Source organism: Pelophylax lessonae, assembly GCF_965119305.1.
Source record: "Pelophylax lessonae genome assembly, chromosome: 8".
NCBI lineage: Eukaryota > Metazoa > Chordata > Amphibia > Anura > Ranidae > Pelophylax > Pelophylax lessonae.
The window spans coordinates 13,152,103-13,224,191 of record NC_138775.1 but is presented as its reverse complement, the minus strand read 5'-3'; the positions used below and the strand labels follow the sequence as shown (position 1 = coordinate 13,224,191).

The 72,089-nt window shown below is 49.8% G+C and overlaps 2 protein-coding genes across 2 annotated transcripts; one reads left to right on the top strand and one right to left on the bottom strand.

The window, feature by feature from the left end:
* The first annotated feature begins 21,627 nt into the window (after window positions 1–21,627).
* TRAIP (TRAF interacting protein) lies at window positions 21,628–58,103 on the top strand. Its single transcript, XM_082264832.1, has 15 exons — window positions 21,628–21,776; window positions 24,671–24,728; window positions 27,971–28,054; window positions 33,680–33,719; window positions 34,761–34,888; window positions 34,972–35,066; window positions 36,469–36,582; window positions 39,294–39,381; window positions 42,189–42,278; window positions 43,574–43,662; window positions 45,694–45,849; window positions 45,953–46,007; window positions 53,170–53,295; window positions 55,156–55,206; window positions 57,691–58,103. The coding sequence occupies exons 1-15, from the start codon at window positions 21,679–21,681 to the stop codon at window positions 57,808–57,810; spliced, it is 1,392 nt and encodes a 463-aa protein (XP_082120958.1). The 5' UTR covers window positions 21,628–21,678; the 3' UTR covers window positions 57,811–58,103.
* Window positions 58,104–68,993: 10,890 nt separating this feature from the next.
* On the bottom strand, window positions 68,994–72,073 carry LOC309561123 (toll-like receptor 7). Its single transcript, XM_082264867.1, has one exon. The coding sequence runs from the start codon at window positions 71,923–71,925 to the stop codon at window positions 69,097–69,099; it is 2,829 nt and encodes a 942-aa protein (XP_082120993.1). The 5' UTR covers window positions 71,926–72,073; the 3' UTR covers window positions 68,994–69,096.
* Window positions 72,074–72,089: the final 16 nt, after the last annotated feature.

Sequence of the window (72,089 nt, the reverse complement as noted above, 5' to 3'; positions counted from 1 at the left end):
ACCAAAAGAAAGCCTATTTTGTCCTGAAAAAACACAGAGGGAAAGAGGCAAACTCAGGGAGCACATAGGGAAAGGGTCATTCTTGGGGTGCACGGGAGGAGAGGGTCAATTTTAGGGTGCACATAGGGAAAGGGGGCATGTGAGAGTGCACACCGAGAAAGGGGCAATTTCAGGGTGAACACAAGGAAAGGAGTAATCCCAGCAGGGCCGATTCTAGGGCTAAGCCCCCCAGATTTCATTCATGCCCCCCCCCCCCCCCAGGACCAGTGACATTGGTGAGGGGCTGGGGGGCACTGCTCAGTCTTGGTAATGCAGGGTCAGCAAGATTGCACAGTGTCCAGCCCCAAGTTAGGACTATTTGTGAAGGGGGGGCTGAGGGCTCTGAAGTGACGTGGGATTCCGATGTATAAGGGGGAACTGTGAAGGGGGCCTAAGTGTGATAAGGAAATTTTGGTGTGAGGGGGATCTAAATTGAAGACCCCGTTCACACTGGGGCGACTTGTCAGGCGACCTGGTCGCCTGACAAGTCGCCTGCCATTGAGTAGCACAGGACCCGTTCTAATAGGAGCGACACAAGTCGCTCCGACTTAGAAAAAGGGTCCTGAGCTTCTTTAGGGCGACCTGGAGCGACCTGCATAGACTTCAATGATATGAAGTCCGTGCCGGCCGCTCCGAGGTCGCGGTGCGAGCTGCGCACCGCGACTTCACAGGTCGCCCCGGCAAGTCGGGTCGCTGCAATGTGAACCGGCTCTAAAAGGTGACTCTGATGTGAAGAGAGGACCCTGCTGAAAAAGGGAGGTGTGTGTGTGTGTTAAATGAAGCATGAATGTGATGAATGCTACCTTGTATCTCTCTATCTCCTGTCTGACCAATGTTTATAAACAATGTTACTTTGTATCTCTCTATCTCCTTTCTGATCAATGTTTATAAACAATGTTACTTTGTATCTCTCTATCTCCTGTCTGACCAATGTTTATAAACAACAATGTAACTTTGTATCTCTCTGTCACACATCTGACCAATGTTTATAAACAATGTAACTTTGTATCTCTCCATGTCCTGTCTGATCAATGTTTATAAACAATGTTACTTTGTATCTTTCTATCTCACCTCTAATCTATATTTGTAAACAATGTTACTTTAGATTTCTCTATCTCCCGTCTGATCAATATTTATAAACAATGTTATTTTGCATCTCTCTATCTCCTATCTGACCAATGTTTATAAACAATGTTACTTTGTATCACTCCATCTCCTGTCTGATCAATGTTTATAAACAATGTAACTTTGTATCGCTCCATCTCCTGTCTGATCAATGTTTATAAACAATGTTACTTTGTACCTCTCTATCTTCGGTCTAAACAATGTTTATAAACCACATTTTTTCTATCTCCATATCTTCCATCTGACCAATGTTTATAAACAATGTTAATTTGTATCTATCCATCTCCTGTCTCATCAATGTTTATAAACAATGTTACTTTGTATCTATCTCCCGTAAGAACAATGTAACTTTGTATTTTTTTATTTCTCCTATGAACCCATGAACAATGTTTATTTAAGCATCCACAGTGAAGATGTGAAGGTAGGGCTCTTTATGAAGGGTGGCAGATGGCTCTGTTGTGATGTAAAACTCTCATGCGGGGGGGTGACTTTAATGAGCGTTGATGGTAAGTCCCCTGACTTTTTTACTGCACCCCCAGATCGGACAGTCTAGATCCAGCCTTAAATCTCAGGGTGCCCACAAGAAAAGAGGGGAACATGAGAGTGCACACAAGAGGTAATCCTGGGGTGCACATAAAAAAATGGGCAGTCTTAGGGTGCCCACTGGGAAATGGGGCAGATGAGCGTGCACACATGAAAAGGAATAAACCCAAGGAGCATGCAAAAAAAAGGGGCAATTTCAGGGTATGCACAAGGGAAGAAGAAATCCTGGGGAGCACACAGGGAAGGGGGCCCATGAGACTGCACAGAAGGTAGGAGGCTATCTTAGAGTGCACACAGCATGAGAGGGGAAAATGAGAGTGTTGATAAGAGTGCACACAAGGTAAGAGACAATCTTGGGGTGCACACGAGGAGAAGTTCTGAGTTCACACAAGGTATAGTGGGCAATCTTGGTATGCACACAAGAAGATTAGGGTCCATACCTAGGAAAATGGCAATTTAGGGATGCACACAAGTAAAGAGCAGTGTTGTATCCTGGCCTAGGCCAACAAGGCCCAGACCTAGGGCGGCACTTTGCAGGGGGGGCAGCAAAAAAAATATTTCATTATTTATATAATGACTATGGACTTCCTATTTATTATACAAATAAGTGAAATAATCCTATAATTACAATTAGTGGCAGCAAACACAAGTCCAAATATCTTAAAAGAGTAATCTTACTAAACCTGTGACATAAGGCTGTACTAATGGGCACTGATAAGGCTGCACTGGTGGCCACTGATGGGGCTGCACTGGTGACCACTGATGAGGCCACACTGATATGCTGCACTGACGGGCAGTAAAGAGGCGGCACTGATGCGGCTGAACGTATGAACTGATGAAGCTATGCTGATGGGCACTGATAAGACTGTGGTTATGGTCTGTGGTTTACAGATGACAGGGTGGGTCCTAAACAGGAAGGGGTTTGGCCTTTACAGGAAGGGGTGGGTCATATTTAAATTAGGGGGTGCACAAATTTAGTCAGGCCTAGGGCAGCACAAAACCTAAATACACCACTGGGAAAGAGGCAATAGCAGGTAAACACAAAGAAAGTGCACACAAGGTAAGAAGCAATCTTGGGGTGCAAGCAAATAAAGGGGCATTCTCAATATTCACACAAGGAAAGAGGCATTCTTGGGGTGCACACAGGGAAGGGGTCAATCTAAAGGGTGCATGTGAGAGGGCACACCAGGAAAGGGGCAATCTCATGATACGCAGAAGGAAAGGGGCAATTACAGGGTGCACACGAAGACATTACTATGAGAAAGGCTGTATAGCCGAAATGCGTTAGCATTTTTATACTGTATTCATTCCATGTAGCTAATCAAGAGTAACAAGAGGAGTAAACCAGCTCTTTTTCTGCTTTGCACACAAGGAGGGGAACAAAAGAGTGCATACAAGGGGTAATATTGGGGTGCACATAAGCAAAAAGGGTAATACTAGGGTACACACAAAGCGAAGGACAAGCTTTGGGTGCACACACGGAAAGAGGCAATCTCAGGGTGCTCACAGGGAAAGGGGCACACAAGGTAGGAGGCAATCTTGGGTTGCACACAGGGAAAGGGTCAATCTCAAGGTGCACACAAAGTAAGAGGGGAACATGAGAGTGCACACAAAGTAAGAGGCAATCTTGGGGTGCACACAGGGAAAGGGGCAATCTCAAGGTGCACACAAGGAAAGGGGAAATCTCAAGGTGCACACAAAGTAATAGAGGAACATGAGTGCACACAAGATAGGAGGCAATCTTGGGGTGCACACAGGGAAAGGGGCAATCTCAAGGTTGCACACTAAGTAATAGGGGAACATGAGAGTGCACACAAGGTAGAAGGCAATTTTGGGGTGCACACAGGGAAAGGGGCAATCTTAAGGCGCACACAAAGTAAGAGAGAAACATGAGTGCACTCAAGGTAAGAGGCAATCTTGGGGTGCACACGGGGAAAGGGGCAATCTCAAGGTGCACACATAGTATTAGAGGAATATGAGAGTGCACACAAGGTAGGAGGCAATCTTGGGGTGCACACAGGAAAAGGGGCAATTTAAAGGTGCACACAAAGTAAGAGGGGAAGATGAGAGTGCACACAAGGTAAGAGGCAGACTTCATACAAGGAATGGGGAAATATTGGGGTGCACATATGACTTCATACAAGGAATGGGGAAATATTGGGGTGCACACACACAGAGGGGAAATCTTGGGGTGCACATAAGAAAAAATGTCAATTTAGGAATTCACATAAGGAAAAATGCAATCTTGGGGTACACAGGAGACGTGGGGAAATAAGGAAGTGCATTTAAAGAAAGGTTCAATTTTGGGGGTACACTCCTTCTGCCCCCATGTGGGTTAATAGAGAATCCAGGCCTCTTGTAGGGGTGTCTATGGGGGAAAGCCGCGGCGTAGTGTCTGCCATGTGGGATTAATCAGGAAGTGTTTAGAAGAACAGACGGATTGCAGAAGTTATAAAGGACCATTCAGCCAGAAAAAAGCTCCTTGACACCTGGCTTTTATTTCCTTGGCGGAGGGGGAGGGGACAGACGCCAGGTGAGGGGGATCATGTTTACCTGTCCCTGCTGGCCGGGGTCACACACTCCCCACTCTGCAGTCTTCAGGCTGCAGGGGACATTGGCCCTTTCATCTTATCCTGGAGGTGAGAAGCCTCAATCAGAGGAAACAAATCTCAGATCAAATATCATTACACCATGGAGGACGCAAATCCCCGCTCCAGACTTGCCCAATCACTGTGGCATGGCAGGACATGCTGGGACTTGTAGTTCCACTGCAGATAATGACCCCGATCCCAACTACAAATAAAAAACAAAGTAATCTTTGATGCGTTCTCCAGCAAAAGAGCATTACACAAATTTTATGATAATAAAATGATAACGCATCTAAAGCTCAAAATACGCATAGAAAGCTTTATTCTTCCCTCCGGCCTCCCCTCCAGTCTTGCACAGTGGTACCGACTCCTCTCCTGGACTGAAACGGCTTCCTCTGATTTCACCGCACACTGTGAGCTTCTCACCATGTGCATTAGAAGCTGCAGCAAGTCAGATAGAGCCCCGCCTCATTTCCTGGCTGGAGGACGTCCCTGGCCCTGGCCCCGGCCCCGCCCCTTTCATTGGATTCCAGTTCTTTCAATCATGGAGGCTCAGCATCACATGTGGGCGTTGCTTATGTAAATTCAGGCTGCTTAGCAGTGCCAGCACAAGGTCATCTAGAGCCCAGGGCGAACATGCCAAACTGCACCCCCCATGCCAAACTGCACCCCCCATGCCAAACTGCACCCCCCATGGCAAACTGCATCCCCCATGCCAAACTGCATCCCCCATGGCAAACTGCACCCCCCATGGCAAACTGCACCCCCCATGGCAAACTGCATCCCCCATGCCAAACTGCATCCCCCATGGCAAACTGCACCCCCCATGGCAAACTGCACCCCCCATGCCATACTGCTACCCCCCCCCCCCCCAAGATGTATTAGCAATATGTGTCAGCAAGCTAATTGAGCACTAATCTGCATGGCATAAATTCCCCCTCCTTCCAGGACAAATCTACCCCCCTGCTGAAATCCCCCCTCCCAACACAAATCTTTAAATCCCCCCCCCCCTTCCAGCTCAAATCCTCTCTCACCCCCCAAATCACCCCAGCCCATTTTCCTCCCCCAAAAAAAACACATCCTGCCCCCCCATTCCAAATCCTCCTCCTAGCACAAATTCCCCCTCCTAGCATAAATCTCCCCCCCCCTCCCACATTTCCCCTTCTAGAACATTTACCCCCCAATCATCTCTACTAGCACCAATCCCCCCCAATCCAAACCCCAAGCACACCCCCCCCCCATCCCCCTTCTAACATAAATCCTCCCCTTCCAAATTTCCCCTCCTATCACATATACCCCTCAATCATCTCTGCTAGCACCAAATCCCCCCTCCCAGCACAACCCCCCCCATCCCCCACTCCTAACATAAACCCGCCCCTTCCAAATTTCCCCTCCTAGTGCATACACCCCCCAATCATCCCTACTAGCACCAAATCCCCCCTCCTAACATAAATCCTCCCCCTTCCAAATTTCCCCTCCTAGCACATATACCCCCCAATCATCCCTACTAGCACCAAATCCCCCCTCCTAACATAAATCCTCCCCCTTCCAAATTTCCCCTCCTAGCATAAATCTCCCACATTTCCCCTTCTAGCACATATACCCCCCTAATCATTCTTACTAGCACCAATCCCCCTCCCCATGCTAAATCCCTCCTCCAAAGTACAACCCCCCCCCCCAATCCCCCCTTCTAACATTAATCCGCCTGCTTCCAAATTTCCCCTCTTAGCACATATACCCCCCAATCATCCCTACTAGCACAAATGCCCCCCCCCCCCCACCAAGAAAAACTCTCCTAGCACAAATCCCCTCCCCTGTCTACCATATCACCTCTTCTAGCACAAATCCTCCTAATCCCCCTTCCTAACACATTTCCTCTTCCCCCATCCAAACACAAATCCCCCCCAAATCAACACTCCAGGCCCACCTTCCAATTTTTTCTTCTAGAACGATTCTTACCCCCTTCTGTCCCCTCCCAATACCAATCCCCTCCCCCGCAATCGTCTAACGGTGCCCCCCACCTCACATAATACCACAGTGCCCAGGACAGCCTCCCCTCCTGCCCACCCCTTGTCCCGACCCTGCTGCCTAGCCATGACCACTCCTCCAGACTGACACCCACCTATTCAGGCGTTTTAATATTTGCATAACTCCTCCCACTGCTTGCATCAGAGCTGAGGGCTCTTAACAGGGGTGCTGAGGCCGGGTGCTGTAAGATGGCCCCTCCCACCAGCCATGGTCTGCCTGCATTGCATAGAGAAGCACGGAGACCCAGTAATTATGGGCTCCATTCACAAAGCGGTATCTTACCACAGAGCATTTTTTTTTAAACATTTTTTGGCATTCACTATAAAAACACAACTAAAATACAGCATGAGTTATTTTATGAAGTCACGCGGTATTTTGGTAGTGAATTATTAGTAGTAATTTACCGCGGCATCCACAACACAGGCCGTAAATAGCTGGTTGCTAAGGAGCGAGTGGCCGCCGGCATCCTTAACAACCAGTTACTGTCATGGTTGTTAATGGGCGAGTGGCCGCTGGCGTTCTTAAAGCGGAGCTCCAGCTCGCAGCAACAGCCGATTTCATGCAGTCATCCGCATTTCACGCCTCCATCTGCACCGCCGCCGTCTGACCGGGCCTCCATCTGCACCGCCGCCGTCTGACCGGGCCTCCATCTGCACCGCCGCCGTCTGACCGGGCCTCCATCTGCACCGCCACCGTCTGACCTGGCCTCCATCTGCACCGCCGCCGTCTGACCGGGCCTCCATCTGCACCGCCGCCGTCTGACCGGGCCTCCATCTGCACCGCCGCCGTCTGACCGGGCCTCCATCTGCACCGCCGCCGTCTGACCGGGCCTCCATCTGCACCGCCGCCGTCTGACCGGGCCTCCATCTGCACCGCCGCCGTCTGACCGGGCCTCCATCTGCACCGCCGCCGTCTGACCGGGCCTCCATCTGCACCGCTGCCGTCTGACCGGGCCTCCATCTGCACCGCTGCCGTCTGACCGGGCCTCCATCTGCACCGCCGCCGTCTGACCGGGCCTCCATCTGCACCGCCGCCGTCTGACCGGGCCTCCATCTGCACAGCCGCCGTCTGACCGGGCCTCCATCTGCACCGCCGCCGTCTGACCGGCCTCCATCTGCACCGCCGCCGTCTGACCGGGCCTCCATCTGCACCGCCGCCGTCTGACCGGCCTCCATCTGCACCGCCGCCGTCTGACCGGGCCTCCATCTGCACCGCCGCCGTCTGACCGAGCCTCCATCTGCACCGCCGCCGTCTGACCGGGCCTCCATCTGCACCGCCACCGTCTGACCGGGCCTCCATCTGCACCGCCGCCGTCTGACCGGGCCTCCATCTGCACCGCCGCCGTCTGACCGGGCCTCCATCTGCACCGCCGCCGTCTGACCGGGCCTCCATCTGCACCGCCGCCGTCTGACCAGACCTCCATCTGCACTGCCGCCGTCTGACCGGGCCTCCATCTGCACCGCCGCCGTCTGACCGGGCCTCCATCTGCACCGCCGCCGTCTGACCGGGCCTCCATCTGCACCGCCGCCGTCTGACCGAGCCTCCATCTGCACCGCCGCCGTCTGACCGGGCCTCCATCTGCACCGCCCCTGTCTGATCGGGCCTCCATCTGCACCGCCACCGTCTGAGCAGGCCTCCATCTGCACCGCCGCCGTGTGACCGGGCCTCCATCTGCACCGCCACCGTCTGACCGGGCCTCCATCTGCACCGCCACCGTCTGACCGGGCCTCCATCTGCACCATATAGAATCACAGGTCTCTATGGTCATTTCACAAGCCACGCCCCCCCCACAGTTAGAATCACTCCCCTAGGCACACATTTAACCCTTTGATCACCCACTGTGTTAACCCCTTCCCTGCCAGTGTCATTATTACAGTGACAGTGCATATTTATAGCACTGATTACTGTAGTAATGTCACTGGTCCCCCAAAAGTGTCAAAAATGTCAGTTAGGGGTCCGATCTGTCCGCCGCAAACGCCGCCATTACTAGTAAATAAAACAATAAAAATAACATAAATCTTTCCCCTAGTTTGTAGACGCAATAACAAAAGAGAGAGACAACAGAAGGATGGGGGGGGGGGGGTGATTATGAGTGATTTTATTCAATTCTTGTTCCTGCTGTAAAGGTTTTCCTTTGCCCCCCCCCCCCCCGAAACACCAGGAAGTGAGGAAAATCTGCACAATGGAGACACAGATGAGACAGAAGACACAGAATCTGATTGTTCCTCACTGACCGGAGATCAAACTTCTGACCATTTCATTTCCACCATAAACAGAGAAGAATCCTTCCATTGTGTGCAATGAATAAAGTGAAGGAATTGGGAGTCATGGCTGCACTGGGATTGGCTGGTTGGATTTGGTCCTTTTTCCCCAATTTTCAGTGAAGGAAAATGAGAGCCCCCGGACATCACATGGACAGCGTACAATGGAGATCACGGGTCCAATCATGACTCCAAAGAAATGTATTCATGTAAACAATCGTTTCATAGTGGCATAAAAAACGTACTTTGCTCTTTTTTATTATACCATGACAGCAGGGTAAGCCAACGCATTTCGGGGCTGAGAAGCCCCCCTTGATCCGGGGCTTAAAATGTAATTATCTGTTAATGAATTGTATCCAATGTCCTGCCGATTGCTCTTTAGTGTAGAAATCTTCCCTCCAGTGATGTCCGGTCCTCTTCACAGCACCGAAATTCTGGGACTCTATGGGTTAATCGTAGGGATGCATCGATCAGCGCTTTGCTGATAGAATAAAAAGGTGCTGATAATGGAATGCTGCGTCCCATTGACTTCAATGCAAGATCGTGTCCCAATGACTTCCATGCAAAAACGCATCCCAATGACTTCTTTTCAAAATCGTGTCCCATTGACTTTAATGCAAAATCGAGTCCCATTGACTTCAATGCAAGATCGTGTCCCAATGACTTCCACGCAAAAGCGCATTCCGATGACTTCCATGCAAAAACGCATCTCAATAACTTTGATGCAAAATCGCGCCCCATTGACTTCAATGCAAAATCGCACCTCATTGACTTCAATGTAAAAATTGCGCCCTAATGACTTCAATGCAAAATTGTGTCCTGTTGACTTAAATCCCAAAAATGCCCCCTATTGACATCAATGCAAAAATCGCGTCCCATTGACTTCAATGCAAAATCACGTCCCATTGACTTCAATACAAAATCACGTCTCATTGACTTCAATGCAAAATCGCATCCCATCGACTTCAATGCAAAATCGCATCCCATCGACTTCAATGCAAAATCGCGTCCCATTGACTTCAATGCAAAATGTCCCCTATTGAGTTCAATGAAAAATCATGTCCCATTGACTTCAATGCAAAATCGCGTCCCATTGACTTCAATGCAAAATCATGTCCCATTGACTTCAATGCAAAATCATGTCCCATTGACTTCAATGCAAAATCATGTCCCATTGACTTCAATGCAAAATCATGTCTCATTGACTTCAATGCAAAATCATGTCTCATTGACTTCAATGCAAAATCATGTCCCATTGACTTCAATGCAAAATAGCGTCCCATTGACTTCAATGCAAAATCATGTCCCATTGACTTCAATGCAAAATCGCTCCCCGTTGACTTCAATGCAAAATCGCTCCCCATTGACTTCAATGCAAAATCCCGCCTCATTGATAATGTAAAAATTGCCCCCCTAATGACTTCAATGAAAAATCATGTCCCAATGACTTCAATGCAAAATTGTGTCCTGTTGACTTCAATCCAAAAATGCCCCCTATTGACATCAATGCAAAAATTGCGTCCCATTGACTGCAATGCAAATTCGCGTCCTATTGACTGCAATGCAAAATAGTGTCCCATTGACTTTAATGCAAAATGCCCCCTATTGACATCAATGCAAAAATTGTGACCCAATGGGTGGAGGAGAGGACAGAAAAGGGCGGGCGGCTGTTGGGACTTCATCAATGAACTGCAATGTTAGGGCACCTTTGCACTTGGGGGGTGGTAAAAAAAATGCAGTTAAGCCATGTTTTTACCCCACCCGCCCAGCGCTGCGGTCAGGGGTGTACACCAGCTTAGCTTGAGCTTCACAGCAAGAATTAACCCCCCCCCCCCCCCCTTCCGCCTGTCCCATTCCATGGGCAGTACCTCCCACCAAACGTGTTGTATTGAAGTGAATAGGGCCGCACCACAGTTACCCCGCAGCCACGCGGAATGAATGTGGTTTTGGTGCGGTCTGCTAGGGCAGGCGACGTAACGTCTCCTCACCACCTGTCAAACACCCTCTGAAAAGAAATCCACTGCAGGTAGCTCTTTAGAGGGCACCACTACTGTAAACCAGCCCTTAGATCCCTTAGAAGGGAATCCCCCACCAGGTAAGTCATGTGCCTAAAGCCGTTCCCAAGCATTTTATAAACTAAACTTCAGCTTTAAATTCCTGTCTGGCATTGGAGGCCCTGATGAAGGAGGAGTTCCCCTGAAACGGGTCGGATTTATTATATACAATAAAAATGTACCGGACCTATCTTGGTTCAGGGGTGCTCTCACCTTTCCTCAAATTATCCCCCCCTCCCCCAAGGATACCCCAGCCAACAGAGAACTGCCCCCTGAGTTCTTTTTTTACCAAAAATATGTAGCAGAATAAAAAATTGGCCTAAAGTGATGAAAATTTTTATTTTAATTTTTTTTTTTTATTTATTGGGAATGTTATATTGTCGCTCTTTTTTTGGTTATAGCGCAAAAAAACAAAAAAACACACAGGTGATCAAATACCACCAAAAGAAAGCTCTGTTTGTGGGGAAAAAAAAGGACTTCAATTTTATTTAGGTACACCGGCGCACGACCGCGCAATTATCCCTTGAAGTATCGCAGTGCCGAATCGCAAAATAGGGCCTGGTCAGGAAGGGGGTAAATCTTCCGGTCCAGAACTGGTTAGGGATTAATGGCACTGCAAGCACTAATGGCAAGAAACATGGCACTGTCACACTGTCACACTGTCACACGTTTTGCTACAATTCAGCCCTTGACACTCATAGTGAGCACCTCATAGACACTCAGGTGTGAACGGGGCCCTAGATTGTCAGCTCTTATGACAAGGGCCCTCTTGTATTCTATTGTATGGTAACTGTGCTGTCTCTCTTTATGTTGTAAAGCGCTGCGCAAACTGTTGGCGCTATATAAGTCCTGTATAGTAATAATCAGTATGACTGAAAGGAAAAACACCCCCCCCCCCCCCTGTTTTATTGCAGGTATGGGGGGTATTACATGTATGGTAAATGGTTCTAGAAGCTGCAACACCCCCCCCACCCCCCCCCGTTTAATAATTACTCATTCCTTGTACAAAGTGGATGTATTGGGACTTAATTGGAATAATCTAATTGGTGAGATCTTCCTATCACTGAGATGTTAGCAGACAGTTGTATATGGTCAGTAATCAGCCCGGTGATCAGCGACTGCCCTTCCCTCTACAGACGGCCGCCTATCTGCTAGGAGATAATTCCTGATACCCCGGGGCGGCCTTGTGGGGCAATCAGTGACTACAGACGCTCAGATGTCAGTGTATTCCGGGAGAGGGGCTTTGTTGTCATTGTTGACAGTCGGCTCAGCATGACATCCACTTTGAGGATCAGTTATACATTAAGTGACAACATGAAATGAGTCACAATTACCCCCCCCCCCCCCCCCCCGTGCTATAACACTATTATACACTATCTACAGAGATTTACTACATAATACCATTTTATAGTATATTATAAATACTGTAGATATGTCTACATTGTAATATATTTTATATCATATTTATTAAATAATATGTAATGCTATAATAATTACAATCCATTTCTTATTGCCTCATTTGCCTCTTTATATCAGCTTTATATAACCAATTGCTCTGTAGTATCACTTTCTGTAAAGTGATGGCGCTGTGAAACGGACTTGGAGACACGGGGACACACATGGAGACATGGGGACACACATGGAAATATGGGGACGCACATAGAGACTTGGGAACACAAGGGCACACATGGGGACACACATGGAGACATGGGGACACACATGGAGACACACATGGAAATATGGGGACACACATAGAGACAGGGGCACACATGGGGACACACATGGAAACATGGGGACACACACAGAGACATGGGGACACACATGGAAACATGGGGACACACACAGAGACATGGGGACACACATGGAGACATGGGGACACACATGGAAATATGGGGACACACATAGAGACATGGGAACACGGGGGCACACATGGGGACACACATGGAAACATGGGGACACACACAGAGACATGGGGACACACATGGAGACATGGGGACACACATGGAGACATGGGGACACACATGGAAATATGGGGACACACATAGAGACATGGGAACACAGGGGCACACATGGGGACACACATGGAGACATGGGGACACACACGGAGACATGGGGACACACACGGAGACATGGGGACACACATGGAAATATGGGAACACACATAGAGACATGGGAACACAGGGGCACACATGGGGATACACATGGAAACATGGGGGGACACACAGAGACATGGGGACACACATGGAGACACACATGGAAATATGGGGACACACATGGAGACATGGGGACACACATGGAAATATGGGGACACACATAGAGACATGGGGACACGGGGGCACACATGGAAACATGGGGACACACACAGAGACATGGGGACACACACGGAGACATGGGGACACACATGGAAATAATATGGGGACACACATAGAGACATGGGAACACGGGGGCACACATGGGGACACACACGGAGACATGGGGACACACACGGAGACATGGGGACACACACGGAAACATGGGGACACACATGGAAACATGGGGACACACATGGAGACATGGGGACACACATGGCAATATGGGGACACACATAGAGACATGGGAACACGGGGGCACACATGGGGACACACACGGAGACATAGGGACACACACAGAGACATGGGGACACACATGGAGACACACATGGAAATATGGGGACACACATAGAGACAGGGGCACACATGGGGACACACACGGAAACATGGGTACACACACAGAGACATGGGGACACACATGGAGACATGGGGACACAGGGACAGCATCGCATTTGTGTGGACTGGGCCTTAATTGAATTTCCCTGGGCCCCATCAGGTCAACAGAGGGGCCCAGGAGGTGGGAGCAAAGGGGGGACTTTTTTCATTTTTTGGGCGTAGGTGGATAAAGTCAGTGCCGCCGTTCACTGTACTTTGGGGGGGTGGGTGGGGTGTAGGCGGAAGCCTGTATGGGGCCCCATGATTTCTAACAGGGGCCCTGTTGGTAGGCCGCAGACAGACAGGGAAGTGGTCGTGTCCCCTGTAGAAAGTCATGTGTGATTGGGCCGGGATCACAGTAAAAAGTTCCGGCCTAAAGCTTTGGATTTTTTTATTATTTTATTACAGGTATTTATAGTTATATATTTAGTACAGGTATTTATAGTTATATATTTAGTACAGGTATTTATAGCGCGCCAACGATTTACGCAGAGCTTTAGATTGGTTTCATCTGCTGGACACATTAGAGTCTCATAATTCTGGATTACCGACAGCTGCGGGGTAATCAGCGACAGACCGCGGTGCGCAGTACAGTCAGCGGTACGGGGGTGCGTGTCTCCTGTAATAGGTGACAGATCGCTGCATGTTTTACTATCAGTGATAAATGATTGCATCATGCAGACAGTGACGGATGGTTTTTATTACATAAAAGGCCCATCACTTTCCTTCCTCAAAGCCGCCCAACAGATCCAACTCATTAGCCACTTAACAAGGAGACCCCAGCGAGCAGATACTGCAAGATGAAAGTCAAACCCCAGCAGCCCCTTGCTCTGACCTCCAGGGGGTTGAATTAGGTCCAGATTCAGCCCCTGAGGGCAAGAACATTATGTCAAGCCTGACATGGTCTGGTAAGACACAGCGAGGGCCACACTGACATCTTGTGGCAAGGAAACGGTACTGCAACGGTCTTCTGCTTTCTTCTCTTTCTTCTTCTTCTTCTTTGACAGTTCTTCTTCTTCGACAGTTCTTCTTCTTCTTCGACAGTTCTTCTTCTTCTTCGACAGTTCTTCTTCTTTGACAGTTCTTCTTCTTCTTCTTTGACAGTTCTTCTTCGACAGTTCTTCTTCTTCTTCGACAGTTCTTCTTCTTTCTTCTTCGACAGTTCTTCTTCTTTCTTCTTCGACAGTTCTTCTTCTTTCTTCTTCGACAGTTCTTCTTCTTTCTTCTTCGACAGTTCTTCTTCTTTGACAGTTCTTCTTCTTCTTCGACAGTTCTTCTTCTTCTTCGACAGTTCTTCTTTCTTCTTCGACAGTTCTTCTTCTTCGACAGTTCTTCTTCTTCTTCTTTCTTCTTCGACAGTTCTTCTTCTTAGGGTAGACAGTACAAATACAATACACTTTAATACAGTAGGAATCAGAGGGCCCTGCTCGTTAGAGCTTACAATCTAAATCTTATAAATAGTTATTATGTTTACAAATCACTAACTTACATTTCATAAAACAAAAAGTTTTAGAAGATAAGATGCTCATGAAACTTACCAGAATTACATCTTACAGCTTCACATGATTCTCAGAAGTGATGGGATTTGGGTAAGGTTATGGCCATGAGGGGGCGCTGTTTCCATACACACAGCAGACTTCCTATTCTGGCTGAGTGATGCCGGTGCCTTTTAGGAAGATATAAAAGGGAAAATAAGGTTCAATTATTGTAATGACACAGAAAGCCGACAGAGAGGCAGATATACAAAAAGAGACGGTCAGAGAATGAAGAAAAGACTACAATGGGGAAGGGGAAGATGGAGAGAAGCCAGCCTACCAGTGTAGGAGGGGGCGGGGATGGCACGGTAATCATTGTTGTTGGTTAATATTGTGTTCTCTGACACCAATGTGATGCCTATCAGTGCCCACCGGTGCTGCCAATCAGTTTCCATCAGTGTCAACTATCAGTGCTGCCCATTAGTACCACCTATCAGTGCCTCATCAGTGCTCATTAGTGTAGCCTATCAGTGCTCATCAGCGTTGCCTCATCAGTGCTGCCTATCAGTCCCCATCAGTGCTGCCTATCAGTGCCTACTCAACAAAGTTCATCAGTGCCACCTCATCAGGGCCCATCAGTGGCTCCTCATCAGTGTCAACTATCAGTTCTGCCTATCAGTGCCGTCTACCAGTCCCGCCTCATCAGTGCCAACTATCAGTGCTGCCTATCAATGTCAGCTATCAGTGCCACTTATTAGTTCCCTTCAGTGCCTTATCATTGCCCATCAGTGTCGCCTCATCAGTGCCCATCAGTGTTGCCTCATCAGAACCCATCAGTGCCACCTCATCAGCATTCTTCAGTGTCGCCTCATCAGATCCCACTATCAGTGCCCATCAGTGCTGCCTTGTCAGTGCCACCTATCAGTGCTGCCTCATTAGCCTTCATCAGTGCTGCCTCATCAAGGCCCATCAGATCCAGCTATCAGTGCCCATCAGTGCCGCCTATCAGTGCTGCCTCATCATTGCCATCTATCAGTGCCACCTCATCAGCATTCAAAAGTGCCGCCTATCAGTGCAGCCTCCAAAGTGCTCATCAGTGAAGGAGGAAAATAACTTATTTGCAAAATTTTATGACAAACTATAAAAACGTTTTAATAAAGTCATAATTGTGACGTGGAAGGAAAATGATAAACGGTTTTCAAAATGTTTTACAAATAAATCTGTGAAAAGTGTGGCTGCATTTTTTATTCCCCGCCCCCCCCCCCTTTACTCTGATGCCCCCAACTAACATCTAGTGCAGGGATCCTCAAACTACGGCCCTCCAGCTGTTGCAGAACTACACATCCCATGAGGCATTATAAAACTCTGACATTCACAGACATGACTAGGCATGATGGGAATTGTAGTTCCTGAACAACTGGAGGGCCATAGTTTGAAGACCCCTGATCTAGTGGAACCAATCTCCTTCAGAAGTCACCTAATTAGTAAATAGAGCCCACCTGTGTGTAATTTAATCTCTGTATAAAAACAGCTGTTCTGTGAAGCCCTCAGAGGTTTGTTAGAGAACCTCAACAAACGGCAACATAAAGGCCAAGGAACACACCAGACAGGTCAGGGATAAAGTTGTGGAGAAGTGTAAAGCAGGGTTAGGTTAAAATATCCCAAGCTTTGAAAATCTCACGGAGCGCTGCTCAATCCATCATTGGAAAATGGAAAGAGTATGGCACAACTGCAACCCTACCAAGACATGGCCGTCCACCTAAACTGACCGGCCGGGCCCCTACCAAGACATGGCCGTCCACCTAAACTGACCGGCCGGGCCCCTACCAAGACATGGCCGTCCACCTAAACTGACCGGCCGGGCCCCTACCAAGACATGGCCGTCCACCTAAACTGACCGGCCGGGCCCCTACCAAGACATGGCCGTCCACCTAAACTGACCGGCCGGGCAAGGAGAGCATTCATCAGAGAAGCAGCCAAGAGGCCCATGGAAACTCTGGAGGAGCTGCAGGTGGGAGAATCTGTCCACAGGACAACCATTAGTCGTGCGCTCCACAAATCTGCCCTTTATGGAAGAATGAGAAGAAGAAAGCCATTGGTGGAAGAAAGCCATAAGAAGTCCTGTTTGCATTTTGTGAGAAGCCATGTGGGGGACACAGCAAACATGTGGAAGAAGGAGCTCTGCTCAGATGAGACCAAAATCTAACTTTTTGGGCTAAAAGTAAAACGCTCCGTGTGATGGAAAAATAACACTGCACATCACCCTGAACACACCATCCCCACTGTGAAACATGGTGGTGGCAGCATCATGGTGTGGGGATGCTTTTCTTCAGCAGGGACAGAGAAGCTGGTCAGAGTTGATGGGAAGATGGATGGAGCCAAATACAGGGCAATCTTAGAAGAAAAGACTTGAGACTGGGGCGGAGGTTCACAGGACAACGACCTGAAACATCCAGCCAGAGCTACAATGGAATGATTTACATCAAAGCATATTCATGTGTTAGAATGGCCCAGTCACAGTCCAGACCTAAATCACATTGAGAATCTGTGGCAAGACTTGAAAATTGCTGTTCACAGACGCTCTCCATCCAATCTGACAGAGCTTGAGATATTCTGCAAAGAAGAATGGGCAAAAATGTCCTCTCTAGATGTGCAAAGCTGGTAGAGACATCCCCAAAAAGACTTGCAGCTGTAATTGCAGGGAAAGGGGGTTCTACAAAGGATTGACTCCGGGGGGTGAATACAAATGCAGCCACACTTTTTTCACATATTTATTTGTAAAAAATGTGAAAACCATTTTTCATTTTCCTTCCACTTCGCAATTTTGTGCCACTTTGTGTCGGTCTATCGCATAAAATCCCAATAAAATACATTCAGGTTTTTGGTTGTAACATGAGAAAATGTGGGAAATTTCAAGGGGTGTGAATACTTTTTCAAGGCACTGTATAGCGCAAAAAAGTAAAAATCGCACAATTGATCAAATCCTCACCAAAGGAAAGCTCTATTTGTGGGAAAAAAATGACCTATATTATATTTGAGAACAGCATCGCACAACCGCGCAATTGTCCGTTAAAGTAATGCAGTGCCGAATTGCAAAATATGGCTTGGTCAGGAAGGGGGCAAATCCGTCCGGTCTTAAAGTGGTTAAAGTAACGCAGCGTCGTCTCACAAAAAAATGATCTGGTCATTAGGGGGGGGGGGGGGGTAAACCTTTCGAAGGGCAAGTGGATGATTGGGGATCACCTCCAGAGTTCTCCTGAATTGTTACTTTGTATCTCTTCTAGATGTATTCATTGCTTGTGATCCTCAGCACCATCTAGTGGCCATAATGCAGTATTTCCCTTATTCACTCTATGTTCATTATGCACAGATCTATCTATACTGTCCATAAAATTTGAAGAACATTCGAGCTGAAGAGAAAATTGCTCAAGAACATTCGATGCTTCCCCATTCTCACTACGGTGGGGTAGTTCACGCAGTTTCGCTGGACAAATATCTATGGGAGACCTTTCCTGGACCACAGAGCTGACACTCACACAAACTGCTAGGACGTTTCCTGGACCACAGAGCTGACACTCACATCACACTGCTGGGACCTTTCCTGGACCACAGAGCTGACACTCACACAAGCTGCTAGGACGTTTCCTGGACCACAGAGCTGACACTCACATCACACTGCTGGGACCCTTCCTGGACCACAGAGCTGACACTCACACAAACTGCTAGGACGTTTCCTGGACCACAGAGCTGACACTCACACCACACTGCTGAGACCTTTCCTGGACCACAGAGCTGACACTCACACCACACTGCTGAGACCTTTCCTGGACCACAGAGCTGACACTCACACCATACTGCTAGGACTATTCCTGGACCACGGAGCTGACACTCACACCACACTGCTAGGACTATTCCTGGACCACGGAGCTGACACTCATACCACACTGCTAGGACTATTCCTGGACCACGGAGCTGACACTCACACCACACTGCTAGGACTATTCCTGGACCACGGAGCTGACACTCACACCACACTGCTAGGACTATTCCTGGACCACGGAGCTGACACTCATACCACACTGCTGGGACCTTTCCTGGACCACAGAGCTGACACTCACACCACACTGCTAGGACTATTCCTGGACCACGGAGCTGACACTCATACCACACTGCTGAGACCTTTCCTGGACCACAGAGCTGACACTCACACCACACTGCTGGGACCTTTCCTGGACCACGGAGCTGACACTCATACCACACTGCTGGGACCTTTCCTGGACCACAGAGCTGACACTCACACCGCACTGCTGGGACCTTTCCTGGACCACGGAGCTGACACTCATACCACACTGCTGAGACCTTTCCTGGACCACAGAGCTGACACTCACACCGCACTGCTGGGACCTTTCCTGGACCACGGAGCTGACACTCATACCACACTGCTGGGACCTTTCCTGGACCACAGAGCTGACACTCACACCGCACTGCTGGGACCTTTCCTGGACCACAGAGCTGACACTCACACCACACTGCTGAGACCTTTCCTGGACCATGGAGCTGACACTCATACCACACTGCTGGGACCTTTCCTGGACCACAGAGCTGACACTCACACAAGCTGCTAGGACGTTTCCTGGACCACAGAGCTGACACTCACATCACACTGCTGGGACCCTTCCTGGACCACAGAGCTGACACTCACACAAACTGCTAGGACGTTTCCTGGACCACAGAGCTGACACTCACACCGAACTGCTGGGACCTTTCCTGGACCACAGAGCTGACACTCACACCACACTGCTGAGACCTTTCCTGGACCACAGAGCTGACACTCACACCACACTGCTAGGACTATTCCTGGACCACGGAGCTGACACTCACACCACACTGCTAGGACTATTCCTGGACCACGGAGCTGACACTCATACCACACTGCTGGGACCTTTCCTGGACCACAGAGCTGACACTCACACCACACTGCTAGGACTATTCCTGGACCACGGAGCTGACACTCATACCACACTGCTGAGACCTTTCCTGGACCACAGAGCTGACACTCACACCGCACTGCTGGGACCTTTCCTGGACCACGGAGCTGACACTCATACCACACTGCTGGGACCTTTCCTGGACCACAGAGCTGACACTCACACCGCACTGCTGGGACCTTTCCTGGACCACGGAGCTGACACTCATACCACACTGCTGGGACCTTTCCTGGACCACAGAGCTGACACTCACACCACACTGCTAGGACTATTCCTGGACCACGGAGCTGACACTCATACCACACTGCTGAGACCTTTCCTGGACCACAGAGCTGACACTCACACCGCACTGCTGGGACCTTTCCTGGACCACGGAGCTGACACTCATACCACACTGCTGGGACCTTTCCTGGACCACAGAGCTGACACTCACACTGCACTGCTGGGACCTTTCCTGGACCACAGAGCTGACACTCACACCACACTGCTGAGACCTTTCCTGGACCATGGAGCTGACACTCATACCACACTGCTGGGACCTTTCCTGGACCACAGAGATGACACTCTCACCGAACTGCTGGGACGTTTCCTGGACCACAGAGCTGACACTCATACCACACTGCTGGGACCTTTCCTGGACCACAGAGCTGACACTCTCACCGAACTGCTGGGACGTTTCCTGGACCACAGAGCTGACACTCACACCACACTGCTGGGACCTTTCCTAGACCATGGAGCTGACACTCACACCGAACTGCTGGGAACTTTCCTGGACCACAGAGCTGACACTCACTCCACACTGCTGGGACCTTTCCTGGACCACAGAGCTGACACTCATACCACACTGCTGGGACCTTTCCTAGACCATGGAGCTGACACTCACACCGAACTGCTGGGAACTTTCCTGGACCACAGAGCTGACACTCACTCCACACTGCTGGGACCTTTCCTGGACCACAGAGCTGACACTCACACCACACTGCTGGGACCTTTCCTAGACCATGGAGCTGACACTCACACCGAACTGCTGGGAACTTTCCTGGACCACAGAGCTGACACTCACTCCACACTGCTGGGACCTTTCCTGGACCACAGAGCTGACACTCACACCACACTGCTGGGACCTTTCCTGGACCACAGAGCTGACACTCATACCACACTGCTGGGACCTTTCCTGGACCACAGAGCTGACACTCACACCACACTGCTGAGACCTTTCCTGGACCATGGAGCTGACACTCACACCGCACTGCTGGGACCTTTCCTGGACCACAGAGCTGACACTCACACCACACTGCTGGGACGTTTCCTGGACCATGGAGCTGACACTTCCCTGGATAATACAGTGTTATCAACTTTCCCAGCTATCCTCTGTGTACTACAGAACACCTCCCTCCTATATTGGGTAAAGGAGGAGAGGGGGAGGTATTCTGTAGTCCTGTCCCGGGGTGACAATGATGCCCCTCCATTAGGGTTGGCATCCCCATCCCTTTACACCAGGACACAGATTATTACACAGGTGACCCTCCATTCACACAGTACAGTGAGTGTTGTCACCCCCGGGACAGAAAGTGAGGAGGGCAGGGGGGGGGGGGCTCTGATAGAATCGTACACATCGCCTGATATCTGCCCGAGGTGATCGGTACTCGATGAGCTCTGTCTGTCTCCCATCCACTCAGCCAGGATCAGTCGGGGGCGGAGCTCCTCGCTTCCTATAGGCGGATTCTCCCGTCAATCTCCTGCCTACCCCTTCCAGCCAATGAGTGAAGACGCTTCCAACCAGGAGACGTAGTCACGCAGCTACGTGCTGTGTCTGGGGAGGATCGCGGGAAACACGAATTGATCGGTGGTGCGATGCCGATCCGGGCTCTGTGTACGATCTGCTCCGACTTCTTCGACCATCACAGGGATGTGGCGGCCATCAACTGCGGGCACACCTTCCATCTACACTGGTATATACCCTCCCCCACCCATCTACACTGGTATATACCCTCCCCCATCTACACTGGTATATACCCTCCCCCACCTTCCATCTACACTGGTATATACCCTCCCCCATCTACACTGGTATATATCCTCCCCCACCCAATCATCACCAGTATACCCCCCCCCCCATCAGCAGTATAACCCCCCCCCCATCAGCAGTATAACCCCCCCCCATCAGCAGTATAACCCCCCCCCATCACCAGTATAACCCCCCCCCATCACCAGTATAACCCCCCCCCATCACCAGTATAACCCCCCCCCCCCATCACCAGTATAACCCCCCCCCCCATCACCAGTATAACCCCCCCCCCCCATCACCAGTATAACCCCCCCCCATCAGCAGTATAACCCCCCCCCATCACCAGTATAACCCCCCCCCATCACCAGTATAACCCCCCCCCCCCATCACCAGTATAACCCCCCCCCCCATCACCAGTATAACCCCCCCCCCCCATCACCAGTATAACCCCCCCCCCATCACCAGTATAACCCCCCCCATCACCAGTATAACCCCCCCCCCCATCACCAGTATAACCCCCCCCCCCCATCACCAGTATAACCCCCCCCCCCCATCACCAGTATAACCCCCCCCCCCATCACCAGTATAACCCCCCCCCATCACCAGTATAACCCCCCCCCCCCATCACCAGTATAAACCCCACCATCACCAGTATAACCCCCCCCCCCCATCACCAGTATAACCCCCCCCCCCATCACCAGTATAACCCCCCCCCCCATCACCAGTATAACCCCCCCCATCACCAGTATAACCCCCCCCATCACCAGTATAACCCCCCCCCCCATCACCAGTATAACCCCCCCCCCCCCCCATCACCGGTATAAACTCCCCCCCATCACCAGTATAAACTCCCCCCCATCACCAGTATAACCCCCCCCCATCACCAGTATAACCCCCCCCCCATCACCAGTATAACCCCCCCCCCATCACCAGTATAACCCCCCCCCATCACCAGTATAACCCCCCCCCATCACCAGTATAACCCCCCCCATCACCAGTATAACCCCCCCCCCCCATCACCAGTATAACCCCCCCCCCCCATCACCAGTATAAACCCCCCCCCATCACCAGTATAACCCCCCCCCCCCCCCATCACCAGTATAACCCCCCCCCCCCATCACCAGTATAACCCCCCCCCCCCCATCACCAGTATAACCCCCCCCCCCCCATCACCAGTATAACCCCCCCCCCCCCATCACCAGTATAACCCCCCCCCCCCCATCACCAGTATAACCCCCCCCCCCCCCATCACCAGTATAACCCCCCCCCCATCACCAGTATAACCCCCCCCCCCATCACCAGTATAACCCCCCCCCCATCACCAGTATAACCCCCCCCATCACCAGTATAACCCCCCCCCATCACCAGTATAACCCCCCCCCCATCACCAGTATAACCCCCCCCCATCACCAGTATAACCCCCCCCCCCATCACCAGTATAACCCCCCCCATCACCAGTATAACCCCCCCCCCCCAATCACCAGTATAACCCCCCCCCCCCAATCACCAGTATAACCCCTCCCCCCCAATCACCAGTATAACCCCTCCCCCCCATCACCAGTATAACCCCTCCCCCCAATCACCAGTATAACCCCCCCCCCCACCATCACCAGTATAACCCCCCCCCACCATCACCAGTATAACCCCCCCCCCCACCATCACCAGTATAACCCCCCCCCCCCCACCATCACCAGTATAACCCCCCCCCCCCACCATCACCAGTATAACCCCCCCCCACCATCACCAGTATAACCCCCCCACCATCACCAGTATAACCCCCCCCCCCCCCCCCCACCATCACCAGTATAACCCCCCCCCACCATCACCAGTATAACCCCCCCCCACCATCACCAGTATAACCCCCCCCACCATCACCAGTATAACCCCCCCCACCATCACCAGTATAACCCCCCCACCATCACCAGTATAACCCCCCCCACCATCACCAGTATAACCCCCCCCCCACCATCACCAGTATAACCCCCCCCCCACCATCACCAGTATAACCCCCCCCCCCACCATCACCAGTATAACCCCCCCCCCCCCACCATCACCAGTATAACCCCCCCCACCATCACCAGTATAACCCCCCCCCCCCCACACCATCACCAGTATAACCCCCCCCCCACCATCACCAGTATAACCCCCCCCCCACCATCACCAGTATAACCCCCCCCCCCACCATCACCAGTATAACCCCCCCCCCCACCATCACCAGTATAACCCCCCCCCCACCATCACCAGTATAACCCCCCCCCCCCCCCACCATCACCAGTATAACCCCCCCCCCCCCCCATCACCAGTATAACCCCCCCCCCACCATCACCAGTATAACCCCCCCCCCCCCACCATCACCAGTATACAATACTGTCACCCCCTCCCCCATCATTACCAAAACTAGTATTGCTCCACCCACATATACATTGCTATATATATATATATATACCCTTCTACTGCGGGCCTCCCACCAACACTGCTAATTATGTACTACTATACCCATCCTCCACCATTATATGTACTACTATACCCATCCTCCACCATTATATGTACTACTATACCCATCCTCCTCCATTATATGTACTACTATACCCATCCTCCTCCATTATATGAACTCCAGTACCCCTCCCCCACCTTATACACTGTATATACCAATGGGTGGATCATCTCCTCTCTTGTGTCTCCACCATGAATAGGTGCACTGGTAATGGTGGGGGGGTCACAGACAGAAGGAAAACCTGACAAAGTTGATGTCCCCCCCCCCCCCCCCTGAACAGCACTGGGATTGGGTGATCTGTGAATGTGTTGTGTACTGACCCCTCCCCCTCTCTTCTTTATCCTCAGCCTCCAGCAATGGTTCAGCTCCGCCCCCAGCCGGACATGTCCGCAGTGCCGCATCCAGGTAATTATAATGAGGGGGTCACTGTCCTATTCCTTCCTGTCTTTGGGGCGGTCCTACATGTTGGAGCTCCGCCCAGTGTCCCCCCCCTTGTCACTCCTCACATCCTGATCCTGTAAGCTCTCTTTCTTAGCCCCTGGGGCCCCCAGGATCAGACAGATGGGGGCCCCTGAACTGCGCATTCCATGTGTGAGACCCCCCAGGAGTCAGCTGATCACTGCACTTCCTAAATCTGCCCTCTTCAAGACCCCGCCTACTTCTGGCATGTGGTGTTTACAAGCTAAAATCAGTTTTTTGTTTTTGTTTTTTTTTTGCTAGAAAACTACTTAGAACCCCCAAATGTTATATATTTTTTTTCTGAGACCTTAGAGAATAAAATGGAGATCGTTGCAATATTTTTTATCACACTGTATTTACGCAGATGTTTTCCAAACGCAATTTTTTTGTTAAAAAAAAAAAAAAAACACTTTTTTGAATTAAAAAATTAGAGCTATTGGCTCCCGCTGCTGTCAATCAAAAGCTGTGATGCAGGGGGCGGGGCCGAGTTCCGCTGTCTGTGTTAATGGACGCAGGAGCAAGCCTGCACAGGTGCCCCCCCATGGAAAGCGGCTTTCCCTGGGGGCACCCAATAAAGAGGAGGGGCCTGAACCGCCTGCGTGGGACCCTATAAGAGGAGGATAGGGATTGCTTTGTACAAAATGATTTTACAGAGCGGGTAAGTACAGTATTTGAAATATTTTTATTACATTTCTTCACAAACAAATAAAAATAAATCTGACGTTACATTATGACAATATGGAAAAACATTGATGTTTTTTTTTTTTTTTTACAAGACTAAAGAATTTTTTGGTGTCTCCAGCTTATCTTATCCTTTTTTCCTCCTCCCTTTTTTTCCTCCTAAAAAAAAAAAATAAAAAAATTTAAAATCTATCTACTAAATTTATTTTATTTAAGGGTATATACTCGAGAATAAGCCGACCCGAATATAAGCCGAGGCCCCTAATTTTACCCCAAAAAAATGGGAAAAATGATTGACATGAGTATAACCTTAGGGTGGGAAATGCAGCAGCTACTGGACCCAACTAGACCACCACGAGACCCAAAACAGGGGCCTGCAGGCCTGGTACGGGAGAATGCAGGGCTTTGGGCACAGTGGAGGCGAATGCAGGGCTTTCGGGACGGTGCAGGAGAATGCAGGGCTTTGGGCACGGTGCAGGAGAATGCAGGGCTGTGGGCACGGTGCAGGAGAATGCAGGGCTTTGGGTACAGTACAGGAGAATGCAGGGCTTTGGGTACAGTACAGGAGAATGCAGGGCTTTGGGTACAGTACAGGAGAATGCAGGGCTTTGGGTACAGTACAGGAGAATGCAGGGCTTTGGGTACAGTACAGGAGAATGCAGGGCTTTCGGCACGGTGCAGGAGAATGCAGGGCTGTGGGCACGGTACAGGAGAATGCAGGGCTGCGGGCACGGTGCAGGAGAATGCAGGGCTGCGGGCACGGTGCAGGAGAATGCAGGGCTGCGGGCACGGTGCAGGAGAATGCAGGGCTGCGGGCACGGTGCAGGAGAATGCAGGGCTGCGGGCACGGTGCAGGAGAATGCAGGGCTGCCGGGCATGGTGCAGGAGAATGCAGGGCTGCGGGCATGGTGCAGGAGAATGCAGGGCTGCGGGCATGGTGCAGGAGAATGCAGGGCTTTGGGCACGGTGCAGGAGAATGCAGGGCTTTGGGCACGGTGCAGGAGAATGCAGGGCTTTGGGCACGGTGCAGGAGAATGCAGGGCTGCGGGCACGGTGCAGGAGAATGCAGGGCTTTGGGCATGATGCAGGGCTTTGGGCACGGTGCAGGAGAATGCAGGGCTTTGGGCATGATGCAGGGCTTTGGGCACGGTGCAGGAGAATGCAGGGCTATGGGCACGGTGCAGGAGAATGCAGGGCTTTGGGCACGGTACAGGAGAATGCAGGGCTGCGGGCACGGTGCAGGAGAATGCAGGGCTTTGGGCATGATGCAGGGCTTTGGGCACGGTGCAGGAGAATGCAGGGCTGCGGGCACGGTGCAGGAGAATGCAGGGCTTTGGGCACGGTGCAGGAGAATGCACGGCTGCGGGCATGGTGCAGGGCTGCGGCCACGGTGCAGGGGAATGCAGGGCTGCGGGCACGGTGCAGGAGAATGCAGGGCTGCGGGCACGGTGCAGGAGAATGCAGGGCTTTGGGCACGGTGCAGGAGAATGCAGGGCTTTGGGCACGGTGCAGGAGAATGCAGGGCTGTGGGCATGGTGCAGGGCTGCGGGCACGGTGCAGGAGAATTCAGGGCTGCGGGCACGGTGCAGGAGAATGCAGGGCTGCAGACATACTACAGGAGATGCAGGGCTGCGAGCATTGTAGAGGAGAATGCAGGGCTGCGGACATACTACAAGAGATGCATCTCTTTTAGTATGCCCGCAGCCCCGCATAATGGCAGGTAGTGCGGCTGTGGAAGAGTCTCGCTTAACTGTTCCCGAGGCGCGTTAGATTTAAAAATGGCCCGCCCGGCGCCAACACGAACGTGTACGGCCTTTCCCGAGCGGCGGCGACGCATGCGTGGTGGCCATTTACATAATGCACAAAAGAACATGAGAATAAGTTTCCGCGCATTTGTGCAAAAATGCACGCATATGCGTAAAAATACGCACAAATACATAAAAAAAAAAAAAAACAGATGAAAACGTAGATGCTTAAACAGGAGTATCAAGCAAGAGGCCTTGCAGCCACTTTAACAATGTTTATAAACCATGTTACTTTGTATCTCTCTCTTTCCCTTGTGTTCAATGTTTATAAACCATGTTACTTTGTATCTACCTCCTGTCTGATCAATGTAACTTTGTAACTCTCATCTGAACAGTGTCTATTAAGGAGAGGGTTTGGGAGGGAGCTTTTTTTCCATATCACACTATGGCTCCGAGTCATCCACAGATCTTTCTGTGCTGTCACAGGTGATCTGACGCTGCTGAACCGTATAAACTGATTCTGCAGAGAAATCTCCCATCCCATCACTCCTCATATTGTGCTGAATTTATTAACGGAACAAATGCTGTTCACTTAGCAAGATAAACGTTTAGTGAATGAGGTGACCCAGTCGCATGCAAGGGAAATACCAAAACAGGATTTGATTGGCTATTGACTCAGCGTCACCTTATTCACTAACATTTCACTGTGCTTGGTGAACTGCCTTCACTTCAGTAAATGAACCGGGTTGTGTCTCGTTTTAGGTGAGCAACCGGCAGATCATCCACAAACTCTTCTTTGATGTCGGTCTGGAGGATGACTCAACACTCGATGCCGAATCCCTGAAGGTAATTGTAGATTTCTGGTGCTGTATGTACTCCGGGGGCGGGGCGGATGATGTACACTGAATAAAATTATAAACGCAACACTTTTGTTTTTGCCCCCATTTTTCGTGAGCTGAACCCAAAGATCTAAAACTTTTTCTATGTACACAAAAGGCCGATTTCTCTCTAATATTGTTCAGAAATCTCTCTAAGGGCTCTTTCACACGGTCCGCCTCCGTAGGCGGATCCGTGTTAGTCAGCGGGGATCGATCCGCGATCCCCGCTGAGCTGGGCGGATGACAGCTCCGTCTCCGCTTGCAGAGCGGAGAGGGAGGTGTCTCAGCACCCGCTGCCCTCTATGGGGGATCGGATGAGAGCGGACCGCTTGTCCGCTCTCATCAGATCCACTCCGCTCCGATTACTGAACGGATGGAAAAATAGGGTTTCCATCCGTCCAGATTTCAGCACAGAATCGGATGCGGATGGCAGCGGGTGTCAGCGGAGGTGTCTCCGCTGACACCCGCTGCCCCATAGAGCTGCATGGAGGATCAGATCCGCCTAAAAAAACTGACAGGCGGATCTGATCGGACCGCCCGTGTGAAAGAGCCCTAAATCTGTGTTAGTGAGCACTTCTCCTTTGCTGAGATAATCCATCCACCTCACAGGTGTGGCATATCAAGATGCTGATTAGACAGCATGATTATTGCACAGGTGTGCCTTAGGCTGCCCACAATAAAAGGCCACTCTAAGGCTGGCCATACAGGTTCAATTTTCTTGTACAATTTTCTTTTAGCTTTAGGGCCCTTTCACACAGGCTGTCCATTTGTCCGTTTTTCATCCATCCGTTGACGGATGAAAAATGGACATCAATGTATCTCTATGTAAAAACGGATGATCATCAGTTAACATCCGTTTTCATCCACTTCAGTCAATGTCCGTTTTTTTTGAACGGATGAATGCTCTATTTTTCATCCTTCAAAAAAACGGATGACCAATGGGTGAAGACTGGATGACCAATGGGTGAAGACCAGGTGACCAATGGGTGAAGACCGGATGACCAATGGGTGAAAACCGGATACATTTTGACGTGACTGAACTGATGAACTGAACGGACCGTATGTGTGAAAGGGGCCTAACCAAAAACCACATAATGTGAGGTCAAAACTAAACAACACTTTTCAATTGTATCCAATTGGGCCGGCCTTTGTACTACATAAGTTGAAGGTAAATTTAAAGAAAATTGTACAAAAAATTGTAAGAAAAATGTATAACGTATGGCCAGCCTAAAATGTGCAGTTTTATCACACAGCACAATGCCACAGATGTCACAAGTTTTGAGGGAGCGTGCAATTGGCATGCTGACTGCAGGAATGTCCACCAGAGCTGTTGCTCGTGAATTGAATGTTCATTTCTCTACCATAAGCCGTCTCCAAAGCCATTAATGTCTAAGCCGCTGGCAACAAAAGTGAGTACACCCCTAAGTAATAAAAAAGTATTATTAATTAGTAATAAAAAAAAAAAATAATAAAATGGCCACCATTATTTTCCAGCACTGCCTTAACCCTCTTGGGCATGGAGTTCACCAGAGCTTCACAGGTTGCCACTGGAGTCCTCTTCCCCTCCTCCATGATGACATCACAGAGCTGGTGGATGTTAGAGACCTTGCGCTCCTCCACCTTCTGTTTGAGGATCCCCACAGATGCTCAATAGGGTTTAGGTCTGGAGACATGCTTGGCCAGTCCATCACCTTTACCCTCAGCTTCTTTAGCAAGGCAGTGGTCATATTGGAGGTGTGTTTGGGGTTGTTATCATGTTGGAATTCTGCCCTGCGGCCCAGTCTCCGAAGGGAGGGGGATCATGCTCTGCTTCAGTATGTCACAGTACATGTTGGCATTCATGGTTCCCTCAATGAACTGTAGCTCCCCAGTGCCGGCAGCACTCATGCAGCCCCAGACCATGACACTCCCACCATCATGCTTGACTGTAGGCAAGACACACTTGTCTTTGTACTCCTCACCTGGTTGCCGCCACAAACACCATCTGAACCAAATAAGTTTATCTTGGTCTCATCAGAGCACAGGAGACGGTTCCTGTAATCCATGTCCTTAGTCTGCTTGTCTTTAGCAAACTGTTTGCAGGCTTTCTTGTGCATCATCTTTAGAAGGGGCTTCCTTCTGGGATGACAGCCATGCGGACCAATTTGATGTTGTGTGTGGCGTATGGTCTGAGCACTGACAGGCTGAACCCCCCCCCCCCCCCTCAACCTCTGCAGCAATGCTGGCAGCACTCATACATCTATTTCTCAGACAACCTCTGGATATGACGCTGAGCACGTGCACTCAACTTCTTTGGTTGACCATGGCGAGGCCTGTTCTGAGTGGAACCTGTCCTGTTAAACTGCTGTATGGTCTTGGCCACCATGCTGCAGCTCAGTTTCAGGGTCTTGGCAATCTTCTTGTAGCCTAGGCCATCTTTATGTAGAGCAACAATTATTTTTTTCAGACCCTCAGAGGGTTCTTTGCCATGAGGTGCCATGTTGAACTTCCAGTGATCAGTATGAGAGAGTGAGAGCGATAACACCAAATTTAACACACCTGCTCCCCATTCACACCTGAGACCTTGTAACACTAACGAGTCACATGACAACGGGGAGGGAAAATGGCTAATTGGGCTCAATTTTAAAAATGTTTTACTTAGGGGTGTACTCACTTTTGTTGCCAGCGGTTTTGACATTAATGGCTGTGTGTTGAGTTATTTTGAGGGGACAGCAAATTTACACTGTTATACAAGCTGTACACTCACTACTTTACATTGTAGCAAAGTGTCATTTCTTCAGTGTTGTCACATGAAAAGATAGAATAAAATATTTGCAAAAATGTGAGGGGTGTACTTACTTTTGTGAGATACTGTATATTCTATAATTCCCTGTATATGATACATTCTAGAATACTCTGTATACATTAGCAGTGGGGGAGGGTGCAGTTCTGAATCCTTGTGCTGGGCAAACCTGTCCTGGTACTGGATTTAACTGAGTTGTTGATGTCTCTGTTCACTAGAAAGGCAGAGAATACTGTGCCGACAAAAATCTTTGCACGGGACCTGCCAATCAGAGTACGGTTATTTTTCTTGTGTTTCTTTGCATCTCTGCCCCTCCCACAATGCTGGGATTTCCCTGCAGTAGTTTTGGCAGGGGATCAGGAATGACGTTGGTTGGGTGGAGTGGCAGGGGATCAGGGATAATGGTTGGGTGGAGTGGCAGGGGATCGGGGATAATATTTGTTGGGTGGAGTGGCTGGGGAGCGGGGATGACGTTGGTTGGGTGTAATGGCAGGGGATCGGGGATGACGTTGGTTGGGTGTAATGGCAGGGGATCGGGGATGACGTTGGTTGGGTGGAGTGGCAGGGGATCGGGGATGACGTTGGTTGGGTGGAGTGGCAGGGGATCGGGGATGACGTTGGTTGGGTGGAGTGGCAGGGGATCGGGGATGACGTTAGTTGGGTGGAATGGCAGGGGATCGGGGATGACGTTGGTTGGGTGGAATGGCAGGGGATCGGGGATGACGGTTGGGTGGAGTGGCAGGGGATCGGGGATGACGGTTGGGTGGAGTGGCAGGGGATCGGGGATGACGGTTGGGTGGAGTGGCAGGGGATCGGGGATGACGTTGGTTGGGTGGAGTGGCAGGGGATGACGTTGGTTGGTTGGGTGGAGTGGCAGGGGATCGAGGATGACGTTGGTTGGGTGGAGTGGCAGGGGATCGGGGATGACGTTGGTTGGGGGGAGTGGCAGGGGATCGGGTTTGGTTGGGTTGGGTGGAGTGGCAGGGTATTGGGGATGACGTTAGTTGGGTGGAATGGCAGGGGATCGGGGATGACGTTGGTTGGGTGGAGTGGCAGGGGATCGGGGATGACGTTGGTTGGGTGGAGTGGCAGGGGATCGGGGATGACGTTGGTTGGGTGGAGTGGCAGGGGATCGGGGATGATGTTGGTTGGGTGGAGTGGCAGGGGATCGGGGATGACGTTGGTTGGGTGGAGTGGCAGGGGATTGAGGATGACGTTGGTTGGGTGGAGTGGCAGGGGATCGGGGATGACGTTGGTTGGGTGGAGTGGCAGGGGATCGGGGATGACATTGGTTGGGTGGAGTGGCAGGGGATCGGGGATGACGTTGGTTGGTTGGGTGGAGTGGCAGGGGATCGGGGATGACGTTGGTTGGGTGGAGTGGCAGGGGATCGGGGATGACGTTGGTTGGGTGGAGTGGCAGGGGATCGGGGATGACGTTGGTTGGGGGGAGTGGCAGGAGATCGGGGTTGGTTGGGTTGGGGGGAGTGGCAGGGTATTGGGGATGACGTTAGTTGGGTGGAATGGCAGGGGATCGGGGATGACGTTGGTTGGGTGGAGTGGCAGGGGATCGAGGATGACGTTGGTTGGGTGGAGTGGCAGGGGATCGAGGATGACGTTGGTTGGGTGGAGTGGCAGGGGATCGGGGATGACGTTGGTTGGGTGGAGTGGCAGGGGATCGAGGATGACGTTGGTTGGGTGGAGTGGCAGGGGATCGGGGATGACGTTGGTTGGGTGGAGTGGCAGGGGATCGGGGATGACGTTGGTTGGGTGGAGTGGCAGGGGATCGGGGATGACGTTGGTTGGGTGGAGTGGCAGGGGATCGGGGATGACGTTGGTTGGGTGGAGTGGCAGGGGATCGGGGATGACGTTGGTTGGGTGGAGTGGCAGGGGATCGGGGATGACGTTGGTTGGGTGGAGTGGCAGGGGATCGGGGATGACGTTGGTTGGGTGGAGTGGCAGGGGATCGGGGATGACGTTGGTTGGGTGGAGTGGCAGGGGATCGGGGATGACGTTGGTTGGGTGGAGTGGCAGGGGTTCGGGGATGACGTTGGTTGGGTGGAGTGGCAGGGGATCGGGGATGACGTTGGTTGGGTGGAGTGGCAGGGGATCGAGGATGACGGTTGGGTGGAGTGGCAGGGGATCGAGGATGACGTTGGTTGGGTGGAGTGGCAGGGGATCGGGGATGACGTTGGTTGGGTGGAGTGGCAGGGGATCGAGGATGACGTTGGTTGGGTGGAGTGGCAGGGGATCGAGGATGACGGTTGGGTGGAGTGGCAGGGGATCGGGGATGACGTTGGTTGGGGGGAGTGGCAGGGGATCGGGGATGACGTTGGTTGGGGGGAGTGGCAGGGGATCGGGGATGACGTTGGTTGGGGGGAGTGGCAGGGGATCGGGGATGACGTTGGTTGGTTGGGGGGAGTGGCAGGGGATCGGGGATGACGTTGGTTGGTTGGGTGGAGTGGCAGGGGATCGGGGATGACGTTGGTTGGGTGGAGTGGCAGGGGATCGGGGATGACGTTGGTTGGGTGGAGTGGCAGGGGATCGGGGATGACGTTGGTTGGGTGGAGTGGCAGGGGATCGGGGATGATGTTGGTTGGGTGGAGTGGCAGGGGATCGGGGATGACGTTGGTTGGTTGGGTGGAGTGGCAGGGGATCGGGGATGACGTTGGTTGGGTGGAGTGGCAGGGGATCGGGGATGAGTACGGATCAATCAGAGTACGGTTATTTTTCTTGTGTGGGAAGCTGAAAATAACTAGCTGTCTTTTGAAATTTTTACGTACTATTCCTCTAAATTTTGGTATTTTATTGCAGAATGAAGTTGATCGAATAAAAGCCAGCCTTCACATCAAAGGTAGGTGCATCAAACTGCTAACTCCACCCAAAACTGACGTTCAGCTTTACTATCGCGAACGTTGCAGAACAAAATGATTGTCGCCATCCCTTAATGGGTTTGCCAAAATTTTAGATTTAGGTCATCTAGGCTAGATTTACAAAGTTTACAAAGTTAACACACTGGTATAAGGATCTTTGTTTAGAGATACAGTTATGTGGACTTAAAAAAGGTGATGTGGTTTTCAAGATTTTTCTTTTATGTATTCTTAACCCAAAAAAGTCCCTTCTGATGCTCTCATCCTCTGTTTTTTTTTTTTTTCCTGTGATCCAACTTCCTGTTAAAGTATGTATGTAGGGATGTAGCCACCCTTTTCTGCAAACTATTGCAGGGTAATTTGATCAATGTGGGAGGTGCAGAGACACAAACTACTGCAGGGAAATCTCACCATTGTGGTAGGGGCAGAGACGCAGACTCCTGCAGGGAAATCCCAGTGTTGTGGGAGGGGCAGACATGCAAACTACTGCAGAGAAATCTCACCATTGTGGGAGGGGCAAAGACACAAAACTGCAGGGAAATCTCCCTGTTGTGGGAGGGGCAGAGACGCAGACTACTGCAGGGAAATCTCCCTGTTGTGGGAGGGACAGAGACGCAGACTAATGCAGGGAAATCCCACCATTGTGGGAGGGGCAGAGACACAAACTACTGCAGAGAAATCCCAGCATTGTGGGAGGGGCAGAGACACAAACTACTGCAGGGAAATCCCTCCATTGTGGGAGGGGCAGACACACAAACTACTGCAGGGAAATCTCACTATTGTGGGAGGGGCAGACACACAAACTACTGAAGGGAAATCTCACTATTGTGGGAGGGGCAGACACACAAACTACTGAAGGGAAATTGCACTGTTGTGGGAGGGGCAGAGATGCAAACTACATATAAATCTCACCGTTGTGGAGTGGCAGAGACAAAACTACTGCATGGAAATCACGCTGTTGTGGGAGGGGCAGAGAGACCACCTATGTTTTTTTTTTTTTTTAACCTAATTTAATTGCCCATCAGAGAGGGAGAAGCGGGAATGTCAGGAATTGGTGGACTCCCTGCGGCAGGTTCTGGAGGAGAGGAACGGCACCATAGAATGCCTGGAGAGGAAGATTGGAGACTATGAGATGCTTTGCACATCACTGAAGGTACGGAGGATGTTGTAGAGCTTGCAGCCATCTTTATCACCTTCTGTATGATGTTCTCATTTCTTTGTTCTTTTCTGTCTTAGAAACAAATGAAATTCTTTGATGTGCAGCAAGCAGAGGCCAAAGCTGCAAAGGAGGAGGCCCGCAAACTGCGCAATAAGCTGCGCTCTCTAGAAAGGTTAGTTGAAGTGATTTGAGGGGAATATTTTTAGGGTGGAGAGAAAGGGGTGATCAGGGTTGATATTGGTTAGGTGGAGCGGAAGGTTATCAGGGATGATATTGGTTGGTTAGGTGGATTAGCAGGTGATTAGAGATGGCTTCAATTGGTTAGGTGGAGTGCCAGGTAATCCGGATTATAATGGTTGTTTAGTAGAATAGTGGGTGATCCAGGATGATATATGTTAGATGGAGCAGCAGGGGATTGAGAATAATTTTTGGTTAAATTAAGTGGCAGGGGAGCGGGGATGACATTGGTTGGGTGGCGTGGCAGGGGATCGGAGATGACGGTTGGGTGGAGTGGCAGGGGAGGACGGTTGGTTGGGTGGAGTGGCAGGGGAGGACGGTTGGTTGGGTGGAGTGGCAGGGGAGGACGGTTGGTTGGGTGGGTGAAGTGGCAGGGGAGGACGGTTGGTTGGTTGGGTGGAGTGGCAGGGGATCTGGAATGACGGTTGGTTGGTTGGGTGGAGTGGCAGGGGATCTGGAATGACGGTTGGTTGGGTGGAGTGGCAGGGGATCGGAAATGACGGTTGGTTGGTTGGGTGGAGTGGCAGGGGATCGGAAATGACGGTTGGTTGGGTGGAGTGGCAGGGGATCGGGGATGACGGTTGGTTGGGTGGAGTGGCAGGGGATCGGGGATGACGGTTGGTTGGGTGGAGTGGCAGGGGATCGGGGATGACGTTGGTTTGGTGGAGTGGCAGGGGATCGGGGATGACGTTGGTTGGGTGGAGTGGCAGAGGATCGGGGATGACGGTTGGTTGGGTGGAGTGGCAGGGGATCGGGAATGACGGTTGGTTGGGTGGAGTGGCAGGGGATCGGGAATGACGGTTGGTTGGGTGGAGTGGCAGGGGATCGGGAATGACGGTTGGTTGGTTGGTTGGAGTGGCAGGGGATCGGGGATGACGTTGGTTTGGTGGAGTGGCAGGGGATCGGGGATGACGTTGGTTGGGTGGAGTGGCAGAGGATCGGGGATGACGGTTGGTTGGGTGGAGTGGAAGGGGAATCGGGGATGACGTTGGTTGGGTGGAGTGGCAGAGGATCGGGGATGACGGTTGGTTGGTTGGGTGGAGTGGCATGGGATCTGGGATGACGTTGGTTGGGTGGAGTGGAAGGGGAATCGGGGATGACGACGGTTGGTTGGGTGGAGTGGCAGGGGAGGACGGTTGGTTGGTTGGGTGGCGTGGCAGAGGATCGGGGATGACGTTGGTTGGTTGGGTGGAGTGGCAGGGGATCGGGGATGACGTTGGTTGGTTGGGTGGAGTGGCAGGGGATCGGGGATGACGTTGGTTGGTTGGGTGGAGTGGCAGGGGATCGGGGATGACGGTTGGTTATCAGAGCTGTAACTTTTCCTTCCTGTTTTTCAGTATTGAGACTCTGCTGCAATCCCGGCGGCATGAGGTGGAGGAAATGGTCAGAGATATGGGATCCGGACAGTCTGCGGTGGAGCAGTTGGCCATATACTGTGTGTCACTGAAGAAGTAAGCTGCACCTATTACTATTCAGAGAGGGACTCCCATGTCCTTACCTTTCTTGCTTGACGGGGGAGAGGGGGGGGTCTTTCTGTTGCATGTAAATCAGTGAATTATTGTTTTATATGATTTATATAGCGCCAACAGTTTGCACAGCGCTTTACATAATGAAGACGTACATTACAGTTACAATACAATTTGGAATCAGAGGGCCCTGCTCGTTAGAGGGAGGTTCAATTGATACAAAGGTAGTTAAATGGTTAAATCTGATCTCCGGCCTCCCCCTCAACTCAGTCTTGCACAGTAGTACCGGCTCCTCTCCTGGACTGAAATGGCTTACTCTGATTTCACTGCACACTGTCAGCTTCTCACCATGTGCATTAGAAGCTGTAGAAAATCAGACAGAGCCCCGCCTCATTTCCTGGCTGGAGGACCTCCATTGTCATCTAGTGCTTTCTTCTCAAGCCTCTTTAATTTATTGGATTACAGTACCTTCAATCATGGGGGCTCGGCATCCTATATGGGTGTGACCTAGGGCGGTCTGCATGCCCTGGTCTCCAGGGGAAGAAGATGGGGGTGCAATTTCAGCAGACCCTGACATTTACTGCATGGTCTACCTTAACCCATTATGTGCATTAATATTGCTTTCATCAATCACAATAGTCAGAAAGCTGCTCCCAGGCATTGGGAGGTCATTCACAATGGATTTAACCAGGGGCCGGACAAGGCTTGGGCAAGAGGGGCAGCTGCCCCTGGCACAGTAGTGAGGCGGCTCCTCCTCCTCGCAGCATGCTATAGATCTGTGCCTTGAAACCAGTGAGCCGTGGCTTCACGTCTGTGCTACCATCATACAGTGCTCCCACTTTCCACCCCATCCAACCTCAGCTGGCATGAAAAACACGCTGTGCATGTGCAACTACTTTCTAGCTGAGTTAAAGCAAGTGATTGGCTACACATGTGCAGTGCATCCTCAATGCCAACCGTAGGCAGCCAGAGCAGAGCAAAGGGGGCAAAGAATGGGCGCAGGGCGGTACCCCATTCTACAGTATGCATTAGCAGAGGGAGGGTGCAGTTCTGAATCCTTGTGCTGGGCAAACGCAGTTGTCAATGTCTCTGTTCAGTAGAAAGGCAGAGAATACTGCGCCGACAATGATGGAACCATGCAGTTTGTTTGCAGTTTAACCACTTACTGCAAATCGACGTAGCCCTACATCGGCTGTAATAAGTGGCTGTTCTGGGGTGAGGCCTGCAGCTAGAGGCATCATCCCGGTACCATTTTTTTACAGCCAGTGGTCGGCTTTCTGGCGGTAACGACCGATGCAGCTCGGGAGCCGCTCGACCGTTACCCCAGCGAGTGGGATGGGACGCCTCTGTCCGCGGCTCTGCCCCGGGTCTCCCGTCCCACCGGGAGATCCAAGCAACCAGCCAGTGTGTAACGTTAAAAAACCTACCTCGTGAAAATTCCCTACCCTCGTCACTTCCGGTTTACATACGTCATGGAACAGCTGAGCAGCTTACCTGTGCGCATGCTCAGAGCTCCGGAGGGTAGGGAATTTTCACGGGGTAGTGTTTTGTAACGTTACACCGCATCTGTTGCCACGGGTTCATTAAATCATCTCCGCTCCTACCCCTGTGACTTCCCTGATCTTGGCTACTAAATGTAAAAGCGGCGGGTGTATGAAAATATAAATCACGAAGATCTCGGTGTAACGTTCGAAAACACTACCCGTGAAAATTCCCTACCCTCCGGAGCTTCGAACATGCGCACGGGTAAGCTGCTCAGCTGTTCCATGGCGTAGGTGCTACCCTCCGGAGCCGTGAGCATGCGCAGTGGTAAGCTGCTCAGCTGTTCCATGACGTAGGTGCTACCCTCCGGAGCCGTGAGCATGCGCAGTGGTAAGCTGCTCAGCTGTTCCATGACGTAGGTGCTACCCTCCGGAGCCGTGAGCATGCGCAGTGGTAAGCTGCTCAGCTGTTCCATGACGTATGTAAACAGGAAGTGACGAGGGTAGGGAATTTTCACGAGGTAGGGTTTCTTCACGGAACACCGGCGCCTCCTGCCGGCTGGTTGGAGTCCCGATCAAAGCCGGATGCTGCTTCGATCGGGTCTCTGATGACGTAACCCGGAGGAGGCGTCCATGATTTCACATCCGGGTTACTCGGCTGCTGAAGGTGCAGAATTTAAAAAATGACTGTATTCAAAAATGCGGTTTTCAGCATTTTGAATACATTGAAGTGTAGTGGAGGGTTTTGGTGTCTTTTTTAGACCCCCGATCCCTCCACAAAGAGTACCTGTCTCTGTGTATTACTGTCACAAGGGATATTTACATTGCTTGTGACAGCAATAAAAGTGATCAGATGTGTGTATTTCTACATGTTGCACGGTCTGCGATTCTCCACATAATGTGGATGTTCATATTCCTTCTCCACCGCCAGTCCCATCAATGTAATGGAGTGAGCAGGATGCAGTGTCTGCCGGGGGAGGGGAGGGCTCCACTTTATAAACAGTTTATATTGTCTTCTCTTGGCTGACCCCGGATAAAACGCTTGTGTCTGGCACTTGTAGGGTCACCGGGGTTACCAGAGACTCGTTTAGGTAAATAATTTATATTAAAGCACTTTGCTGAGCGGAAACAAGGTGCGCAGGATGCAAAGCAGATAAGGATATAATGAGGATTTCCGCTATTAACCTCTTGCTCCCCCCCCACCTGTCCTTCCAGGGAGTATGAAAACCTGAAAGAAGCTCGGAAAGTATCAGCCGATATGACGGAGAAGCTGAAGAAGGAATTGTTTGCTGCAAACCACAAGGTTCGTCTTTAACCACTTAATCTCCAAAGTATTGATGTAAATACACAGTGGGTGGTCCGAAAGTGGTTAAAAAAAAAAAAAATTCACTTTTGGAAGGCCCCCCCCCCCGTTAAGGACCAGGCCATTTTTGGTGATACGGCACTGCACTGCAATGTCCTTTTTTTTTTTTTTTTTTTTCGCACAAAAAGCTCTTTCTTTTGGTGGTATTTGATCACCTGTGGTTTTTATTTTTTGCGCTTTAAACAAAAAAGGACCAACAATTTTTGAAAAAAATAAATAAATATATATATATATACCGTATAAGCCGAGTTTTTCAGCACATTTTTTGTGTGCTGAAAATGTCCCCCTCGGCTTATACTTGAGTCCTAAAAAAAAAAAATATTCCCGGCCGGCCCGAAGTGCTCCTGAAGCGCTTTAGATTTAAAAATGGCGCCAACATGTCACCGCTCGGGAAAGGCCGTACACGTTCGGCTATTCCGGGGAATAGCTGAACGTATACGAGCTTTCCCGAGTGGCGGCGCATGCGCGGTGACGCGTTGGCGCCGGGCGGGGCCATTTTTTAATCTAACGTGCCTCAGGAACAGGCAAGTGGTGAGACTCCTCCACAGCCGCACTACCTGCCATCATGCAGGGCTGCGGGCATACTACAAGAGATGCAGCCCTGCATTCTCCTGTACCATGCCCGCGGCCCCGCATTCTCCTGTACCATGCCCGCGGCCCCGCATTCTCCTGTACCATGCCCACGGCCCCGCATTCTCCTGTACCATGCCCCGCGGCCCTGCATTCTCCTGTACCATGCCCCGCGGCCCTGCATTCTCCTGTACCATGCCCCGCGGCCCTGCATTCTCCTGTACCATGCCCCGCGGCCCTGCATTCTCCTGTACCATGCCCCGCGGCCCTGCATTCTCCTGGACCATGCCCCGCGGCCCTGCATTCTCCTGGACCATGCCCCGCGGCCCTGCATTCTCCTGTACCATGCCCCGCGGCCCTGCATTCTCCTGGACCATGCCCCGCGGCCCTGCATTCTCCTGGACCATGCCCCGCGGCCCTGCATTCTCCTGGACCATGCCCCGCGGCCCTGCATTCTCCTGGACCATGCCCCGCGGCCCTGCATTCTCCTGGACCATGCCCCGCGGCCCTGCATTCTCCTGGACCATGCCCCGCGGCCCTGCATTCTCCTGGACCATGCCCCGCGGCCCTGCATTCTCCTGGACCATGCCCCGCGGCCCTGCATTCTCCTGGACCATGCCCCGCGGCCCTGCATTCTCCTGGACCATGCCCCGCGGCCCTGCATTCTCCTGGACCATGCCCCGCGGCCCTGCATTCTCCTGGACCATGCCCCGCGGCCCTGCATTCTCCTGGACCATGCCCCGCGGCCCTGCATTCTCCTGGACCATGCCCCGCGGCCCTGCATTCTCCTGGACCATGCCCCGCGGCCCTGCATTCTCCTGGACCATGCCCCGCGGCCCTGCATTCTCCTGGACCATGCCCCGCGGCCCTGCATTCTGCTGGACCATGCCCTGCATTCTGCTGGACCATGCCCTGCATTCTGCTGGACCATGCCCTGCATTCTGCTGGACCATGCCCTGCATTCTGCTGTACCATGCCCTGCATTCTGCTGTACCATGCCCCGCATTCTGCTGTACCATGCCCCGCATTCTGCTGTACCATGCCCCGCATTCTGCTGTACCATGCCCCGCATTCTGCTGTACCATGCCCCGCATTCTGCTGTACCATGCCCCGCATTCTGCTGTACCATGCCCCGCATTCTGCTGTACCATGCCCCGCATTCTGCTGTACCATGCCCCGCAGCCCCTGTTTTGGGTCTCGTGGTCCAGTAGCTGCTGCATTTCCCACCCTAGGCTTATACTTGAGTCAATCATTTTTTCCCAGTTTTTTTGTGGTAAATTTAGGTGCCTCGGCTTATATTCGGGTCGTCTTATACTTGAGTATATACGGTATAATATATATAATTACTTTCTGCTATAAAACACATCTAATATAAAAAAGATGTAAATCCAATTTCTTCATCAATTTAGGCCAATATGTATTCTGCCAAATGTTTTTGGTTAAAAGAAAAACAATTCCATTAAGTGTAAATTGATTGGTTTGTGCAAGTTTTATAGTGTCTACAAACTATGGGATATTTTTATGGATTTTTTTTTTTTTTTGCTAGTCATGGAGGTGATCAGCGACATTGCAGCGGACAAATTGGACACTAAATGACACTTTTGACACACTTTTGTGGACCAGTGACACCAATACAGTAATCAGTGCTAAAAATATGCACAGTCACTGTACTAATGACACTGGCTGGGAAGGGATTAACATCAGGGGCAATCACAGGGTTAAATGTGTCCCTAGGGGGTGCTTTCTAACTATAGGGTGGGGGGGGATTGCTCGTACTGTAAAAGACAGAAATCCCTGTTACTTCTTATCAGAAACACAGTCTCTCTCTTATGTCCCAGAACAGTGATCTGCCTTGTTTACATACGCCGGTCTGTTTTCCTCGGGAACCGATGTCCGCCGGACCTGCTGATTGGCTCCCGCTGTTTCCAATCACAGCGGAAGCGGGTCGGCAGCGGCACTCTTTCGAGCCCCAGACCTGGAAGAAAAAAATTGCGTACAGGTACATGATTTCGCGCTAAAGGGCCGCCCTGCCGCAGTATATGTACGCGGGGCGGTCCTTAAGCAGTTAAGGAAACTAGACCAAGAACTTGGTAATGCCCGGTAGGATCTTCAGTTCTTCTTCCTCACTTTGTTTTAGGATTGTGTGATCTCTGAGCATGTTTTTCTCTCCTTCTCAGGCTCAGAAAGCAGAGATGGAACTGGAGAAGATAAAGACTGAGCTCAGCGCCTCCCAGAAGGAGCTGCAAAATGCAGATAAGGAAATTATGGTAAGGCAAAGCTGTTCTCCCATGTGTGTGCTTTACCACTTTAAGACCGGGCCTATTTTTGACACGTGGTGTTTACAAGCTAAAATCTTTTTTTTTTTTTTTGCTAGAAAACTACCTAGAACCCCCAAATAAATATAAATTATATATAAGCAGAGACCCTAGAGAATAAAGGGGAGATCGTTGCAATATTTTTATCACACAGTATTTGCGCTGCGGTCTTCCGCCGTGTTACGCCGAGTAAATGGATACCTAACATTTCATGCTTCAAAATTGCTCGCGGAATGGCGACAAACATTGGTACTTAAAAAATCCCCATAGGTGACACTTTAAAAATTTTCTACAGAAGAGGTGTAGGGCTCAAATTATTGCTCTCGCTCTTAACGATTGCGGCGATGCCTCACGTGTGGTTTGAACACAGTTTACATATGTGGGTGGGACTTGCGTATGTGTTCGCTTCTGCGTGCGAGCTAATGGGGACAGGGCGCTTTTAATTTTTTTTTCCTATTTTATTTTCTCATTTTTACAGTGTTTAAAAGAAAAAAAAAATTTTTGATCATTTTTATTCCTATTACAAGGAATGTAAACATCCCTTGTAATAGAAATAGGCATGACCGGTCCTCTTTAGTGTGAGATCTGGGGTCAAAAAGACCTCAGACCTCACAACTACATAAAAAAGAAGGAAAAAAAAAAAATCTTGCTGAAAAAAAATTGGCCCTTTATACCGGTTGCTAGGCAACGATGTTTGACGTCGCTCCGGTCCTGCATGTTGCCCTCACTCGACTTCCTGTCTAAGAGGATCCGGGACCGGATCGCTTTCCCTGCTGCCGGGTCCGGTAAGTGGGGAAAACGGCCTGGAGGGGGGGGGGGGGCACCATAAGGGTGATCCTGCGGCGAATCTGCTGCTGGTACCACCCTTATCTGAAAGCCGACCATCCGCTGTTTAAAAAATACCGGGGTTATGGCAGCTATCTGCTGCGAATCTGGAAGACCAGGTGAAGATGGAAGCACCTACAGTGGTGACAGCGCGCCGCTGGAGGGCTTTGTTTTCAGGTAAGTCTGCCATAATGTGCTAGTAAGCTGTGCCAAATTTTTTTAAATTTTTATTATGTTTGCTATGCTTTACTACCGCTTTAAGGGTATACAGACAAATGTAGGAAACAAACTGAAGGCTTCAAGAATCTTCACCACAACTTGGGGCCCAGTACAGACATTCAGTCCATCATGCAGACTTGATGACCAGCCTTGCCTTATTTCTGTACGACATTGTAAGTTAATGTTTCTTTCTTCTTGCTCAGAGTCTGAAAAAACGGGTCGAGTTCTTGCAAAAGACGCTGAGCACCCCGACGGCGACCAACGAAGCCCTGAGCCGTCTGATATTTGAGAGGTTTGTTGCCAATAAGGAGCTTTTTGCCTATACTGTAATGTAAATACAGTGAGGTGGGGGGGAGGGGGGTTAGATCATGGACCTGCTTTTACCGTGCTGCCAGCTCCTATACCTGCCCACAGCCTCTGTCCTCAAATCAGATCAGCATTGCAGAGCTCAAAGAAGCTATTCTGATGCTCTGGGCCCTGCAATCCTCTTCTTGCATCTTTTCCCAGGTGCCTGTATGTGATTGGATGGATGCCAGAGCTTGATCAATGGTGACTGGACATGCCAGAGGATCTAATGTGCTGCTGCTGCTTCTCGGTAGTGCTCTGTATGTTGAGGTAGAGAAGAAAGCAAGCACTTCTGAGGGGGAAGGGGGGAGCAGAGTGGTGACACTGGTGGGATATATTGGTGGCATGGTGAAGGGGGGGTAGATCATGGACCTGCTTCTACCGTGCTGCCAGCGCCTATACCTGCCCGCTGCCTCTCTGGCCTCAAATCAGATCAGCATTGCAGAGTTTAAAGAAGCTATTCTGATGCACTGGTCCCTGCAATCCTCTTCTTGCATCTTTCCCAGGTGCCTACATGTGATGGGATGGATGCCAGAGCTTGATCAATGGTGACCGGCATGCCAGAGGATCTAATGTGCTGCTGCTTCTCTGCATGTTGAGGTGGAGAAGAAAGCAAGCACTTCTGAGGGGTGACATAGTGGTGACACTGGTGGATATATTGGTGGCAGAGTGGTGACACTGGTGGCTATATTGGTGGCAGAGTGGTGACACTGGTGGCTATATTGGTGGCAGAGTGGTGACACTGGTGGATATATTGGTGGCAGAGTGGTGACACTGGTGGATATATTGGTGGCAGAGTGGTGACACTGGTGGATATATTGGTGGCAGAGTGGTGACACTGGTGGATATATTGGTGGCAGAGTGGTGACACTGGTGGCTATATTGGTGGCAGAGTGGTGACACTGGTGGATATATTGGTGGCAGAGTGGTGACACTGGTGGATATATTGGTGGCAGAGTGGTGACACTGGTGGATATATTGGTGGCAGAGTGGTGACACTGGTGGATATATTGGTGACACTGGTGGATATATTGGTGGCAGAGTGGTGACACTGGTGGATATATTGGTGACACTGGTGGATATATTGGTGACACTGGTGGATATATTGGTGACACTGGTGGATATATTGGTGACACTGGTGGATATATTGGTGACACTGGTGGATATATTGGTGACACTGGTGGATATATTGGTGACACTGGTGGATATATTGGTGACAGAGTGGTGACACTGGTGGCTATATTGGTGACAGAGTGGTGACACTGGTGGATATATTGGTGGCAGAGTGGTGACACTGGTGGCTATATTGGTGGCAGAGTGGTGACACTGGTGGCTATATTGGTGACACTGGTGGATATATTGGTGGCAGAGTGGTGACACTGGTGGATATATTGGTGGCAGAGTGGTGACACTGGTGGATATATTGGTGGCAGAGTGGTGACACTGGTGGCTATACTGGTGGCTATATTGGTGACACTGGTGGCTATATTGGTGACACTGGTGGCTATATTGGTGACACTGGTGGATATATTGGTGGCATGGTGAAGGGTGGGGGGGTTGATTGTAATGATGGCACTGGGGGAACTTCTACTATGATGAGCAGCACTATAATGAGATGTATTATGGAGGCACTATTATGGGACCATCATTGATGTTACTGGGTCTCCCTGCTGACCACCAATGGAAGCAAAGCATTACTGGGGGGTGGGGACCTACTGACAGCCAATGTATGATTTATCGTAAAGCACATCTGCATTGGTTTCACCCTCTCCGGTGATGTTTGGTTTCTTTGGTGTTTTTGAGGTAAATGTCCACCTCCTGGAGTTTCCTGCCCAAAGTCGGGAATGATGGGTACCCCCTGATGAGTGTATAAATAAAATAGATATTCTTGTACTCCGTGTGGCCTGGACTCTATAGGAAGTGGGGGCATCCTTCCTATTCTCTCACTGTGTAACTAATCAGGTTTCTTATCTTTTAGCCCTGCTCCCATTGGACTAGAAAGGCCAAAACTCCGCCCACCAACGTTAGGTGAAGATATAAACCTCGACCTCACCTTTGATATCCAAACCCCGGAACCAAACCCATCCAAACCAGTAATTGCTCCCTTTAAGAAGTTGAAGCTGGATCAGGGAAAGTAAGTAAATGAAGCTTTGTGTAGTGTGTTTTTGGGTTTAGTTCGGGTTTTTTTTATATATTTTTTCTTTCTTCTTTTTTTTTTTTTTTTTGTCTTTACACAGTTCCCCTGTGAAGCGTCACGCAAAGAATACCTTGCAGGAGTCTAAAGCCTTAAAGGTGTGTGGCCTGATTGGATAAACATTTTAGGCTTAAAGTGATTGTAACCTTGATTTATTTTTTATTAAATAATAAACATGTTGTACTTACCTGATCTGTGCAGTGGCTTAGAGCCTCCTCTTCTGGGGTCCTCTACTGGCACTCCAGGCTCTTCTTCGGCGTGTGCCCCCCCCCCCCCAGAAGGTGGCTTCAATTTCAATCTGCCCTGTCTTTGTCTATAGACGGCCCCACCCCCTCTCCCTCGTCACAGGATTTGATTGACAGTAGCAGGAGCCAATTTCTAGCAGTCTTCCCTGTGAGCAGTTTGAGAGCCGCTGCTCTCATGCACAGCGCTGGATCGAGGTCAGCTCAGGTAAGTATAATGATGGTGGGGGGGAAGGGGGGCTTGGGAAAATCCTGTGGCACAGGTTTTATTTTATTTTTTTTACATTAATGCATTAAAGTAAAAAAAGAAAAAGAAAAAACACTTTCTCTTACGTCCTCCGACAGTCGCCGCCTCTTCATATTCGTCACATATGGGGGTATTAGACTTTGCTCCGAAGGAGTAGCTAGGCAACAGAATATGTTAACAATAAAGCTTTAACATATCCCACCCTCAAGGGGTGGTCCCCTCAGTCAATACCCTCCTACTTCCTGCAACCATATCTCAGTTTTAATGTCTAGCTTGTCAGGAGTGGCTGGCTCTCTCTGTGCTGGGACTTTTTGTCCCAGACTTTCTTCTTTTTGATATTTTGTTTGAGTTTTCTCTCTACCTTTACTTAGCTGTTATTTTTGTCAGCATTAGTTAGTTCTTCGGACGAAGAGGATCATGCGGACTGGGTCTCGGGCTGATCCCCCTGGTCGCAGGTCGTGGGTCAGTGGCTTCCCAGTCTGCCATCGAGCGTTCAGCCAGGTAACGCTCCTGGCACAGTGAACGACCCATCCCTGTTCGGTGCAGGGATGATTGGTGAGGTGGCTACCTCACCGGACGCTGTGCGGTTTCTGAACCGCCATTGTGTGCGTCTTGAATTGCGACTCTCCCTGCCTCATGTGCAGCGGCTTGTTCGCCTGTGCGGGTTCCCCACGCCATGTGAGGTAAGTGTATTTATGTGGGGACCTGTCTGTCTGGGGGGGTGTCAGTCTGGGACTGTGTAACCTGCCTTTAATCACACTGCTTGTCTCCCTATCTCTCGGCTGCATGCTGTGGGCTGCAAGGGGGGGGGGGGAGCTGTATGACACTGAGTATGTCAGGCTGGGCAGTGTGAGGAGCTGTGTGCTGTGGGGCATGTTTTTAATGGCATGTTGGGGCATATACAGCGATCGCTGCGGCGATCTAACATGTATCCATATAATGGGATAATATTGTGTGTGATTTTATGCACTGTGGAGCGGCGATTTCGGCGCCAAACGACGCCATTTTACCGGCGCCCGCTCCGGCCGCATGGTTTACATGCACGGCGGCCATTTTCTTGTAGCCTCCATAGGCTTACATAGAGCGCCCTGGCAGCATCACTTCCTCTCTCCTGGAAGCACCGATCGAGGCAGCAGCAGCAGCGGAGTCTCCTCAGGTTTTATCCTTCTATTCCTGTGTTCCATTGCCTGTATTCAGTCTGTATATTCCCTGTGGGGGTCTCATTGTGCCTGAGTGTGGTGCGGTGGGCTGCGCTTGCCGCGCTTGCTGTAAGGGGGCAGTTAACCCTTGGTTGTCTGGCATACAGGGGCAATGGATTCTCAGGAGGGCAAGTTTCCCACAGTATTGGTGGAAAGCCAGGGGACCGCTGTTTCCCCCCCAGGGGGGGATTTAGCCACTATTGTGGCTGGCCTTGCTGCACAGGTGCAAATGCTGGTGGCTGCTCAATCTACTAAACGGCCCAGAGTTGCTCTGTCCTCTGATTCTGAGGGTGAAGGTGATGGGGCTGTTCTGGCGGGGCCCCCCTATCGGGGTCCCGCTCCTCTCTTGATCTAGTGGGGTCTGAGGTAGAGGCTGAAGTTGAGGGGGTTGATAATTCTCCCCCTGGCTCGCCTGAAGAGCTTGCAATCATGGATGAGTTGATTGCTTCCATTAAGCAGACGCTACGTTTGCAGGACGAGGTGTGTCCCCCAGCTGCCTTGGCGGCTTATGGGACGCAGAGAAAACGCAGGACGCCGCAGGTTTTTCCCTGCAATGCTGATTTTCAGCGCGCTGTTAAGGACCAATGGCGCGATTTGCGCAAGCCTTTTGCGGTACCAAGTAAATTTAAGCTGCGTTATCCTTTCTCGCCTGCCACTGATGAACGGTGGTGTGTGCCTCCGCCAGTGGATCATGCTATTGCGGTTTTGAACAAAGCCACTGCGATCCCTGCAGAGGGATCCCCTGTTTTCCGTGATGCCACGGATAGGAGACTGGAGTCTCTTGCCCGTCATACTTATTCTGTTACGGGTTCTATGCTTAAGGCTCTGTTTGCTTCTCTCATGGCGGCCCAGGCGATCGCAAGTTGGACGCAGATGCTTAGGCGCGTCCTAGTGGCCGATTCGACCTCGGCGGCGACCCTGGATATGGTGGATCAGATCCACCAGGGTGTCATGTATCTGTGTGATGCGGACCTGGACCTGATTCCGTTGGCCGCGCGTGTGCACAGCGTGGCGGTGTTGTCTCGCCGCCTGGTTTGGTTGAAATGTTGGTCGGTGGACCAATCTTCACGTAAAACCTTAGCCAATCTGCCTTATGATGGGTCTCGCCTTTTTGGGGAGTCCCTGGATGTGTTGATTAAGGGGATTACCGGGGGTAAGAGCACTCTCTTGCCCCATTTCCCCAAGGCTAAGGGGGCTTCTGGGAAGAAGCATGCTCCTTTTCGGCCCCCTCAGGGGTCCTTTCGTGCCTTTCGGCTGCACTACAAGGGCAAACCGTTCAAGGGCCAAGGCTCTCAGAAGAAGCCCTGGTCTGGGAAACAGAAGTCCGGTCAATCCGGACCTGCGGCCCATAACAGTTCGGCCTGAAGGGGCGCCCTCACCCAGTTTTGGGGTGGGGGGACGCTTGCTCGGTTTTCTTCAGCCCTGGTTGGCCCGTGTGAGGGACAGATGGGTTCTGGAAATCGTTCGATCTGGTTACAAGATCGAGTTTCTCTCTCGGCCGGAGAGCAGATTTTTTCCCTCAAATCTTCAACTGTCTCCAGAGCGCCTGCGGGATCTGCACCTGGCGGTGCGGGACCTGAGGGCTCAGGGAGTGGTGGTTCCGGTGCCTCATCGGGACAGATTTCGGGGGTTTTATTCCAATCTGTTCACCGTGCCCAGGAAGGAGGGCAAGGTACGTCCGATTCTGGACTTGAAAGCTCTGAACCGCTCTGTGCGAGTTCGCAAGTTCCGCATGGAATCCCTGCGCTCGGTGGTGGCTGCCCTGGTTTCGGGGGAATTCATGGCCTCCATCGATTTGAAGGATGCGTACCTTCACATCCCCATATTCGAGGGTCATCAGAAGTACCTTCGATTTGCCATTGCGGAGGATCACTACCAGTTTGTGGCGTTGCCCTTTGGGCTCGCCTCGGCTCCGCGGGTCTTCACCAAGGTGCTTGCACCGGTTCTGGCATTATTGAGAGCCCAGGGCATTTCTGTCCTGGGGTATCTGGACGACATTCTGGTTCGGTCTGCGACCAGACAGGGTCTGGAGAAGGACCTGTCTGTCACAATGCAAACTCTGCAGGAGTTCGGTTGGACGATAAATGTTCCAAAGTCGACACTGAGTCCGTCGGTTCGTCTCCCCTATCTGGGAATGATACTGGACTCGGTGCAGGCGAAGGTCTTCCTGCCGGAAGACAAACTCAGGACTCTTCAGGAGGAAGTCAGGTCCCTCAGGGACGTTCCACACTCGTCTCTGCGGACGGGTATGAGATGTCTGGGATTGATGGTCTCGGCCTTCGAGGCGATTCCTTTCGCGCAGTTTCACACGCGGGGTCTCCAAGCGGAGATCCTGTCCAGGTGGGACGGGCGCCCTCAATCTCTGGATCTTCAGATCTCGTTGAGTCATCGCACCAGGGAAAACCTTCTGGGGTGGCTCCAGTCCCCGTTGGTGTCCGGGGGCAAGTCGTTTCGTCCGATCTCGTGGACGATAATCACCACGGATGCCAGCCTGTCGGGCTGGGGTGGTGTTCTGGGCGTTCTGTCCGCCCAGGGGACCTGGTCGGAGGGGGAGTCTTCCCTTCCGATCAACATTCTGGAATTGCGTGCGATAAGGCTCTGTCTTCATCGCTGGACGGACCGGCTGCAGGGCTGCCCGGTTCGGGTGCAGACGGACAATGCCACGGCGGTGGCCTACATCAACCACCAAGGGGGCACCAGGAGTGCCCGAGCGGCTCGAGAAGTGGCCGACATTCTGTCTTGGGCCGAGACTCATGTCCCGGCGATAACGGCGGTTCACATTCCGGGAGTGGAGAACTGGCAGGCGGACTATCTGAGTCGCCAGACCCTGGATCAGGGGGAATGGTCTCTCCACCCGGCTGTCTTCCAGATGTTGTGCGCGAAGTGGGGTCTTCCAGATGTGGACCTGTTCGCGTCTCGCCTCAACTACAAGGTGAAGAGGTTCGTGGCAAGGACGCGCGACCCTCGGGCAGACGCGTCGGACGCGTTAGTGGCCCCGTGGCATCAGTACAGGCTGATGTACGCGTTTCCACCGATTCGGTTGCTGTCCAGGTTCCTTCGCAGGTTGCACTCGGAACGCAGCACGGTGATTCTTGTGGCACCGGACTGGCCTCGCCGGTCCTGGTACGCAGACCTCGTGAATCTGGCGGTCGACGCTCCTTGGCGTCTGCCTCTTCGAGACGATCTACTGTCTCAAGGACCGATTTACCATCCTGCTTTACAGTCGCTGGCTTTGACGGCCTGGCTGTTGAGACCGAGGTCCTGAAGGAGAAGGGTCTCTCTCCAGAGGTCGTTCATACTTTGATCAACGCGGGGAAGGTTTATTACCGTACTTGGAAGGCCTATTTTGCCTGGTGTGAGTCCAGGGGGTTTTCACCCCGCACGTACTCGGTTTCCCGTGTGCTGTCTTTCCTTCAGACGGGTGTCGATCAGCGTTTGGCGCTGGCTACGATTAAGGGTCAGGTGTCGGCGCTGGCCGTTCTGTTTCAACGTCCCGTGGCTTCCAACTCCTTGGTTGGCACTTTTATTCAGGGTGTGCGGCATCTGGTTCCTCCTAGGAGGGATCCTTTGCCCCCTTGGGACTTGAATCTAGTTCTATCTGTGTTACAACGTGCTCCTTTTGAACAGATCAGGGAGATCTCGTTGTCTATGTTGTCCAAAAAGGTCGCCTTTTTGGTGGCGATCACTTCGGCTCGCAGAGTGTCGGAACTGGCGGCTTTGTCCTGCAAGTCTCCGTACCTGGTTGTTCATTTGGATAAGGTGGTCTTGCGACCTAATCCTTCTTTTCTACCGAAACGAGTTTCGGAATTCCATCTTAACGAGGATATTGTTTTGCCTTCGTTGTGCACGAAGCCTAAACATCCGAAGGAGGTGAGATTGCACTCTCTGGATGTTGTTCGGGCAATAAGGGTTTACCTTAAATCGACTGAGTCTTTTCGTAAGACTGACTCCTTGTTTGTTCTTCCAGAGGGTCCTCGGAAGGGCATGGCGGCTTCCGCCTCTACCATTGCCAAATGGATCAGGCAGACCATTGAACAGGCCTATGCCTTGCAGGGGAAGGTTCCCCCTGTGCCTGTGAAGGCGCACTCTACTAGATCACTGAGTACGTCTTGGGCCTGCCGTCATGGGGCTTCTGTAGCCCAGGTGTGTAAGGCGGCGACTTGGTCGACCGTACACACTTTCACAAAATTCTACAAAGTAGATGTTCAGGCATCGGCGGATGCTTCCTTTGGCCGCAAGGTTCTTAGTGCGGCTGTTCCATAGGGTCCCTTGTTGGGGACTCCTGGCTGTTGGGATAGTTTTTTGTATCCCCTGGTTTTTTTGTCTTTTCCTGGGTTGTTGCTCCTGTTGAGCACTTATTTTTGCTGTTGCCCAGCTGGTTTCCTTCCTTTGGTAAGGTTCCTTTCTTTGATGTGGTGACTGCGTTGCCTTTCGGCGCGGATGCGTTTCCCACCCCTCATGTTTGCACTGCTTTGGGACGTCCCCATATGTGACGAATATGAAGAGGCGGCGACTGTCGGAGGACGTAAGAGAAAACGGAATTTTTGTAAAATCTTACCTGTAAAATTCCTTTCTCTGAGTCCTCCGACAGTCGCCGCCCCCGCCCCTCTTTTGGGGTTTGAATGTATACTCTACTGCTATTCCACTAAAACTGAGATATGGTTGCAGGAAGTAGGAGGGTATTGACTGAGGGGACCACCCCTTGAGGGTGGGATATGTTAAAGCTTTATTGTTAACATATTCTGTTGCCTAGCTACTCCTTCGGAGCAAAGTCTAATACCCCATATGTGACGAATATGAAGAGGCGGCGACTGTCGGAGGACTCAGAGAAAGGAATTTTACAGGTAAGATTTTACAAAAATTCCGTTTTCTGCCCACGCTATAGCCGAAAAACAGCTACAGCACGGGCTTCCAGTGCCGGGAGGGCATCAATGGATGTCCTCCCGTGATCGCGTCCTTCAGACTTGGCTGCTCACGGAGCAGGGTAAAGGGCCAATCACAGCACCCCTTTATTTACCATGTGATCAGCTGTCAGCCAATGACAGCTGATCACAGAAGTAAACAGAAACCGGTTATCGTGTTTTTTTTTTTTTTTTCTCCTTCCGATCAGCGTAAGGAGAATAGAAGAAAGCCAGTAATTGCCTTCTGTTACAGGGACATGGGTCCCAATCTTTGCCCACCAGTGCCACCTATCTTTGCTGCCTACCAGTGCCCATCACTGCAGCCTCATTAGTGCCGCCTCATCAGCGCACATCACGAAGGAGAAAAATTACATGTTTGCAAAATTTTTAACAAACTTTTAAAAATGTTTTTTTTTTTTTTATTCTTGGAGGGGCTAATATGCAAATTGTCCATTTTGCCAAATCTTTCTCTTTTCTTCTTTCCTATCCCCTCTTCTTTTTCCGTTTCTCTTCTCTTCCCTTTGTCCCCCCCCCCCCCCCTTTTCTTTTTCTACTCTTCTCCTTTTTTTCTCTCATTTTTGGTATCCCATTTAATTGTATGGATATATAACCATGCACAGTTATACTGTATGTTTCATATTTTAGTTAACTGGCCCTTTTTATGTTCTCAGACTGTACCAGGTCACATAAAAGTTGATGAGGAAGATGAACCGACGTTGCCATCATTTATAAAGAACTCTCTGATGCACAAGAGACCGGTTGGGAGTATGTTACCTGCACAGCGGAACACAGGAGTGGTGAGAACATTCCCAGCAATTTACAGCAATAACCAGGATCCAACTTCAACGCCCCCCTCCCCCATTGTCCATTTCACAGCAACAAGCAGGCTTTGACCACCAGTGTTTCCTCATCCTTCCCACAAATTCACATCAAGCAGATCACCATGCTCGCCAGTCACCAGTGCTCCCTCACCCTCCCTCCATCTAAAAGTAGACATCACCCGGCTTTCCAACCACCAGTGTTCCCTCACCCTCCCATCTCACAGCAGGGCATATCACCCAGCTCTGACCTCCAGCGTTCCCTCACCTTCCCTCCATCTCACAGCAGGCATATCACCCGGCTCTGACCACCAGCACTCCCTCACCCTCCCTCCCATCTCACAGCAGGCGTATCACCCAGCTCCAACCACCAGTGCTCCCTCACCCTCCCATCTCACAGCAGGGCATATCACCCAGCTCTCCAACCACCAGTGTTCCCTCACCCTCCCATCTCACAGCAGGCATATCACCCGGCTCCAACCACCAGTGCTCCCTCACCCTCCCATCTCACGGCAGGCATATCACCCGGCTCCAACCACCAGTGCTCCCTCACCCTCCCATCTCACGGCAGGCATATCACCCGTCTCCGACCTCCAGTGTTCCCTCACCCTCCCATCTCACAGCAGGCATATCGCCTGGCTCCAACCACCAGTGCTCCCTCACCATCCCATCTCACGGCAGGCATATCACCCAGCTCTCCAACCACCAGTGTTCTCTCACCCTCCCATCTCACAGCAGGCATATAACTCGGCTCTCCAACCACCAGTGTTCCCTCACCCTCCCTCCCATCTCACAGCAGGCATATCATCAGGCTCCAACCACCAGCCTTCCCTATCCCTCCCCTCACCCTCCCATCTCGCAGCAGGGCATATCCATCGACTCTCCAATAATCAGTGCTCCCTCACCCTCCCATCTCACAGCAGGCATATCACCCGGCTCCGACCACCAGCGCTCCCTCACCCTCCCTCCATCTCACAGCAGGCATATCACCCGGCTCCGACCACCAGCGCTCCCTCACCCTCCCTCCATCTCGCAGTAGGCATATCACCGACTCCGAGCACCAGCGCTCCCTCACCCTCCCTCACCCTCCCATCAGGCATATCACCTGGCTCTGACCACCAGCGCTCCCTCACCCTCCCTTCATTTTACAGCAGGCATATCACCTGGCTCCGACCACCAGTCCTCCCTCCATCTGAAAGCAGGCATATCTCCCGGCTCTCCAACCACCAGTGCTCCCTCACCCTCCCTCCATCACAAAGCAGGCATATTACCCAACTCCAACCACCAGCGCTCCCTCACCCTCCCTCCATTTTAAAGCTGGCATATCACCTGGCTCTGTAACCACCAGCACTTGCTCACCCTCTATCTCACAGCAGGCATATCGCCCGGCTCCAACCACCAGCGCTTCCTCACCCTCCCTCCATCTCACAGCAGATGGCTATTTACACACACATTACTGAATGAAATAATCCACTTTTGTCCCCATCAGGAAACCCGTCCTAAGAAATGCCATTCAGCCATTACTGGAGTACATATGTGAAGTGACTGCAAAGAGGTGGCAGGGTGAACCTTAGTTTTATTTAAAACTGGCAACTTTTTAATATGCAGTGCACAGAGCAAACCAAAGTAGATCTAATATCCTATCTAAATTGTATTTATACTGGATAGTTAAAAGCAAACTGAAAACCAAGGACAGCGATCCACCACCTCCCCCCAATCTCCCTATTGCTCCAGTACAGGTTCTCTTCACACTTAATAAGACATAACCGTGCCACCATACTGAACAGAAATTTATTGCTGAGGATTTTGCTAACTTGTGTGTTTTTATTTAATTTCCAGGTCAGAATGGGATTTGATGGCCTGGGTGGACGAACAAAATTTATTCAGACTGTATCCTTCTACCCCCATAATATGGGGTTATCCAGCAGTGTGCGGTTAGCAGAGGGTGTGGTGTTGGGATGAAGGTGGAGAATGTACACTCATTGGCCACTTATTAGGTACAGCTCTTCAGTTGCTTGGTAACAAATTGCTAATCAGCAACTCAATGCATTTTGGCATCTAGATGTGGTGAAGAGGACCGGCTGAAGTTCAAACCGGAATCAGAATGAGGAAAAAAGGGGATTTAAGTGGCTTTGAATGTGGCATGATTATTGGTGCCAGAAGGGCTTGTCTAAATATTTAAACTGCTGATCTACTGGGATTTCTCCCGGAAGTCAGAAAGGGTACTGGTCAAAAACAGGTACCCGTTCCCCCCCCCCCCCCCCTTTAAAGGTGCCAGATGTGGCACTGGAGGGAGATGGGGGGGGGGGGGGTGAAATGCCACTTTAAGTGACTTTGAACGTGGCATGGTTGTTGGTGGCAGACGGGCCGGTCTGAGTATTTCTGGGATTTTCACACACAACCATCTCTCGGGTTACAGAGAATGGTGGGAAAAAGAGAAAATATCCAGTGAGCGGCAGTTGTGTGGAGGAAAATGCCTTGTTGATGTCAGAGGATAATGGGCGGACTGGTTCCAGATGATGGGCAACAGTAACTCAAATACCATTCGTTACAACCAAGATATGCAGAATACATCTCTGAACATACAACACATCAAACCTTGTTGCAGGCTATAGCAGGAGGCTGCAGCAGCAGGAGGCCACACCGGGTGCTACTTCTGTCCGCTAAGTACAGGAAACTGAGGCTACAATTCGCACAGGCTCACCAAAATTATACCATAGAAGATTGGAAAGCGTTGCCTGGTCTGATGAGTCTGGATTTCAGCTGCAACATTCAGATGGTGGGGTCAGAATTTGGCGCATGGATCCATCCTGCCTTGTATCACCGGTTCAGGCTGGTGTGGTGTAATGGTGGGTGGGGGGATATTTTCAGGGAGGTGCATTTGTGGTGTAGTTTTTAAAAAAAAAAAGTATGGGGTTATGTTTTTTTTTTTTTTTTTTTTTTTTTTTCACAGGAACATACTTACCTAGCTGGATCCAGAATCGGTCCCCTGGCGCCTCTAAAACTGAGAATGGAGCGATCAAACACCGCTCCCCGAGCAGAGAGCTGCTGACTGTCACTCACTGTTGAGGGTACGGGAGTGGCCGGCTCAGTGGCTCGCTGAGAGGCTGAGCCGGGTGCCGCTCCAGGCATGTAGGTGGGGCCCGACTCCACTGCCCAAGCCTGGACCGCCTCTGTGACGTCAGCCGACAGTGGACTTCAGCCCGCTATCTGCTGAAAACGGGTCACAGGAATGCAGAACGAGCTGTACTCTTATGATCCACAGGAGAAGTACAGCCAAAGGAGCTTTCCCCATACTTCTCCTTTGACCAAAAATACAGCAAGCAAGATTTTTAATAACACAACGGAAGTGCAGCGGACCAGTGTGAAGACATGCATAGAATTTAAAGTGGAGTTCCGGCCGCAAAATCGTTACAATAGATTTTGTGCCATCCACTTCCTTAGTGTCACCTGAAAAAGAATTGGATATTCCCAATTATTTTTTACTTGTTTCAGAAGAAAATATACTCACCTTTCCTTCCACTTCCCCCCCTCTGCGGCCGTGGCCCGCGCCCTCCCTTCCTGTCCTGCAATGCGTCCTGGGAGCGCTTACTCATCACTCCCAGGAGGCAATGGGCAGTGACGTAGGCGGCCGGCCGCTCCTCTCATCGCGTTATTTGCAAACAGGAAATAACGCGATGATAGGCATCCCTATGGAAACCCTTACTATGCCAATCGCATAGTACTGGGCATGCGCGAGATTTCGCGCTGCATTCATCTGCCCCCTCCAGCTAGAACCAGGAAGCAGGGCATACATTTGCATACTTCGGCTTCGGGTGACCACAACAAAGATGGCGGCGCTCAGCAAACGTTTTATAAAGCAAGAGTTTGATTGCCAATCAATTATTAAACTGTGTAAAACCGGATTAGCGGATGTACGAAGGGCGGTGGATCACAGTTTGGGAAGTATTTTTTTTAAAAAAATGATTCTGTGGCCGGAACTCCGTTTTAAAGAGATGGGTTTTTCTTGAGCTTTTCTTGCGCTAAAGGTGCTGATAATGGCTGACCACAAATTCATATTCATTTTAAATTCACGATCTTAATTAAAAAGTTGAATATAATACAATTATATTTAAAAAAGAAACTGTCAGTTTCGGCAAAGTGCATCCTGAATTTTAAGGTTTCAACACCAAAACTTCTATTCAGTGCACCTTCTACATGTTTTGTACCCTTTTTTTATTTTATTTTTAATTTTTTTACCCAAAATCTATTGAAAGTAAAAAATAAATAAAAGGTGCACCAGCCTAGTGGGATAATGCACTAGGCTGCTGCGCTCTCTTTTTCTTGTAGACACCTGTATTGTATTTTATTTGATCTCCTTAACTCTTCCTCCAGAGCCCCTTGACTGAAATCCGGCCCCTCCCTGCTAAGCTAAAGAGGAAAAAGGTCAGCCGGCCAGTGGCGTCCTCCACCAGCACTTCTAATCAGCCACGGTTGGAGGACTTCCTGAAGTGAGACTCCATTCCTTCCTATCTATGGACTGTTGTGACAGCTATCTAATATATTACAATCCTTTGTAGCAGGGCGCCATGTCGGTCCTCTGGACTCTAGACAAGAGGTTGTATAGCAGTTTACTAGTCTTGCGTTGTGACCTGATGACGAGGGAGTCCTACAGAAGATTTCCCTCCCTAATATTACTGCCTTGAAATTTACGATGTAAATGCGCCACTTTCCTGCAGTGTGCCCGGATTGTGATTGGACGGAGGTATGTCCTGCCTCAATAGAATGCCTGCCATGCCATGTGTGCTGATTGGCCCTCATGGCATCCAAAGCAACACGGACCTTCCCATTTCTGGAATATCACGCGATTTTCAAATTTTTTTTTAACTCTAAGTTATAAATTACCACTGATACTTAGTGTACATAAAGACAAAACCGTTTTAGGTTTGGGTGGAGTGAGGAAGGGTTAGGACCCCTGTCACTTATATATTGCTCTCCCCACTGTCGAGCGTTCCCCTCCATATTTGTTCTGCTGACCATTGACAGTCGAAAGTAATGGGGAATTCTTTCGGAGTTGCCACCAGGGCGCATGGACAAGTGCCACCCTGCCTGTATGAGCATTGGCACGCTATGTAAGCAGCAACAACTTTTGCTTGTATCCTCTTTCAGAGCTTGCAATGGGGACTGAGAGGCAATCCCTTCTTCCCAATGGAACATGTCTTGTCACTTCCTAGTCTGGTGACAACTGAAACCGTTTGGATTTCCCAAATCGATTCCTCTTTTTATCACTAGGGGGATTGTCATCACTTACAATGGTAACCAGGACAAGTTGGGTGAATCTCCCCAGCAGGGACACAGACGGCAATCTAAAATAAACACCTCACCGCTCCACCCCCAACTAAAATGGCTGTAGATGCACTTTAAATTTTTATTTTATATTCAGGGAAGCTATGAATTTTTTGTTTTGTGAATGAGTGGAATTTTCTGTGCAAATAAATGTACATATAAGTGTAAAGCTTGCAGACTTACTACTTTTACCATTTATAAGAAGGTTAGGAGGTCCTCCCGCTGTGTGCATCAGAGATAATAAGGTGGTTTAGAACCCGACATCCTTTTCATCATTTCTGGGGGGAGTGACACTTTATTTCTAAATGCAAAATAATGCACTTGGGGAAAGCGAATCCTCTAATAGAGCACATTACTGTGGGTACAGTGTTGGCCAGAAATACAGGGGAAACATTTTGGGGTGCTTGATTTAGATGTTTGCAAAATGAGTAAACAGTATGGTCTGCCAGTGAGGATGGCAAATGTAATTCTGGAGTGCATGAACTAGAGGGGACACCGGCAGGAGGAAGGAGGTCCTGATTCCTCTATATAGATCATTCAAACTCATTTAGAATACTGTGTCCACTTTTAAATACCTCCCACCCGGCCACTGTACATATACGGCTGGGTGGAAGTCTCGTCCTTCTGATCGGACGTTCCCGAACCACTATGCCACTAGAGCCATCAGGGATGCACACCCATGACCACCAGGGATGGCAATCAGGGCTCAGAGAGCCTGCCAGTGGTGCTCTTCCTATCAGTGCCGCCCACTGGTGCCCATTATTGCCCACCAGTGCTGCCTATCAGTGCCCACCAATGCTGCATATCAGTACCACCCCATCAGTGCAGGAAAAAACGTATCCATTTACAAAATAAACAAAAAACTTTTTTTTTTTTTTTTTTTTTCAAACTTTTCGTTTTTTTTTATTTGTGCACCAAAAAAGAAAAAACCTTGCGGTGATCAAATACCACCAAAAGAATGCTCCATTTGTGGGGGAAAAATGACACAAATTTGGTGTATGTACAGGCGGTCCCCGGGTTACAAACAAGATAGGGACTGTAGGTTTGTTCTTAAGTCGAATTTGTTTGTAAGTTGGAACATGTATGTTTTTTAAGTTTAGCTCCAGCCAAAAAAATCATTTTCAAGTATTATGGATAGCATATGGAAGGGTTAACACCCCTGTGCCATTTGTTTTGCTGTCTGTACCCCTGTTCAGAAGATTTCACCTCACTTTCTGTCCCTATGACAATTGGATTTTGAAAATTTTGGGTTGTTGTGGAAACAAGGATTAGTGATAAAGCTTCAGTGGAGACACATTTTTCCCATGAGAACTCTTACAGGAGTGAATTTCCCTTTCTACAGGTAGATTTCTCCTCACTTCCTGTTGTCTCCCTCCGTTTGTAAGTAGGAGTCGTTTGTAAGTAGGATGTTTGTAACTAGGGGACCGCCTGTACAGTGTTGCATGACCGTGCAATTGTCATTCAAAATGCAACAGCGCTAAAAGCTGAAAATTGGTCTGGGAAGGAAGGGGGTTTAAGTGCCCAGTATTGAGGTGGTTAAAGACCTCCCTTACATAAGGATATTGATAGGATAGAACAAGTCCAGAGACGGGCAATGCAAACGGTGGAGGGTTTGAGGGATAAAACATATCAGCAGAGACTGCGGGGACTTCAAATGTCCAGTCTGGAGGAAAGAAGGGAAAGTGGAGACACGGCCTGAAACCTTCAAATGCGATCAAGAACAGGGGGACGTGACCTCCAATTTTTAGGAGGAAAGTTGAGAACTTAGTTTTTCAGTAAAATACTTTCTAAACGTAAGATACTCGGAACAGACTTCTAGCAGAGGCAGTTAGCCAATCAACAGTAAGTGAATTAAAATTGATTGTAAAGTCTCGTGTTTTTTTTTTTTTTTTTCTATAACAAACATGTTATACTTACCTCCTCTGTGCAGTTGGTTTTGCGCAGGGCAGCCCGGATCCTCCTCTTCTCGGGTCCCTTGTTGCTACTCCGGGCCCCTCCCTCCTGTCAAGTGCCCCCACAGCAAGCAGCTTGCCGCAGGGTGTCAGAACTATGGTGAAGAAATAGAAATATCTTTCATAAATTGCATATGAAGATTTAAGGACTGAATAAGCCTTAAAACCAGGGTTAAACACTAGGCATTCACAGGGCTTTTTCAACAGAACATCCTGTGTTTTTTGTTGCTACATTCAATCCATCTTCGGCCGACTTAAAGCGTAACTCCTCTTTGGTTGAGAAAAAAAAACATTCCCCTCTGGATGATCTCTGTACATTGCAGGGATTATAACAAACTTTGTTGCAGATTCCTACTTTTTATTATTCTGAAGAAATCATTGTTTGTTCCTCTGTGCTGATTGTGTCAAATGGGAGTGGTTTCATAATTCTCTATCAGCTGTGGCAGCTGCAGAGCTCTGAGGAAAGCTGCTGGGCCTGCATCCCTTTAGACGTGTTCCTATTGGGAGGATCTCACCAAAAATGACATTTTTGTTGCAGGGGATGCCAGAAATCTGACTTGTATCTTAGTGCAGACTTCTGGGTAAATTGGTGAGCCAATCGCACAAGCAGGAAATGATGTTTCTGGGGGTGTGGTCAGTATACATTCTGTGTACAGAACAGCTCCAGGCGGCCATATTGCATTTCCAGAAAATTACAACAGCTGCAGATTGAGGAAAGGTCAATTTTAATAACATAACTGTGCAGCCCCTCATGCACCAGAAAAGCAACTCTAACATCCGCTGTGCTGTTTCAAACTAGCAAAAAGGAGAGAAGTACATAAGGGCAATATAACAATCAAGCAATAGAAAGAGGTCCCTGCCACGCTTTCAAGCTAGTCCTCAAAGAAAAAAACCTAACCCGGTTTAGTTAAGGTAAAAGCAGATGTTTTATTTGCATGCATTTGCAATTAGCTATGGAAGCAGCATTGCTGCGTCCAGGCTTCTCCCCAAGGCCCCTTTCACACCAAGGTGGGGCTTCCATGAATCGGACTTGTTTTTCCAGCGCATCCCATAGATGCTTGATTGGATTGAGATCTGGAGAATTGGAAGACCAAGTCAACACCGCAAAGACCCCTGCCTCCATTACTCTGTGGGCCTGTGGTTGCGCAGCCCTATACACAACAAACTGCGGTGCTCTGGGTGTTCTGACGCCTTTCTATCAGAACCAGCATTTACTTTGTCAGCAATATGAGCTCCAGTAGCTTTATTACTGGATCGGACTTCACCAGCCAGCCTTTGCTCCCCACCTCCATCAATGGGCCTTTGCTCCCCACCTCCATCAAGGAGCCTTCCCTCCCCCCACCTCCATCAATGAGCCTTCCCTCCCCGCCTCTTTTATTGGATCTGTCTACATTGGCCAGCCTTCCCTCCCCACCCTCGATCAATGAGCCTTCCCTCCCCACTTCGATCAATGAGCCTTCACTCCCCACCTCCATCAATGAGCCTTCCCTCCCCCACCTCCATCAATGAGCCTTCCCTTCCCACCTCTTTTATTGGATCTGACTACACTGGCCAGCCTTCCCTCCCAACTTTGATCAATGAGCCTTCCCTCCCCACCTACATCAATGAGCCTTCCTTCCCCACCTCCATCAATGAGCCTTCCCTCCCCACCGCCATCAATGAGCCTTCCCTCCCCACCGCCATCAATGAGCCTTCCCTCCCCACCTCTATCAATTAACCCACCCCCCACTTCAATCAATGAGCCTTCCCTCCCCCCACCCTTCATAAATGAGCCTTTCTCTAGCGCTCATTGACAGACGTAGTCCTCGGTGATACACCACCTTCGGGTTATGTTGCCTCCACAGGAGCAGGACTAGACAGGAAATTAAAAAGCTCTGGCCACACCCTAGGGGCAGTCCCAGAGGGTATATCCTCTCTCTCTCTGCCTCAGCAAATCAGTTATTTTCTGTCTAGTTAGGAGTAAGGACCTAGATACCTTGCTGGGATCTTAGGTCCTGGCAAGATTTTTTTCTTAAAGGATTTTTTAGACAGCTTTTTTTCTCCAGTGTTCCTGTGAGATCTTCAAGCAAGAAAGCTGAACTGGGCGACGGGCTGGATGTTGAGATCCGGTGGTCACCCCAGTTCAGCCTACGAGCGCGTGCAGGCCATAGCTCCGCGCTGGGTCGGCCGCGACAAAGTCCCATTAAAGGACTGACCCCCCGAGTTAAACGTCTCGCTGAAACGCCAAAGACCATGAGTCACGGCGTCCATATCGGTCGACAGCCCTCCCGCCCCGGTGGAGAGGGGTACTGTCAGGAGTTGGTGCCCGCCTGGTTCCGGTATGGTGAGTAGTATGTTCCCCCTTTTCCCCTGACGGGTCTTGTGGTGAACGCGGGCCCCTCTCTGTATGGTAAGATAGAGTCCCCCTCTATCCTATAAATGACACAGATCCTCCTACTTTGAGTGTGATTTTATGTGCAAAAAGCCAGGAGGCTTGGTTTGGGAGCTAACAATCTAATTGTATACATGTTAAAAAGATTATAATCTGTGGCATTCTGGGAATCTTACGGTGATAAGAATAAGCTACCTACCAGTCAGAAGCCACGGACATGTAGACTGCCTTCCTAATCAGATCTCCAGCTATTAGCAGGCCTCCCGAATGGCCATGCGGTCCGCCAGGGCCGGTACCGCCAACCACGCCAAATCCCCATGCAGAGAGAGTGTTGTGTGCCCTGCAGCACACCGCTATTCAGTACAGGCCGCCGCCATTTTTTTTGCTGGATCGCACGAGCCGCCATTTTGGCGTAGCCTCGTGTCTCCAGCATGGGGGCAGCCATGTTTGAGGTGATCCAAACACCTCGTGGAGCTAGGGGAGGCGCCGGAAGGCGCCTTTCTTCCTGGGCAGCCAGCCAAAAGACTTCCTGTTTGTCAAGACAGCGCTGTAACCTGTTGCAGTTAAACTCTGAGCATCAAGTGGTGAGCCTGGGGGTCTATCTCTCTCTCTCTCTCTCGATCGATAGGGATCCCTAGCAGGTAACATTAAGGGGCTTTTTGTGGCGCTGGGGGTCTGAAAAAAAAAAAAAAAAAGTTTTTTATTTTTGAATTATATTATCCAGGAAGTGACTGGAATTATCATGGACCCTGCCACACAAATTCCCCCACCTGTTTCCCTCGAGGGGGCCACGGGACCCGCCGGTGCACAGAGTGTAGAGTCATTTACAGCAATTTTGGAGTCTATGGTGGCTCGGGTGGAGGCGGCCTGTCAGGGACGGGGGTCAAGGAAGCGACCCCTGCCTACCCCTATACTATCTGACACCTCTGACTCAGATTCAGAGATGGTCACTGCAGTTGCAGGTTCCTCTGCAAGGGCTGTTATCCCAGGTAAAGCCCCCTCAGACAGTGAGGAGGACGCTTCTTCTCTTGCTATAATTCAGGAAGAAGCATTGGTGGACGCACTGGTTGTGGCAGTGCAGGAAACCTTAAAACTTGAGGCTTTACCGGCAGAGGCAACTGAAACAGAGATTCCTTTTGGTACCAATAAGCCCATCAAAACGGTGAAGGTTTTTCCTGTACCCAAATGTTTCGGTAATCAGATTAAAGGAGAATGGGAGCATTCTAAACGTACCTTTACTATTTCCAAGCGTATTGCTAGACGCTATCCGTTTGAGGAATCCATCATTAAGAAATGGACGGTACCACCAGTGGTGGATCCACCTATTTCCAGGCTGAATAAAGCCACGGTTATCCCAGTGGAGGACACTTCGTCCTTTAAGGATCCGGTGGATCGAAAGATGGAAGCAGAGTCCCGCACCATCTTCTCTCTGATAGGGTCAGCATTTAGACCAGTAATTGTTATTGGTCTAGTTTCCCAGACACTTACGGAATGGGCGAAAATGGTACGCCAAGACCTTAGGGGAAAAGATATTCCCCAGGAGACATCTGATTTGATAGAACAGATTATACAAGGGCTACAGTTTATCTGTGACGCAGCCTTGGACACTACTCCCTTATTAGGGCATGCATCTATGTCAGTGGTGATCCTCAGACGTGTGCTGTGGTTAAAATGCTGGTCAGCTGACCTAGGTTCCAAAAAGACCTTGACAAATCTCCCTTTTCAGGGGAATCGTCTATTTGGGGCCAACCTAGATGAAATCATCAAGGATGCCACTGGGGGCAAGAGCACTTTTTTGCCACAGGCTGCTAAAGCTAAGGGACCTCGCAACAAGCGAGGACCTTTCTTTACCGCCCATAAAGGGCGCCCGGCTGGTACTAGCGGGAAAGGCAAGACTCCTCCAGGAGGGTTCAAGAAGGGCTGGTCGGACAAGCAGAGGACCAACCCAGCCAAACCCGAAGCAAAGGAGTACACAGCCTGAAGGTGCGCCCCCACCCGGTTTCAGGGTGGGGGGACGTTTTCACCGGTATTCAGGACATTAGATCGAGCATCAACCACTACTACCGGTGCGATTCTTCCCTTCCAACATTTAAGTACTACAGGAAGCGGTAGTTACCGTTCCCTGAATAGATCTTTTCCTTTTCCTAAGATTAGTCCCTATACCTCACAGGAATCGGATCTGGTTGACCAGATAGGCCAAGTAGCCTCTAGTCGGGTGACTTCGGTCCCTGAGGTTCAACCAGAAAAGATCACCCTTCCTGATAATAATCAGGTATCTGATAAATGTGTGGGAACAGAAAACGACCAGACTTTCTCGGATGGTCGGGGCCAGATACCTCTAGGGACGCCTGGTTCAGATTCTATCAGCGCCAGTGGTCCTAGAAATTCTAGGCTGGCCTCGTCAAGCCGGCCTGGCCGACTTGGACATGCTAGTCGCAGACGTTCCGTGGGAACTTCGTCTCAGGGAATGTCTGTGGTCTCAAGGACCAATTTACCATCATGCTTTACAGTCGCTGGGTTTAATGGCCTGGCCATTGAGACCCAAGTACTGAAGGACAGAGGTTTGTCTACTTCAGTCATTCCTACCCTTATTAAAGCAAGGAAAGCGACTTCCAGCAAGGTCTATTATCACACATGGAAGACTTATATTGCGTGGTGCGAATCTTTAGGATTTCCTCCACGTACCTATTCGGTGACTCGAATATTGGCCTTTTTGCAACAAGGGGTTGAGCAGAAGCTAGCCTTGAGCACCATCAAGGGTCAAGTTTCAGCATTAGCAATCTTCTTTCAGAAACCTTTAGCTACCAAGTCCTTGGTGCGGAATTTCATCCAGGGGGTGCGGCACCTGGCTCCTCCAGTCCGCGCGCCCTTACCGCCCTGGGATCTTAATTTGGTTTTGTCGGTTCTACAGAAACCTCCCTTTGAAAACATCAGGGAGATTCCCTTGCTTACTTTATCCCAGAAGGTGGCCTTCTTGGTGGCTATTACTTCTGCTCGCAGGGTGTCAGAACTGGCTGCATTATCATGCCAGTCCCCATACCTAGTGATTCATAGGGATAAGGTAGTACTTCATCCTAAGCCATCTTTTCTTCCCAAGGTGGTTTCAGATTTTCATCTGAATGAAGATATTGTACTACCTTCCTTGTGTCCTCAGCCCAAGCATCATCGGGAACATGCGTTGCATTCCTTAGATGTGGTTCGGGCAATCAGGGTATACCTGAAAGCTACGGAATCATTCCGTAAGACGGATTCACTTTTTGTGATCACGGATGGCCCCAGAAAGGGTTTGCCTGCATCTGCCGCGACCATTGCCAAATGGATTAGACAAACGGTGGTACAGGCTTATTCTATTAAGGGTCAGAGTCCTCCGTTCCCTGTTAGGGCGCACTCCACTCGAGCGCTCAGTACTTCCTGGGCCTTTCGCCATCAGGCGTCAGTGGTCCAGGTATGTAAGGCGGCCACCTGGTCGTCGGTACATACCTTTACAAAATTCTATAAAATTGATGTGACGGCATCGGCGGATGCCTCATTTGGCCGCAAGGTTTTGCAGGCCGCAATTTGAGGAGACCGGTGGTCTACCTCGAGGGTTTTTTTCTGTTTGAAAAAAAAAAAAAAAAAAATTTTTCTCTTTTTTGTTGAGTCTCATCATTAAGGATGAGCATTGTAAACTTCTAGTTGGCACCGGTTGGGCCTTCTAGATTGGGATTTGATTTCCATTTTCCCACCCCTCAGTTGTGATACTGCTCTGGGACGTCCCGAAGGTGGTGTATCACCGAGGACTACGTCTGTCAATGAGCGCTAGAGAAAAATGGATTTTTGTAAAATCTTACCGTAAAATCCTTTTCTCTTAGCTCATTGACAGACGTAGTCCCCGCCCCTCTGTTTTTGAGTTGGGTTGGGTTAAAATCTCTAAAGACTGCTTTTTCACATAACTGATTTGCTGAGGCAGAGAGAGAGAGGATATACCCTCTGGGACTGCCCCTAGGGTGTGGCCAGAGCTTTTTAATTTCCTGTCTAGTCCTGCTCCTGTGGAGGCAACATAACCCGAAGGTGGTGTATCACCGAGGACTACGTCTGTCAATGAGCTAAGAGAAAAGGATTTTACGGTAAGATTTTACAAAAATACATTTTTCCTCCCCACCCTCCATCAATGAGCCTTTCCTCCCCACCCTCCATCAATGAGCCTTCCCTTCTCACCTCCATCAATGAGCCTTTCCTCCCCACCCTCCATCAACGAGCCTTCCCTCCCCATCTCCATCAATGAGCCTTCCCTACCCACCTTCCGTTAATGAGCCTTCCCTCCCCACCTCAATCATTGAGCCTTACCTCCATCGATGAGCCCCCACCTCCATCAATGAGCCTTCCCTCCCCAGCTCCTTTAATGAGCTTTCACCCCTGCTGCCATCAGTGAGCCTTCCCTCTCTACCTCCGTCAATAAGCCTTGACCACCCTGTTGCCTGTTTTCCTTCCTTGGACCACTTTTGGTCGATCCTGACCACTACAGACTGGTAAAATCCCACAGGAGCTGCAGTTTTAGAGTTGCTCTGTCGTCTACAAATTACTTATTGGTTTCTTGTCAAAGTTGCTCAAATCCTTACACTTGCCCATTTTTCTGTGCTTTCAACGCATCAACTTCAGGGTCAATATATTCACTTGCTGCCTAATATATCCCACCCACTTTCAGATGCCATTCGTATTGAGCTAATCAATTCACTTTACCTGTCAGTAATCATAATTTTATTGTCGATCAGTGTATAGCAATTCCCAAACCGAGAGCAGGCTCACTTGAAAGCAACCTCTTCCTCCTTATAGTGGTTGTAAACCCTTCCATATAGACTGTCCTCAGGTGATACGTAGTGATAAATCCTCCTGCATAGGTTGTACCAGTTTATCTGCAATCTTTTCTCTACATCTGTTCAAAGTGTTTAAATTTAAAGCTTGGCTGAGAGTTCAGAAAAAAGTGGGTGGACAGCTGAAGTTACACTCTGCAGAGCTTAGTTAGAACTCAGTGAGTTTGGAAAGGTGATTGGACAGAAGAGGCACATAGGAACAAAGCTGAGACTACACTATATTACCAAAAGTATTGGGACGCCTGCCTTTACACACACATGAACTTTAATGGCATCCCAGTCTTACTCCGTAGGGTTCAATATTGAGTTGGTCCACCCTTTGCAGCTCTAACAGCTTCAACTCCTCTGGGAAGGCTGTCCACAAGGTTTAGGATTGTGTCTATGGGAATGTTTCACCATTCTTCCAGAAGTGCATTTGTGAGATGAGGCACTGATGTTGGAAGAGTAGGTCTGGTTTGCAGTCTCCACTCTAATAATCCCAAAGGTGTTCTATAGGGATGAGGTCAGGACTCTGTGCAGGCCAGTCAAGTTCCTCCACCCCAAACTCACTAATCCATGTCTTTATGGCACACTACATACTCACAAGAAAAATCTTAGAAGGACCTCATTAATTTATTTTCTGAAATCATAGAGCAGGGTTTCTCAACCAGGGTTCCTCCTGAGGTTGCTAGGGGTTCCTTGAGAAATGACACCATTGTTCCTTTTAGCCATCTGTAAGGGAGTAATTCTTCCCAATGATGACAAGAGTAAGGAGCATTCTTCCCACTGACTGTCACAATAATCTATCAAGAGTTGTAGATTTTTAATAGCAGGGGTTCCCCGAGACCAGAAATTTATTTCAAGGGTTTCTCTGTGTTTAAAAGGTTGAGAAAGGCTGTCATAGAGAGTAGGGCTGCCTCCAGGGCCTCTGGCCAGGATTATTTAAATGCTCATGTCATTTGTGATAAATCACATCTCTTCTTATCAGGGAAGAGAGTTGCCAAAATTGCTTTTGTAAAGTATTGTTGAATTGCTGAGCCCCTCCATATATGATGCTTAGTTAATTTTCTGCTCAGTCTTTGAATCCTTGCACTAAACATCAAGCCACCATGCTGCTGAAACACTCAACTTTCTTAAATTGGATGTGTACTCCTATACCTGGTTTTACTTTAGTTGAAAGTGGAGATGTTGTCCAGAGCAACTGAGTCAATATATCACTTGAAACAAGAATTTTAAGCTCACGTTGGTTCACATAATGCATATTTTACTTGGGGAGTTGCTAATACAAAGCTAGAAATAACCCCTACTGGGCTAACTGTTTTTGAAGGCGGAGGTCATAGGAGAGCCGACTGTTTAGTCTCAGGAGCATCCTCAGGCAGTGCCAGAAGTAGCCGTGTGTTTTGGGGTTCCTTGGCCAGACCAAGAATGTTGTTGGACAAATCCTTTTCCTGGTCAGTAAGTAACGAGACATTTTCATCCGGTGATCGAGAATCACCAGAACCACAACATCCTTCTTCTCATCCAGTAGTCTTTGATGGGACATTAAGAAGGCATGGCAGAGGACACCAGTACTAAATCCTTCAGAATCAAGAATGAAGATCGTTCTCTTGCTTTTATATATGGCATCATATAAGTTCTCAATGCTTGATTTTCCAGCTAGCCAATCTCTATCTTCCAGGCATAAGTTAAACCTCCCCATTTCATGACCCTCCAACTGCACCAGAAGCTCATGGTAGACCCAGTCAGTTATGGCATCATCCTTTGTATTAAACACAACAAAGGCATCATACTCCTCAGTTGACTGCCCTGGTAGCTTTGAATAACGTCTGATGGATGCCAAAAGCACCTGACTCAGGTACCACAAATCCCATGAAAAAAGCTTCAAGGTTAGGGTAACCACCAACCAGGAAATCACCAGAAGAGATGAACACACAAAGGAAGCTTTACCATACAAGTCCTGACATGAATGCGGGTTCATGGAGAGTAGCAGCTTACCTCTCATACTGTCTGGTGAATCGCATCTCATATTGGTGGCGAGGCCGGGAACCACGATCTTTGTCTCCATCAGGAAATGGATGAACCAACTGGTGTGACAAGTACAGTCAAATGGGTTTTTCTGCACATCTAAGTATTGTAAACTTTGGAGGAGCTTTTTTGGGAAACTGTTCACATCTATGGTTTGAATCTGGTTTCCACCTAGGTACAGGAACTTGAGCTCCAGATACGATTCAAAAAACTCTTTGTTTACAGATGTAATTTTGTTAGATTTCAGATTTAGGTAGGTGAGCTTGCTTCTGATGGTGGTCATGTTGCTGTAAAGAGATTCCAGGAAGTTATGGCTGAGATCCAGGTGCGTAAGATTTTCTAAATGGGCGATCTTTTCCCAATGGAAGGAATACATATTATTGTGAGCGATGATGAGAGTTTCAAGTGACAAAGGTAAATATTCCAACACTTGAACTGGGATGACCACTAGCATATTGTAGCTGATGTCCAGTAACTTCAGACTGGTAAAGTTAGTAAACAGAGTCATGTACGTCTGCTTACCATATTGCCACACGTTCATCAACTCGTTATTCGTGAAAAAAAGTCTCTCCAGTGAGGGGTTCTTAAGTTCTTTTGTTATACGCAACCCAATCAAGTTGTTGTTCAGGTTCAGTTCGATCAAATTGGTGAGATTCTGAATGAAATTGAGCCTGTGGTTTACACCTCTTAGCATGAACTGATACTCATTATGAGCCAGATTTAATATCCTGAGGTTTGGTAGTTCACTAAAAGCCAAGTAATAGTACAAGTCAAATCTGTTGTACGAGAGATCCAAATGGAGTAGTGACTTCAGATGCCCAAACTGATTACCATTTAGACGTTGGTTGATATAGTTGTAGCTAATGTTCAGGCATTCAATGTCCTCCATTCCCACAAAGTTATCTGAATGAAGAGCCATCAGATTATTAAATGATAAGTCAAGGAACCGATTATAATGCCAGCAGTTTGGACTTTCTTTTGTAGTATCGTCATATTGTCGGTTTGTGTCCTGTTGAAGGTCCACCCAGCCATCAATGTAATCCTCACGTTGACTAGTAAAGGAAGTTGAGAATTCATCAATTTTTTTTTCATAGCTTTGTTGAAAAGAGATCAGATTTCCCGCTAAATCAACTGTGTGAATGTTCTTGTTTAATAAAAGCATGCTCAGGTTGGTCTGCAGAATAAAGTTTGTTCTGAGATAAATTTCCTTCAGGTTTGGCAGTGTGAGCAGAGATTGAATGCTGGTGGATTCTAGAATGTTGAAGAAGTACCCAACCAGGGAGATCCTCTTGAGAGACTTCATGGCAGCGACACTGGAGTTTAGAACCAATGTCTCGTACATTTGATATGGTTGAAAGTTAAAATCCAAGTTCAAAGTTCGGACCTTTGTTAACTTCGAAAAAAATGTCTCATTTGCTAAATGTAGCAAGTTATCAGATAAATCTAAATCAGTCAACCTGTTCAACTTGTCAAACAGAGAACTGTTTACGGTGGGAAGTGAGTTTCCTCTGAGGTTGAGGTCGGAGAGGTTGGTGAGGCAGTCAAAAGCTCCAGGCCCGAGTTGCAAGGCACTGTTGTTTTGGCAGGGAAAGCAAGGCTGGGCGGCATGGTCACACCTCTGGCAATTCCACTGAACATCCAGTTTCTGGAGCTTGGTGAAGTGGCACAGGTCCTCTTTGTCAATCTTCCAGATCTTATTTTCTGCTAGATATAATTCTGTGAGAGATGAAGGAAGGTTCCTGGGGAAGGAACTTATGTTATTAAAGGACAGCACCAATATTTCCAAGGAAGTGATATCTCTGAGAGCACGTTCTGAAATATTGAACTCTCTGGCACACGCGTTCCTGTAATAACAATTCCATCCAATGTTTAAGGAGGTCAATTTGGTTAATCCAGCAAAATCTCCCTCTGACAGTGTGTAAATGTTGTTGAGATTAAGATTCAATTGTCTAATGTTTTCTGGTAAAGGAGGAATGGTGGTCAGACTGTTCCCACTCAGGTCCAGATCTTCTAGGTGCTTCAGATCAATCAATGCATCAGGTTTAATGGTTAGCCAACACTTCCCTTTGTCCGGTCTCAGGTTTGTTGGCTGGCAGTTGTTACTCATATTTAGTTTTTTCAGATTTGGAATGCCGGCAAAAGTTCTGTTGGTCACATATCTCAGGTTATTAAATGACAGGTCGAATTCAATGACAATATCTGATGTGATCTCGGGCACATACTTGAGCTCACGTTTACTACATATCACAACTGTGCCGTTTTTTTCATCAT

Excerpts from the sequence above, each read along its gene's own strand:
- LOC309561123 (XM_082264867.1), bottom strand. The coding sequence starts at position 71,925 with ATGAGTAACAACTGCCAGCCAACAAACCTGAGACCGGACAAAGGGAAG.
- TRAIP (XM_082264832.1), top strand. The coding sequence starts at position 21,679 with ATGCCGATCCGGGCTCTGTGTACGATCTGCTCCGACTTCTTCGACCAT. Across the intron at positions 21,777-24,670 it reads CACACCTTCCATCTACACTG|CCTCCAGCAATGGTTCAGCT; the intron begins GTATATACCCTC and ends CTTTATCCTCAG. Across the intron at positions 28,055-33,679 it reads TCGATGCCGAATCCCTGAAG|AATGAAGTTGATCGAATAAA; the intron begins GTAATTGTAGAT and ends ATTTTATTGCAG.